The sequence below is a fragment of the Callithrix jacchus genome, chromosome 12, assembly GCF_049354715.1.
Source record: "Callithrix jacchus isolate 240 chromosome 12, calJac240_pri, whole genome shotgun sequence".
Taxonomy (NCBI): domain Eukaryota; kingdom Metazoa; phylum Chordata; class Mammalia; order Primates; family Cebidae; genus Callithrix; species Callithrix jacchus.
The window spans coordinates 116,815,872-116,887,601 of record NC_133513.1 but is presented as its reverse complement, the minus strand read 5'-3'; the positions used below and the strand labels follow the sequence as shown (position 1 = coordinate 116,887,601).

Genomic DNA, 71,730 nt, shown 5'->3' with positions numbered 1-71,730 from the left:
TCCAATGGTACTAGAAAGGGGAAACTACGCATAAAAAAATCCTCGTTCAGGCCAAGAGCGAACCCAAAACACCTTAGACTCCGGCACCCACAAAATCAATGCTAACAACGGGTTCCTTTCCATTTTTAAAAAGTCCTTTACTATGTACCCATCAAAATTAATTTTTAAAAAAATTCCTGGTCGGTTCTTTTGCCTTGGGTGGTACCAGAAACTGCGGAGTGTCTCCAGGAAAATTTTGTTTAATTGTTAATAGCAGTCAGTGGACTTCTCTTTACACTCCATGCAAATGAAGGTGGTGTCACTGGGCAGACTAGCCTGAAGCCTGGAATTCCCCTGAGCCCTGGATCAGTTAGATAGAAAGGGAAGAGTGCAAATTTCTAAATGTCAGTGGCAGAGAGAGAAATGAAGAAGGCTGTGTACTTAGAGAGAGCAAGGAACTGTCCAGAAGCCTTGGGTGACGGAATAAGTAAAATTCAGGGCTAGCCAAGCCTGGCTTCAAACTCTGCCCTAATTGTGAAGGTCACTGGACAACTCTTTCCTTGGACCATCTAGATGAGGCCAATAAGCCCTACCAGCCCCAGCCCTGAAAATAAAACCTGCAATTAAGCTCATGTGATTTCAAGGCCTTTCTAGGGATTCTCTACTTCTCTTCGGGAATAGCACTTGGCTATTTGATATCTACTGTTCAATCCTTTCAGGAAAGGAAAAAGATCACAAGTAAGAATAAAGGTAGGGAGGAAGCAGAAGGGGCTATCTTCAGGATCACTGGTAAGTGAGGAGGCCCTCAAGGCAGAATGAGGCCAGAGCCACTCAGAGCTGTCTTCAGCAGGCAGAGCAAAGCTTCCTAACAGTGAAGGCATCTCTGAATTTCAGTCTGGCCCAGGCCTCAGAGGAAGTAATGGAATACCCTACAGAGACAGATCTCATTCTAATGTATTGAGCTTCACCTGCTGTAGAGGACACTGTGGTATGCTATCTCGGTCCTCCTTCAGGACCAAGGCATTCATTTCCTTGGATGCTGGGAGTGTTGGTTGCTGTTGGCTCACAGCCAAGGCCCTCTCTGGTACTTGCCCTCTGCCAAGGGAACTGCCTTGCCCAGAGTTACATCCTCTCCACGGTCCCCGTCCAGAAACTGGCTGATAAGGTGGCACAAGACCCAGTCCCTTTGCCTCAATTCAGGACCACTCTGGAGGACTTCCCAGCTCCAGAGCTGCCTGCCATGGGCTGAGGCCTCTGTCGTGACTGTAGCACAGTTCAGTTCCTCCCTCTACCCAATTCAGCATCCTCCAGTACCCCACAGGCATTGTTCCCAAGGGCATTCCCAGCAAACCTCCAACTGACAGCATGCTTCCCGGCAACCCACCTAAGACTCTTGCTCACAATGCTTTTCAGACCACTTATTGATCCTAGTGCTCGCCGAGCGTATGGACCACTTTCGTCACTGACCCTTACAAGGTCCCACAAGCTGGTTTTAACATCTTCTTTTTACAATTGGGGAAAAAAGCACAAGAGAAGCTAAAGCTTCAATCATTTGTCCAAGGCCACAAAGGTAGAGTTGGGGTTAAAATCCAGATCAACTCATAACACTTGGCTTTTTGTAATTCACTGTGTTCTTCAAGGCCCTGCCAAAGGCCCCTCTGCCTCCACCTTCAGGATGCCAGTCATTATCTCCTTATGACATTCTCATTCTCATTCTTTCTCTCTCTGTATATTTTCTTGTTTAGCCTCTCTAGGCATTTGGATTCTACATTGCATATGAATGAACTATAGGTCCGGGGCATTTATAAGCTCCCTGGAAGCCAGCCTCATGCTCACTGGGATCAGCTGTACTGCCCATCACATCCATTGCCTGGCTCATTACAGACACACAGGAGACATTTAGTATGTTGAGTTGATGGTCCTTTTACACAAGTGGAATATCTATTTTCTTAGGGTTTCTGGGTACTGGGTCTGCATGATATATTTAATCCTCAGCAGCACACACATCAACATGATTATCTAATGACTATATAATACCTGATTCAACTTTGGCATTTTAATAGCGATTTCTAGAAAAAAATTAGAATTTTCACTGAGGCTTTGAGTGTGACATGATTTCTGAAGACATATGTAAACAATGCTGGGACATTAAATTCTGAAACAGAGCTTGATCCTAAAGGCCCAACGTGATCACTACATTGAAGGATAAAAAAATCTCTCCATCTCCAACTCTGGCGTCAGAGAAACCAATCACAGATTATTACCTGGTGAGGCCACCAATCTCCAGCTTGTTTCCTGTAACTCATTTTTCTCCTTGTGGAAAATCATCATCCCCACCATCTTTATCACCAACCAAGTCCTTGCCATGTGCCACATACGGAGCTAAGCATTGTTGAGACGTATCATTTTGTCCTCCTAGTAACCTTCTAAAGTGAGTACCATCGTGACTCCCATTTTAAGGATAAAGAGGCCAGGTGCGGTGGCTCATGCCTGTAATCCCTGCACTTTGGGAGGCTGAGGCGCGTGGATCACTTGAGATCAGGAGTTTAAGATTAGCCTGGCCAACACAGTAAAACCCTGTTTCTATTAAAAATACAAAAACTAGCTGGGCGTGGTGCCATGTGCCTGTAATCCCAGTTACTTGGGAGGCTGAGGCAGGAGAATCACTTGAACCCAGGAGGCAGACGTTGTAGTGAGCTGTGGTCACACCATTGGACTCCAGCCTGGATGACAGAGTGAGACTCCCTCTCACAAAAAAGAATTTTTTTTTTTAAATAAAGGATAAGGAAATTGGCAAAGCAAATTGCCTAGTTACAGCATTGGAAAAGTGGAAGATCTAAGATTCAAAGCCAAGACTACTAGAACTGAGAACTGAACAGACTCCTTGAGATGGCAGAAACACAGCAGTTCCTAAGTGAGCCGGGATTCTTACGTATCCCAGAGTTCCCAAGCAACCAATACACAACAAAAGAATAATGATTCTGTCACATACGTTTTTGCTAATTCTTTAAAACTAGTTTTTTGGTTTTTTTTTTGAGTCAGGGTCTCACTCTGTTACCCAGGCTGGAATGCAGTGGTGAGATCTTGGCTTACCACAATCTTCACCTCCCAGGCTCAAGCGTTTCTCTCATTTCAGCCTCCTGAGTAGCTGGGACTACAGACGCAAGCCCCCCACCAAGCCTGGCTAATTTTTGTATTTTTTTGTAGAGACGGGGTTTCGCCATGTTGCCCAGGTTGGTCTTGAACTCCTGGATTAAAGTGATCCTCTGGTTTCAGTCTCCCAAAGTGCTGGGATTTCAGGCATGAGCCACCACACCCAACCTTTGCTAATTCTGTAAGTCTCTGTTGGGAGATAATTATCCTTGGGTCGCTTCTGTTTCTGCATGTCTTAAGACTAGAGACACAGATTGCCTTTGTTCTAGACTATCTTTTCAAGGATATTTGTACTGCAAATCGTTTTGGAAGATGTAGTATCTCTGTCCAGAGCAAAAGGTAGGTTTGTTAAATGACTAGTATAATAAAATATTGTCTGGCTAGAAGGCAAAGTTCAGGTAGGCTTATCGTCCATTACAAAAGCTCCCGGTCCCCAAAGCTTCACGTTCTTCCCTTGTGATGCAACGCGTTACCTGTGCAGGACATCACCTGGCCCACATTACACTGTCCTGTGGGAGTTGCAGCTTAGAGAACTGGTGTCGATGCTGATACTCTGGCCCCCACTATTGTCTGAGTAATAACTTCTCTTTTGTCCCTGACCCAGGAGTCTTGCGCCTTCTGCCAGCATACAAAACACTGTGGCAGACCGAGTTATACACTTAAAAATAGGATAAAATCTCAGACTCCACAGTTCTTGAACATTTCCTCCATCCTGGAGCAGCAGAAACTCCCCTGGACTGAAAGTTCCAATAAGACCTTTTGGGAGGTGTTACCCACGGCAATGACAGCTGTGAAGTCATTGCCTCTGACACATCCTTCTCTACTAGTCATCCTAAGGGGAAAACAATAAGGGGGGGAGAAGAAACTCTTATAGGTGGAAGAATAAACAATAAAAACAATGCTATTGATGGTGATGAGGAGGAGGGTCATGAGGATGATTATGATGTCAATGAGCAGGGTGACAGCAAGGTTGATGATGGTGACAATAGGGATGATGATGATGTTGATGAGGATGACAGTAACGACAATCATTTCCAAAGCAGCCACCATTTGCTGAGCCCTTCCTGCCTGGTGAGCACACACATTACTTGACTGAATATTCATAATACAACTGCAAGGTAACAAATTCCATATTCTCTCACTTACTTTAAAAATATTTATTCTACTCTGTCTTTTTAAACAGCCACTCTGTGCAAATTACAATATGTAATCTTGAACCCAACACACATTCCTGGACCCCGTACCTAGGTTTACTTTTTTCCCCATTACATTGATGACCTTCTAACATGCTATGTGGTTTACCGTGTTTATTGTTTCCGGTCTCTCTCTCCCAGCTGGAATGGAAGCTCCATGAGAACTTGGATTTTTGTGTTTCATTCACTGTTGTATGACATATGTGCAGAAGGGTACCTGGTCATAACAGAACTTCCACAGATATTACATAAATGAATGAATGAACTTGGCTTTGCATGTTTTAGGGAAATATCACAAGCTCCCTGGACTTAATGAGAGCTTGATGACTTCTATGGCTTGACTTCTTCCTGAAATTCTGGGGTTCCACATATGTCTGTGCATTAATCTTCCCATATGATTACCTGACAGAGTCATCATTTTACTTCTGTCAACTGTTTCAGGTTGAATTTTATTCCTTAATCAGTCACTCATTCATTTAACCAATTAAGCATTTCGAGCTTCTCTGGAGCTGAGCACTGTCAGAGAGGGGTTCAGCAGACACCAGGAACACGTGGGGTGGAAGTGGTGCTCAGCTTAATGAGGTTGTGAACTTCTGACAGGTAAGAAGAGCTGCCACCTTCCCAGCTGGCTTCAGCTGTGCAGGAGGGGTGCAGCCAGGAGGCCCTCAAAATCTTTTTCTGCCTGGATTGGAGGTACACAGGATTCATGGGGCCTGGGTTCTGTGGGGTCTTTGGCTCTAGGTTCTCTTTCCTTCTCAATTCTTCACTTTTATTGTCCCCTACTGACGCACACTCATCTTTCTTTTAAACAGTTATCTGTTTCATTGACACACTGAATTTGAAGGAGGTTGTACACTGGAGCAGAAGGAGGTGAGGGTTTAGGGTTCTGGGTGTGCAGTAGGTTATTCAATTCAACAATAACATGGATAAAGAAACCCCTGCGTGCACGGCTCCGAAGTGTTGGGAATACAAAGATGGCTCAAAGTACAGTCCTGGCCATCACAGGCTCACAGGGGGAGGCAGGTTTACGAGGAAAGAATCACAAAACAATACTGTGAGTGCTTGAGCCTGCAGGGGTAACACCATTCAGAGAAGAGAGACAGCTGGGCACGGTGCTTCTGCCAGAACATCCACCATAGTACACAAGAAGGGATTTTTGAGATGGGTCTCAAAAAGTATTCGGAGATTGGCAAGTGGGAAAGTGTGGTGGGGAGGACAAAATGTGGTCTGACAAAGGGAGTCAGTGGCTGTGAAGGCCTGGAGAGGGGAAGGCTTGCCAGGCTCAGAGGATACGCATTTGGTGTGGAGCTGGAGCACAGGGGAAGTAAGAAGGAGGCTTCATCCCTGGGATTCAGCCCAGCACATGTCACATCATGGTCCCCAATGAATTCTGATTTAATAAATAGATGAAGAGTTTAAATGGGAAGAAATTATTTAGAAACAATAGTCAGCTGCCGCACAGAAGACCTGCAAATTTTAAGACCCTATCTTGTCTACCCATCAGGCTCCTCTGTTGAGAATTCGGGTCCCTTGAGACAAAGTCTGGGTCATGCTCTCTATAGAGCCTCAGTTTCCAGCACAGGCCTGGCAACCTGGGCCCTTGCACAGAAGACATGAGGAGGATGACATGTCTCCCTATGTGACTGTCCATGCAAAGCCACCCTCGGCAGGCCTGGGGGCTTTCAGGGGCCTGTGGAGCAGGGGATAGCACCATTCAGCGAAGAGAGGCAGACAGCAAAGTTCTTGGTTCAACCATGGTTCACTTGAAGGAGATCACACATTTTATGGTGTCTGGGGCCCTGCATGGTCAAGCTCTGAGCTAGTTAGGTCGATGGCTGCAGCAGCTGCACTATAAATTGGGATGTTATGTGATGGGTTTTCCAACCTCCAATTTTCTCTCCCCTCAAATGAGACAGAGACTCCACCTAGCCCAGAGTTAGTCACTATTTGGGTTGGAAGCCTAACCTAAGAGACCCCAGGCTAGGAAGTAGGTTACATTATATGTATCGCTCTCTGAGCTCCTCTTCCTATCCTGGTCAGTACAGAACGGAGATGGGAACCGATGGGAATCTTCACTCCCTTGTGGAGGCAGCTTCTTGGTTGGAATCCCTTTGGCTGAAAATAGGAAGGGATGGGATGCTGGGTGGTCACGGGAGAACTCCCTACCACCCAGCCAGCAGGAAGTGAGCTAGCAGCCGCCCCCACCCACCCATGTGCCCCTGGGAAGAGGAGACAAGTACCAGGAGGACAACAGCCGGAGGACTCGGACTGCCCAAACCTAATCCTAGAGCTGCCTCAAACTGGGACCCTGGACAGTCACTGCCTACGTTGGATCTCAGTTTCCCCAGTTTCCCCCTCTGTGCAATGAGTGGGTCAGATTAGACAACCTCCCAGGCTCATTCTGGCTTTGGAATTGAATGAGCCCTTGGGCAGTGACTGAGGTGCTCGAGAGTATTTGGTGCACAGACACAGCACACAGTCTTCTTCTCAGCAAGTGCCACCTCTCGCTTTCACCAGGAGTGACTGTGCCACTGAATGGGGCTGCGCTGGCCGGAACAAGCCACCATGGAGGTGGAGGGCGATGGTAAGATGATGTGGGGCCCAAACCTCCAACTGTGGCATCTATTGGAGCCCGGGGGAGGGGAGAGCAGCAACCAAGCAGGCGAGGAAGGCACTCTGGGAGCCCGGGGAGCCCTGGGTGTTGGCTCCAAGAACCCACATCAGCAGCACCTCTGACTTGGGACAACAAAGAGTGGGGGTGACTGCTTCTGGGAAAGCATCATTGGGAGGGGTCCCCATTAGTTACCTAAAAAGCAAGTTGGCTTTGGGGCCTGTGTCAAGGACTTTCCAAGCCTACCCTACCCACTTCTGGTGGCTTCCCAGGTGGGGAAGCTGTGTTCTACTCAACAGCATCTGTACTTCTTGAAACGTATGTCAATTAAACCTCATTAGAAAGCTTGGTGGAAGGGAGTAGCAAAGACTTAGCTGACTTTCCGTGGCATTAACCTTGAGTCCAGGTAGGAGCACAAGGCCCACTGGCTGAGCAGGTTCTGGGGACCTCCTGCGTCAGGAGCTCTCTATGTAGAATAAAGCCATGTGGGTGAAGGCTGAATTCCATGCTTGCCTCGAGTTGTCCTTCTCATTCCAATTCTGGGCCAGGGATGCAGGCAGAAGTGTGTTCCCTGGTGGAACGTGCTGGGGGCCCCCTAGGCTGCTGATGTCCACCCCCAGTGTGAGGGGCCTCGGTGGGTCTGCAGTCCCCTCTTTCAGTGGAAACTTTCTCCGTCTTCACCTCTGCTCTTTTCTGTCACTGTTTTGATCAAGCACATGTAATTTATGGGCTATGATATACTACACTTCAGAATTGATTTTTGTGCTCAACTGGTGTAAAACATTTTTGGTGACTAATGCCTCCGGGTGAGATATTTCTTCGTTATTGATGTGTGCATGGGGTTTCTGTCCCCATGTTGTGGGGACTTCTGGTCAGGGTCACTCCCTGGTTCCCTGCAGCAGGAACTCTCAGCCAAAGGCAAGGCAGCCTTTTGAACTAAAGAAAATATTAATTTAAGACATTGTTTCAACACGAAATTACAGGAGCCTTCAGAACTCCCCGTTAGTTTGATTCAGGGCTGAGTTGCACATAGCGTCTTTAGGGCTGAGATTGGCCAACTTACAAAAAGTTTGTTGCCAGTGAACTAACAGAAAGACCTCTGCAAGGGCCCCAGAGCTTCAGTTCCCTCACATAATCATTTCCAGTTGATTTGCCTGGAAAATCTCTTGTTGGAGGAAAAAAAAGCAAAAATAGCCCTGTTGTATCTTCACTATAAAACCCGGCTGGGCAGTTACCGGCTTGTAATTCCTAAAGCAAGAACTGGGCCTGGTGATCTGCCAACCGTGAATGTACTTATGAGGCCACAGGAACGAATGGATGCTAAGGCTTCCCGGAAAATATGAATTCTGTGGTCACCATACATGTAATATTCCAATGAGCGCTCCCACTAATCCAGTGCCACGTGCCTTGGGAAACCTGTGGTCACAGTGGCATTAGTCCCATTATACAGATTAAAAAACTGAGGCCAAGAGTCAGCAACTCACCCAGGTCATTCAGATAGGAAGGGGATGGGAGAGGTGAGAGTCCAGGGATTCCTGAGCCTAAAGTATGCAGTCTCCCATTGCACCACGCTGCCTGCCTGGACTGGGCTATCCTCTGCTGCCAGGATGGCCCAAGCTTCCCTCCCAGTCAAGTTCATATACACAAATCAGCAAACAGTTCCCATCCGCTTCTGCTCTTCTGGACAGTACTGGGAAAGCTTTAGTCATTGTGAATGCAAAGCTGAAGGGTGGGTTCGCAGCTTCTAAAGGGGTCAGACTTCATAGGGAGTTTGGTAAGCAGGGTCCATGTATTCATCAGGTACAGGGCCCAGGACATCCTTTAAGGGTCCATGAAAATATTTTCATTTTTATTTATCTTAAAATTCAAAGAAATAAATGAATATAAGATGAATGGATGCATAATAACACATCAAGCCTGAATTATATTCATCTTTAAACCAATGCAGTTGTAAAACAAAGTGTTAAGTTTTCTTTATGGAAGAAAGGTTTCTGAAGACAAAAGTGTCTAGGACCCCTGAAAGTCATAACACCACCCTCACCAGGAGGCAGGACAAGTGGAGGCAGAGCCCCGGTGTCACACTGAGCATGTGGGGTAGAGGCACAGAGAGGGCTGGTAGGTACCACAGATCTGGGCTCCTGAATGCTGGGCCGGCCTCTCCTTCCCCAAACCCTTCTTTCCCCCGTGCTGAAGAGCTTCCCTGGATAAAGGAGAGCACCCTAGAACCCCCCCAGAGCTGACAACCTCTGCACAGCGTCTTTGATGACCTATAAGACCCTGGTTCCTCACCCTCTGGCTTTCCTACTCACCAGTCCCACCAGGAAGTGAGGTTGACCTTGAGGGGGGCTGAGACAGATGTCTCCAAAAAAGCCAGCCCTGACCTCATACAAGCTGCTTATCCACACCATAAGGGACAGTCCTGACCCCATGCAAGCTGCCCACCCCTACCATAAGGGACAGTCCTCCCCCTGCAAAAGCTGCCCATCTCACCATAAGGGACAGTCCTCCCCCAACCCAATATAAGATGCCCATCCCCACCGTAAGAGTCAGTCCTGACCCCAGGCAAGCTGCCCGCCCCCACCATAAGGGACAGTCCTGACCCCACGCAAGCTGCCCACCCCCACCATAAGGGACCATATGGTACTTCATCTTCTTAGCCAAAGGCAAATAGCAGCAACTTAGAGATCACCTACTAAACCCCTTCCTTTCACAGATGGGGAAACTGAGGTCCCACAGGGAAGGGAACTCTGCCAAGAGGGGCTGTCTCTGTATATCTAGAGTACTCTCTCCTTTCATATCCATTCCTGCCTGCAGAAGATTAGCCTCCATTTCACATGGGTCTTTTAGTGATGGTTGCCTGTGCTCATCAGAAAGGCTCCCTGGCAAACAGAATAAAACAAAGTGAGTCACTGTCTTTTATCCCCTGCCCGCATTCACATTCTCCTGCCAGGCAGAGCGCTGAGCCCAGGGCCCTCCAGTGGGTGTGGGGACCAGGGGCTCCGATGACATAATCAGGGATGGGGCACTTTCTCCACAGGTGCCATTTATTTTGAAGCATCCGTTCGATCCCTGCCGAGGGATGAAAACCGCAGTGTCAACTGCCTTCAACTCCACTCCTTTGGAGGCCCGTTCTGTATTAACATCAAAGCATTCTGCATATTTATCATTCCTCCCTCAGCATTAAGCAAGACGTCTGACAGGCACACAAAAGCACCACAGTTTCTACTTGGACTCCAGAAAGGCATCAGCAGGTTCAAACCCAAGTTGAAAATTCCCTCAAATAGGTATATTTTCTTTACTGGAAACCTGGGAAGGATTATCGCTTCGCATCCTCTCCAAAATCAATTTACGTCCACTTACCAGTCGCTTCTCGTATAAAATAAAGGAGCTTACAGTTCATCATTCAGGATTTAATCAATGACACCGAGCTAGCTCTGATGAGAACATGTCTTTGGGGGAGGATGGGATAATAGACAATACCCTGTCTTTGGTCTTACTTTTTTTTTCCGAGAGCAATCATGCCTACTCTTTGAAATATAATGGGAACATGTTAAAATATAGACTCAAGTAGGATCTGACAAAGGAAAATATTCAACTCTGGTTGTACTCAAAGTACTTAAGTTTTCTTTGAAAAGTTAAGAAAAGGACAGCGCTCTGGAACTTTGGAAAAAGACAAGGGTGCATTTGTTCATGAAAGAAACATGAAACAATTTCTATCATGAGTGACACTTTTCTGAATTCATATTAAAACTTTGTCTTGATTATTGATATGTGTGTGTGTATGTATTGGCTTTGCCTCCAGTGACAGCAAACAAAGCTTGTATAACTTTTTTTTTGTTGTTTTTTTTTTTTAATGTGCTGGTGGACTTTAGTGGCTGGAACCTACCCCCTAACAAGGGGCTGCCTGGCTCCTGCATCTGAGCGCTGATCCTCCATGCTGTGGTGTTTATCCTCTGCTCCTGGTGGGACCCATCATTTCCAGGTGATTGACAAGAGTGGTGAGTGTTTGTTTCAGTAAGGTGCTCGGGTTTCATAAGGAAGCTGAGTTTAAATATGGCCCAGCTGTAGACTGTGGTCACAGTGGCCTTGCGGGTAATGCTGCCAGTGACTCAGTGCAGCACCTTCACTCTAAAGATGAGGGAACAAAAACCAGAGCAGAGATAGGACCACCCAGCTCACCCTGCTGGAGAGAAGTGGACTGTACCCACTCTCACAGCCCCGGCCATCATGGAATATCCACCCTGCATGAGTACATCCAAGCAGCTCCCTGGGCAAGACGTTTTGGTGCACCTTAGAGATGAGGAAGCAAGAGACCCTGAAGGAGTGATTTTCCCAAAGCCATAAGCTAAGTTGTCTGGAGAGCAGGGCTAAATTCCATATGTCTGTGCTGTTGTTGGGAGCTAGTTCATTACACCGCACTCCACATACTCAACCACAAATGTGGAATATCCTAACAAGGGAACAAGGGAGTCAGGCAGGGCTCAGAGAGCAAAGCCACCAAGGACCACAATGCCACTTGTTCATTCATTCATTCATTCATTTGTGCAATAAATATTAACTGAGGACTTGATATACACCCAGCACTGGGTAAAGCTCTAAGGCTATGAAGAGGGAGAGGACGTGGGCTCTGCTTTTGCGGACTTCCCAAATTACTAGGGGAAACAGGGACATAACAGAGAGTACCCGTGAATGTTATGCATGAACCAGAGGCAGGAATGTTCCTCTGCAGTAATCCTGCGAAGAGCACCATTAACTCGGCCATGGTCTGCCAGAGAAGCCACACAGCACAGAAGGGAGCTGGGAATGAAGGGGGGAAGAGTTTGCCAACAGCGAGGGGGGAAAGACATTCAGGAAATGTCCTGTGCAAAGGCCCAGAGGCAGGGATGGACAAAAGTTCTGTTGAGACCAAGTCAAGGAAGCTCAGGCAGGGAACAGTTACAGAGAAATCCTCGAATCTCAGTGGCTCCTCACAGCAACATCTTCCTTTTCAGTCTGGTCGGGCAGCCCTCATCCATCTGAAACGTCATGGCCTTCGAGGCTTCTGTGGCAGGGGCTGGGACACATAGCTCTCAACTGCCTTGGCCTGGAAGTGTCATGGGTCACTCTCTCCCATCGCCCATTGGCCAGAGCAAGTCATATGACCCAACCTAACTGCAGGAGATGCTGGGAAATCCAGATGGTGGGTGCATGGATATTTGGTAAGTGCCGCAGTTTTCCAGCAGAATGTGTTAGGAGGAAGGCATAAGGTGGGCTGGAATGGGACATGGAAAGTGCCGCAGTTTTCCAGCAGAATGTGTTAGGAGGAAGGCATAAGGTGGGCTGGAATGGGACATGGAAAGTGCCGCAGTTTTCCAGCAGAATGTGTTAGGAGGAAGGCATAAGGTGGGCTGGAATGGGACATGGAAAGTGCCGCAGTTTTCCAGCAGAATGTGTTAGGAGGAAGGCATAAGGTGGGCTGGAATGGGACATGGAAAGTGGTGAGAATTGAGCCAGTCACATTATAAAAAGTCTTGAGGGGAAACTGAGCCCAGAAAAGGAGCTTGACTTGCCTACAGTTACCTAGAATGTGGCCTCCTAACCTCTAGGCCACTGCCCTTTCCATATCTACAAGAGTCCAAAGCCAGATTAGCAAGCCCTCTGTGTGGCCAGCAGAGTGTCACCTGTCACTGCAGTCAGAGCAAAGGACATGACAGCGTCTCCTCTCCAGAGCAGCCTCGGGAGCCTTGGGTGGATTTTGGCTGTCTTCCCCCACCAGGTGAATGACCATGGACTTGTTTCCTGGTCCATTCTAGCATGCTGCAGTTTCGCCTTGTCCTATAGGGGCAGCCTAGACCCTGGAGCCAGGCTGTTTGGGTTCAAATCCCAGGTTGGCCACAAACTAGCCGGGTAAGTTTGGGCAAGTTGCTTAACTTCTCTGTGCCTCAGCCCCTCTTCAATAAAACAAAGATAATTGCATCGCCTACCTTCAAAGAGATTTTATTATTTGCAAAGCAGTAGCTGATAACTACCTGGCTTCCATAACATCTGAGTTGCCCTGGAAGGCACCTTCCAGCATTATTTCATGTAATCTTCACGTAGAATCTGAGTCAGGTAGTTTAATTAATAGCCCATTTTACAGACAAAGAGACACAGCCGTATCAGGCCAGTGGCAGCTAAATTTGCAACTTGGGGTTACCTGATGCAAAGCTGCTGTACTTTCCACAAAGCCCCATGACCCAGCGGCACTGGCTGGGAGGTCAAGCTTGTCTGGGGTCTTACACCTTAGTTGTGTGGCCTGGGGCAGCGCTGGGCCTCTCTGAGTCTCAAATCACAGATTTTCTTTTTCTTCATATATATATTTAGAGATGGGGTTTCACCATGTTGGCCAGGATGGTCTTGATCTCCTGACCTCATGATCCACCTGCCTCGGCCTCCCAAAGTGCTAGGATTACAGGCATGAGCCACCACGCCCCACCAAATCACAGACTTTCTAACGCTCTAACTTGCTGTCTTTCTTCTTCCAGCTGAGGCACCAGGCATTGCCCCTTAAGAAGGTTTCAGAAGTTGACTTCTTTGCAAAGCACACAAATGACCCTGTTCCTCTTCCTAACCTCAGGCCCTTGGGTCTCGCTGAGCGAAATCCTCTGGCATCCTTCCTGATTTTTGTCCCATCATCCCCTATACTTTGCTGGGCTTTGACTTGCCTCTTTAAAATTTGCAATTACCAATAATTCCCTTTGTTGCACCCAAATGCGAACCACCATATTAAATTATTAAATATAAGTGTTTCTGAAATATTTTATCTTGACATGTATCTCCGGAGTCAAATGACCCCAGGCAGTGTTCATAATTAATTTCATCAAAAGGAAAAAAAAGAGTGCCGGCAAGGGACTCCCTGAATGACTCCCTGTCCTGGAGAAATACAGCTGACACTTGGCTCGCTTCCCCTTCCCTCCCCTTCCCCAGGACTCCAGGGCCAGGGAGCCTGCAGAGCTCCTCTGTCCACAGGATCCCAGAATTTCAGGCCTGGGGGGAACCCGCGTGATTATTTTGGCAGCCCTTTCTTTTCCTGGTCAAAAAAACAGGCCCAGAGAGGAGTGGTGACCTTCCCAAGGTGGCAGAGACCAAGAGCAGGAGGAACAGACCTGGGGCTGCCCCCAGCTGGGTCCCCGACCCCTCACTGTAGCTTGGCCCCCCACGAGACTCTGAATTCGGCTTCTTCCTCCTTTGTGCCCTTCAGGACTAGATAGGTTCATTTAAAGGAATAGGGGAGCAAAACTGCTTCTTAACATAAAAAATGTCCTGAAACAAAGGGCTTTTTTGTGCCCCTCCCCCACCAAGCTCAGAGAGAAAGAGAGATTAAGTTTGAGGAGTCACTTCCAATCAGAAAGCTACCATTTAATTACAATGCGCAGGAAATTACAGAGTGAATGGGCAGACGGGTGATAAGGGACTGCCCCGCAGGATGACAGGCTTGAAATCCAACCACTTCATCACAGAGCTACTTATCACAAGAGGCTGTCTGGAAGGCTGACAATCTGATTGTACTGTCAACTCAATTCATAATTAATATATTTATCAAATTAATTACTGAAAATATCTCCCTGGCGCTCGCCATAAAACAGTGGCTAGCTTCATGGCGGGCTGGCTTCGTTTTCTGCTAATAACCGTGCTGTCAGTTTAATGAGGGCAGGGAGCGGCCCCTGTTTTGCCTGCCTGACAGACAAATTGCCCTCTTACAGGGAATGATCCCTAGAATTTAAGAGAAGAAAAGAAATATGGCATTGTTTGGTGACAGCCGCAATCGCAGGCTTGTCTCGGAAACTTTGCATCAATTCTAACATACAAGAAAGGGAGGGTGGGGGTGCTTTTGGCAGCTAAATAAATACTTTATGAATTCCTGACTGATCCCTTCATCAGAGCCTCTGGTGGAGCGGTTTCTCTGAGTCCTGAGTTAACCCCCAGCCTGGCCGGAATCTGCCAGTTGAGGTTTCGATGTGAGGACATAAAACGTAGAAGACGCTCAGTGAAGGATTTTTTGTGAAGCACTGAAGTTCCCAAGCCAGGGGTTCCCAGTAGGCAATGAAATCCCTTGGACGACCCCCTTGACCATTTGATCTCTGGATGGAACGATCGTTTTCTTCCCTTCCTAGGGCGGGGATCCAGGCCTTGAGAGGGTTTCTGAGTTGATCTTTCCCAGGAAGAGTCTGTTCCCCTTGGGGCTCCCAAAGAGCCCCTGGTGAGCCCCAAATACGTTGCACTTTGCTCTGAAGTTCCCAGCATCTGGGCCAGCACCAGTCACTGGGCAAAGCTGACTCTGCCAGTCACTGGCTTGCCTACCCTTGTGGACACCCACCAGCCCAGGAGAGCCAAGATACGTGGGCCTGGGAAACATGAGGGCAGCACAACCTGGAAAGTCCATCACTCAGCTGGATGGGCCAGTGACCCAGGGAAGCGTCTTTCATCTCTCACAACTCATGCCTGGGTCAGAGTCATCATGGAGACCCACAGTAAGCAATGTCCTGGTGTAACCAGCAGGCTTCCTAGAAGAGGCAGCCTTTCAGGAACTAGTTAGTGGACTAGAAGGAACAGGCAATCTCGTTGTCAGTTGGCCAGGCACTGGGTGGGCACTGGGAAGAAGAGAAGGGTTCAGACAGAGGACAGGTCCTCCAGGTAGGGAGGCCAGCCACACACTGGAGGGTGCTTTTGGAGGCCTTGGGGAGGAGAATACTCACTCTCAGGCCCTGCAGGCCCATTTCTATTCCAGCCCCACTGGCACATACCTCACAAGGGTCAAGGCCTCATGGTTCCAACGCTTCTTTGGCGCACTGTGATCACAGCCTTGCACTTGTCCTGGTCTCTGCTCTAATTGCCTCACAAACCCCAGTCTTCTCAGCTCTCTTCGTCCCTCTGCACCTTGCTTCCCTCCTGACCCCAGTCTGGCCCCTCCCCTGCACGGTTCTCTCCCTTCCCCCCAGCCTCCACCTGGCTCCAGGCCCATTGCTCTCTCACTGGAAGAAATAGCAATTTTCAAACAATCACTTGCTTTTGCCAGATGCCAGGGTGAGGGGTCTCAAGGGCTCTGGAGAGCACCTGCCTCTGTGGCCAGGCCTCGGCCCTCTCAGCCCAGCCCTCCCCTCTGTTTCCAGGGACAGTTCTGGTACTGGCCACAGCCGGCACACACCTCTGAGCTTTTGTCTTAGACAGGGCTGCCATGTTCCCATGCTTGGGTCTGGCCTGTTGGCATCCACTCCCCGGTTCTCCCCCTTAGACAGAGCAGAGAGCCCCACTTAGGGACAGCCATGGGGGAAGGTGGTGTCTTTGGAGCTCATGTCACTGACATGAGCAACCCGCTTTGAGGACAGAAGGTGCATGGGCCAAAGAAACCAACCTGAAGGAAAGAAAAGAAAGAAAAAGAAAGAGCTAAGCCTGGTGGGCAGGGGCTAGAGTTCTAACCTGCATCCTGCCCCAACCAGCGGCAGGCAGTGGACAACCCCAGCTGGCATCCGGGCACTTTCTCACTCTCTGAGAACCCAAGCCAGGCGTGGAGAAAAGCTTCTAAACCATCAGTGAATGAACTAAACTATCATGTTAATACTTTAAGTCTAATAATTGTTTAGAGTAGCTCAATGTGTGTGTGTGTTTTGTTTGAAGAGCTCCAAAGAAGGATGCCATCCTAATTTGAAACTGTAAAATTGTTGAGGGAATTGGTTATCTCTTATCAATACACACATGCATGAATGCTTAATTTTCAGTGTGGTTTATTAGACAAATCACAAGAATTGACAGGGAAGTTTTTTCAAAATAGCTTACTGTGTTGGTTGGAAATGTTGGCTGAGACAGGGAAGGGCCTCACCCTGCCCTTCTTACCAGGCAAAGTCAGTGGGCCTGGGAGAAGCAGGCCTGTGGGGTCAGCAGGGGACATACAGCAATATCTTCTTAGGAGGCCTTTAGAAGCAAGAGATGTGGATAATTTACAAGATGTTCAACTAGCTTTTAAACAGCCAGGTTTTCCTACACAGTGACTGGGTTTCCATAAAACAGAGACAAGGCCTGCCCACTTGGCTCAGGCGTGGAGGGGACTGCGCTGTAAAGTTAATGCAGTGAGAAATCTATGGTGCTCTGACATTAAACCCAACATAGGACATAAAGAACCGGGCCTGCTCTAAGCATGGCAGCAGGGAAGGAGATTAAGCAATCTTTGCAGACAGAAGCCATGTCTGCTGAAGAGGAATGAGCCTCCTCTTGCCACAAAGCTGGGAGCCAGAAGGGAGAGAGAGGTGGTCTGCTTGGCTGAAAGGTTTGTGCCACAACTGTCCCCACAGGGGGTCTTTGAAAAGCCAACCCGAGCAGCCCAAGTAATCGATCATTCCTGGACCCCAAAAGTCAGAGAGAAATTGAGAAAGAGAAGAGCAAAAAAGAGAAGAAGTTCGAAGCAGTTACAAAGGCTGCTGAGTGGGGGTCTTGGGGAGCATGTAAAACACCTCAGGGGCAGAACAGTGCCCAAGACTGGAGGAAGAGAAGGAGGGAAAGAAAGAGCTAAACCAATGCAACTGAAGGCTTTTTTCTGAGGTTGAATGGTTGGCCACAGACTATTTTTATTCTCAGAGGAAAATGACGGGGTTGCCTGAGTCAGGAGACAGGGAAAACACTCTCTGGATGAAAAACTGGGTGGAAATGAAGACAGCCAAGGCTCCCTGAGGGTCCCTAACACTGCATCATTCCCACTTACGTAGACTTTTAATGGGGACAAAAACAATGACAGAGGTCTCAGTAGAGGTGATGAAGATGCACAGAGCAGACCTGAGGGACAGGGGACAAAGCTCTCCCCAAGCCCATGGTCTCGGGCTCCAGGTGCTTAAGAATCACCTGAGAAGCTTCGCGTGCAGGTTTCTGGGCTCCATCCTCACAAAGTCTGATGTGGTAGGTCATAGACTTAGGAACCTGCATTTTAAAACATACCCCAGACAATTCAGATGCAGAAGAAGAAAATACATGAGGATCAGGCTTTGAGAAACACTGGCCTGGTGGGAAATGAGAAAGGTCAATAACCCAAGGGAAGGATGCCAGGAATTTCCCAGAGAGGCTGAAGTCCTGGAATGAGAGGTTATTATACGTAAGGGGTGGAACACAGGGCCTGTGTTTTCATCATCATCGTCATCTTCATCATCAAATCAGACAAACTGGGGAAAAGACTGTGCTATCAAGAACCAGTGCCCGGTGAATCACATTTTATGTTTTATGCTGGAACGCCTGAAGTCTAGGACCCCTCTCAGGGCTGGTGAGGAGGTGCAGGTTGGCTGCCACACTTAGCAGGTGGGGAAGAGTGTGGTGGCCAGAGCACAGCGGCTGCCCAGGAGGAAAGGAGAAGGGAATGAGGCAGCCTAGGAGGAGGCCTTCTTCAACCAGACAGTCAAACATCAGGGCTCGCAGCTCGTGGGTCCAGGTACTGAGGTGGGGCTGTGGCTGAGTCAGGACGGACCTAAACTGTGGTCGCCATGCTCTTGGTTCAAACCACTTCTTCAGCCACACACCAGATGTATCACCCAGTGATACCACAAAAGACAGAGCAATCTCACAGAGCGATAAAGGGGAGTCATAGGCCAGTGTGATGAATTGCTACCATAGTCCTTGGTAGTCCAGAAACTGCTGGAATAGTCTGGAATATGTTCAGAGCTGCAGCTAACTTGCAGCTGTGCCAAAAAAACAAACAAAAAAAACCTGAGAAGTTGAGAGCATGAGTCCCTAGACAGAAGCCAAATGATAGTGAGAAAGGCACAGTAGGCAAAACCCTTGTCTAAGTGGCAATCCTCCAGCAGTGCTATGTGACCTTGGGAGAGTCACTGCCCTTCTCTGAACTTCAGTTTTCTCAGTGGTAAAATGGAGGAGCTCAACATGATATCTTTAAGAGCCCTGGTATCTCCAAAGTCCTACAAAACCATTCTTATTTAAAAAAATAATAATCCCCCTGAATCTTACTAGTTTTAAAGCCTTCTGGTCAGAAAAGCCATTATAATTTAAGAAGTAAAGAAGACTGAACCTCTTAGGAGAGGTTTAAAATACTAAAAAAAATTACTGAAAATAAGATTAAAATGAAAACCTGGCCTCTATCAGAAAGCTAACATATAAACTGAGATGAACTCTGGTGACTTACAAATCCGCTGGCCCACCCCTTAGTGAGGAATCCTACTCCAGCCTGAGTCTCCTTATGACAATAGGATTTGGGGTGGTGATTTCATCAGTTTGCTTTGGAGAAAAGAGCAGAGCAAATGCTGAAGTTGCTCCTCCATTGATGCTTGTTCTGCTGGCTTCTCAGATTTCCTTGTGGACAATGACTTCCTGAGAATCAAACTCTGCACCAGGAATCACAAGGGAGTTAGAGACTGTGTGCAACACCAGCGTAATTACCAGCTCATCGCTGTCACGTGAATTAACAAACGTGTCACATCCAGCATCACTGTTGCTGCCTCCCACCTTGAGCAACAGCTGAGCCCAGCTGGAGAAGGAAGCCCAGACCCCAAGTTTCATGTCCTGTAGACTCTACCAGAATGTATCTGTGTTTCTATCATCAAAGAACAGGGAATGCCTAAAGACCTGAGGACAATGGAGGCACCTAAACTATTGGTTTCTATGCAGCAGAGAAGGACTCAGGGTCAGGTGGGGAGGACTTTGAAAGCCAGACAGACCTGGGCTCAGTAACTTTTGAAGAGTTATGTAAATAAGCTGCTTATTCTCTCTAAACCTGAATTTCTTCATTTGTCCCAGGTACATGGCAGTGGTCCAGGAAGGGGAATGTGACAGATAGGATATCCCAGAAAATGGACCCACATGCTCTTCCAGATGATCACCCCTTCCCATTGTGATATGGAGTCCATTGTGATTCCCTTGAACCTGGGCAGGACTCTGCAACTACCTCAATGAATAGAATATGCTATAAGAATCTCACGTGACTTCTGAGACTAGATTGTTGTCTTTAGTCCATTTTCTGTTTCTATAACAAAATGCCAGAGAATTAGTAAATCCATAAAGAAAATACATTGATGTCTCATGGATTAAGAGGCAGGTATCCTGGGAGGACCTTTCCGCTGTGTCATGGTGGAAGGCATCACACCCTGAGAGAGCATGCGTATGCACATCAGCTCAGGTCTGTCTTCTTTCCATAAAGCCATGAGTCCCATGTTAAATCAAACTGAAATTGGCACAAAGAGCCCTCTGTGTGAGTTTCTAATTGCAACCTAATTTGGTATGTAAATAAACTAAAAACCTGACTTAAGAACAAATAGCTGAGTCTCAGCCAACCATATGCAGCCAACAGTTTAAACCACGTTTAAATAAGACAGAGGGGGGCCGTAACCAGTCGGCTATCTCTGTACCTTACTTCTGTTTTCTGCACATCGCTTCCTCTACTCTGGCTATAAATACAACCTGAACATGTGGTGGGGCAAAGCGTGATGAACTATTTTTGATCAGAACTACTGCCCAATTCTAGAATCACAAATAAAAGCCAATTGAGAGCTAAAAAACTAGGTTTGCTGTAATTTTTTTTTTTTTTTTTTTTTTTTGAGATGGAGTTTTGCTCTTGTTACCCAGGCTGGAGTGCAAAGGCACGATCTCAGCTCACCGCAACCTCTGCCTCCTGGGTTCAGGTAATTCTCCTGCCTCAGCCTCCTGAGTAGCTGGGATTACAGGCATGTGCCACCATGCCCAGCTAATTTTTTTGTGTCTTTAGTAGAGACGGGGTTTCACAATGTTGACCAGGATGGTCTCGATCTCTTGACCTCGTGATCCACCCGCCTCAGCCTCCCAAAGTGCTGGGATTACAGGCGTGGTTTGCTGTAATTTAAGCTTTTAACATCCATCATGGGGGCCCCACCTTGATGACCACACCTAATCCTAATTAATTCTCAGAGTCCACACCTTCAATCAGTATTTGAATGTGGGAATTAAATTTCTAACACATGAAATTTGGGGACACATTCAAGCCATAGCAGCCATAAAAGGTAACAAGGCTTCCTGGCTTTTCTGGGACGTGCGCCTTGGGATCCCCAAATTGACATTAGGAAATAGGTAGTCCAGAAGCCACCATCCTGAAGAGATGGTATGCAGAAAGTTAGCAGAGATAGATACCCAGGGGAGGGCTGGGCACGGTGGATCATCCATGTAATCCCAGCAATTTGGGAGGATGAGGTGGGTGGATCACTTTAAGTCAGCAGTTCAAGATCATCCTGGCCAACATGGCGAAACCCTGTCTCTACTAAAAATACAAAAATTAGCTGGATGTTGTGGCACATGTTGGTAATCCCAGCTACTCAAGAGGCTGAGGCAGAAGAATCACTTGAACCCAGGAGGTGGAGGTGGTAGTGAGCCCAGAGATTGCACCACTGCAACAAAGTGAGACTCCATTTTAAAAAAGAGAGAGAGTGACATCCAGGGGACCCTAGCTGCTCCCCTGCCTGCCTTTGGAGCCTTCCTGGCCTGGGTACCAGATAGTGAGTGAGTCTTCAGAGGATTTCAGCCCCCAGTCTTTGAGCCCTGCCAGTTTTTGCCAAGTAGAGCAGATTGCAGATTCAAGAGAAAAGTTAGTGCTGTTGTTACTTGATGTTTGGCAATGTGTCATCATGCAGCCTTTGCTAGCAGGAAGAAGACTCTGTCCGGGTTGTCACTGCGCTGCATGGGAAGGTGCAGGAAGGAAATCAAGACTGAGTTGGAGGAGGAGAGAAAGCCTGCCTGGTGGGTGTATGGAGACCAGAGAGATCCAGAGAAGACACCCGGCTTATCTCTCCTAGCTCCAGTGGGGATGGGTCATTCTGAGAATCACCTGGGGGCAGTTTTCTGGGCAACAGAACCCAAAAAGTACTGAGAAAGCCAGCCCAAGGATTCGAAGAAGATTCTGAGACCCTTCTTGTGACTGCTCAAAGAAAAAGGAGAGAAGAAGCCAAGTGTAAGATCCTCATCTGCCCTGCTCCGGATCCCCCAAGAAGGCCATAGAGACAAAGGCCACCTGACATGGGAAATCTACCTGTAGTCAGAGCAGATGGCTCCATGTCAAACCCTCAGCCACAGATTGGCAGACCATCCCTGCTGGGCTAAATCCAGCATTCTGCCTTTGTTTGTAAAAAGTTCTATTGGAATAACCATGCTCACAAGCATATGTACTGGCTATGACTGCGTTTACACTACATGGCGGAGTTAAGCGGTGACGACAGAGACTGGCCCACAAAAGGTAAAATATCTACTTTCTGACTCTTACAGAAAGAGTTTGCCAACCTCTGCTTTAAGCTATCGGAAGTTAAATCGTGAGGCACAAGGAGCCCTGCCCCGGTACGGTGTCTGCTGAGAAAGGCCCACTGGGGCGCGTTCATGCTGCTGCATGCATTTGCTCAGTCATTAAACGCGCAGGAACACCTAAGACATGGCAGGCTCCCAGCGCCGCCTTGGAAGCAGAAAGATGAATCCGCACAGTGCTTATCCTGTAAGACACAGTGCCATGCAAGAGACCTCGGCACCATCACCGAATTTGAGTCCAGGACAGGAAGAACCAAAAGGGAGGCACTGCCCACAGGAGTCTGGTAGTAGCTTTAAAGAAAGGCAACCAATTCCATGTAGGAGTGGGAGGCCAGGGAAGGCTCCTAGAGGAATGATGGTGGCCCTGGGTCCTGCAGGAGGATAGGATATGGTGAGCATACAGGGGCAAGGTGAGGCTACTGGGGCAGAGGGAGCAATAGATGCAAAGGCAGAACTGAGCTGGGGGGCATCGAAAACAGGCACTTCAGCTCACTGTGCTGAGAGAACCTGGTACCAGGCAGACAGGGGCAGGAGCAAGGGCCAGAGAGGTAGGATGGGTCAGGTCACGGAGGGCAGGAGGATCTGTGGACAAGGCAGAGACACAGATGCCAAGTACAGCTTTGTTGCCACGAAGGACCTGAAATTCTCTTAGATGGGGAGAGAGCAAGCCCAGATCCCATGGGCTATGCCTACCTGCACCACAACAGAGATTTCTGTGCTGACTGTTTTCCTGTGTTTATTGTAGTCCACCCACCCGGGGACTCTGGTCCTTTGAGGGGTCAGAGTGTAGGAGTAGCCATGAGTAACTGTCCATAAGCTGTGAGGGCCATAGGCCCCTCACCATGTTGGGGGACACCTCCGAACTGTGTTCAGTATCTTTCCTACCTTAGCAAGTTTCATCTCAGGTCAACTTTTAGGTGGGGAAAAAAGAGTTGCCAGGGAGAGTACATGAATGGGGAGGGGTTGGGGAGGGGCGCACAGCAACATGCCATGTGTCATCTTCAGGTGAGCTGCAGGTGACTGGTTCTCTGGAAACCTCTCTCTGAGAATGCATCAAGACACAAATCCCTAGGAACAAGTGGGCCTTTGCTGATGAGCCTGGCATTTCGGAGCAAGTGGGGAGCAGGCATTTCTACTCCGGCAGGATAGTGGATTTAAACTTCAGGGCAGCTGGGAGCTCCCAAACCCCTTTGCTTCTGTAGGACACACAGTTTTAAAGTTGTGTGGTCCTCCCACTTTGTCTTAATTAGAAGCAGACAACTTTATTGCTATTTCCATAATATTGTTGCTAAATGCAAAAGTGTTTCATGAATACAATACTAATTATAAACTCTGTTCCCCCCACAATTATTACTGTTATTTTCATTATCATCATTATTTTTCCCTAAAGAACTAAGGAGAGTCACTTACTGCTATAAAGAAGGAAAATTCTGGCCAGGCACAGTGGCTCATGCCTGTAATTTCAGCACTTTGGGAGGCCGAGGTGGATCACCTGAGTCAGGAGTTCGAGACGAGCCTGGCCAACATGGCAAAACCGCATCTCTACTAAAAATACAAAAACTAGCCAGGTGTGGTGGCAGGCTCCTGTAATCCCAGCTACTTGGGAGGCTGAGGCAGGGAGAAATGTCTGAACCCGGAAGGCAGAAGTTGCAGTGAGCTGAGACTGCGCTATTGCACTCCATTCTGGGCAACGGAGCAAGACTCCCTTTCCAAAAAAAAAAAAAAAGAAGGAAAATTCCAAAATGGAAGACCTTCTCATAGCGTTGGTGAGGAAACTCAGCTTCTATGGCATCAACCTTGGGCTGGACTCCATTTGTGGGTGCTGGCACCCCTCTGCCAAGAGAGCCTTGTTTCACTGAATCAGGAAGGCAGAGATGCCTGGGAAATAAACATTCAGCTTGGGTATAAGTCCTAGCTCTGCCCCGACGTCCTGGATGACACCAGGCAGCAAGTCCTCCGACATCTGTAGGTCTTAGTTTCTCCATCTGCACAAAGGGAAGCTTGACAACTCTTATGTCTTTCTTACAATAAGCACTTTGAGCTTCTTTGCGAAATAAAGCAAATTAAGATATAAAAGCCTATCAAAAACCTAAAGCCCTAATCCTCAGAGTTAAAAGGTATAAAACTCTTTTAAAGGCCTACAATGCCCCTGTTGTTTCAGTCTCTGAAACCAGTGTGTAATTGGGTCAAGGATCTATAGATGGCAGCCTCTTGCTAACTAAGATCTGAGGGGAAAAAATGCTTCCACTGATCTACACGTTATCAGCAAATGGAATAGGGCAAGAAAGGCAACTGAAACTAGGCAATTTATTACTTATCTTTGGAAGTCAAATAAATCTCCCTAGACCACTGTGGCCACTGGGAATGTTTAATCTTGAAAATAAAAAGTTTGAATGTGTTTCTAATTATTTACAAATCATATTTTCACTAGAGGAAAAATATTCCATAAGCAAACATGTAACTTGTGAAATATTATCCCCTGAACATTTAATCTCGTGGTATAAGTTCTACGAAAGCAGATGAGTCCTCTCTGAGATTCTCCTCAAACGATTCCTCTGCCCCGCTTCAGTGGAGTTTCTGATGCTGCTCATGTGGGGAACTCTGATCCGAGGGGATGGGAGATGTGATATTGAACATGGATCTTAAAAGAATTCGGTTGGATCTTTAACACCCATATGTGAGTCTCGTGCAACCAGCTGACATGTACATTCAAAAGTCCACACCATTTAAGAGACTTTGGCTTCATGGACAATCAAAGACGTTCTCACTGAAACAAAGAAATACTATGTTTATGTTCTCATTTGACTGAGATTTATGAATGACAGGTATTACGTTAAGCCAGACGAAACAGTCATTTTTATAGGTGGTTGCTCAAAACGGTTGGTCAAAAATCAGCAAGTTGGCTGGGTGTGGTAGGTCATGCCTGTAATCCCAGCACTTTAGGAGGCCGGGGCAGGCGGATCACCTGAGGTTGGGAGTTCGAGACCAGCCTGACCAATGTGGAGAAACCCTGTCTCTACTAAAAATACAAAAAAAAATTAGCTGGGTGTGGTGGTGCATGCCTGTAATTCCAGCTACTCAGGAGGCTGAGGCAGGAAAACCGCTTGAACCTGGAAGGCAGAGGTCACAGTCAATCAAGATCATGCCATTGCTCTTCAGCCTGGGCAACAAGAAGGAAAATCCAGCTCAAAAAAAAAGAAAAAAAGCATGTGTATATGATTCAACCCATATGACAGGGTTGTTGGCATCACTGAGAACCAGACCAATAGGCCCTGCCTTTGTAGGGTGTGGTCCAGTGATAATGGCCAGGCCAACAGGCAATTTTGATAATGGAGGGCAGGTGCTATATTAAGGGCAAAACAGGCTGCTCCAGGACAGGAGCTGGGGAGCTGACCTAGGGAGGTGGGACATGATTCTCAGACAAGAAAGGGATGTTTCCTTTGCAGGTAAAGCAGGGGGACTTCATGCTAGGTCAGGGAGGTAACAGATGCAAGGTCTAGAGGTGTGAGTACACAGCAGTGTGAGGTCCTGGAAGAAACCCAGGGTGCCAGGTAAGGAAGGGGAGATGAAGCACAGTGAGAGGGGAGAATAGGAATGCTGGAGACGGACAGCATGAGGGTCCTCCGAGCCGTGATGGAGAGGAGCTCTCCATCTGAAGTGCGATGGGAGCCACTGGGTTGACAAATGGCAAGACTGAATTGGACGTTTAGAAAACAGGAACATCCCTCTGCCTCTAGCGTAGAGAATTAAGTAAGCCAAGCAAGAGTGGGGTGGGGAACTTTGACCAGCTGAAGTTAGAGATGCTGACAGCCTACTCCAGGGGAGCAGCAATGGACACAGAGGTGAACAGAAGGCATGAGATGTTTTTTGAGATGGAATCTCAGGATTTAGTAGCTGACTGGATGGTAGAGAAGGTGGGGGTTTGTGTCATAGGTGATGCCCACAGAGATGGTGTATATGGGGCAGACAAGACTTGGGGAAGAGGATGAGTTTGCCTTTAGGCATGGGTGGGTTTGGGGGCTATCCAAGGGGGCTTTGCAGCAGCTGCTGTACCCACAGATCTGACACTTACTGGGGAGACCTCTGCAGGAGTCAGCACTGACCTTGGGGGTTGTATGGGGCTGTCCAGGCATAATAAGCAGAGCTTGTCCCCTGACTTTTCCGTGCATAGGACCCACCACGGCTCCATCTTGGCCCTACTGATCAGAATCTCAGTTGCTGAGACCCTGCATGTTTAACCACCTCCCTAGAAGACAGAAGGAGAACATCTTGGGGGCCAATTTTGCAGAAGCTACAGAAGAGAAAGATAATAATAGCAACATGTGGAAGAACCTGGAATTCAGTTTCTAAATTAAAAAAAAAAAAAAGGATAGCCACCACTGTTGAGGGTAGTAAAAATATTTTCATATACCAATATGAAAACACACATTGAACTTGGGAGTAAAAAGACCTGAAATATTAATGAAAATCCCAGGGAAGAAAACCCTAGGAATGGCGTTGAAAGTAGCAAGAATTAACTTCTTCCCACAAAAATACTCCAGATGACCAGAGCACAGATTTCTCAGTCCAACCTGTGTTCTTATGTTTAGTGAAGCTTTTGTCATAAGGAGGATTTAATGATGGGAACCCAAGTTAGGCAGGATAAACATTAAAAATATGCCCAGGAAAATGGAATTTACCATCATAAGGGAGAAACAAGTTTAATACATTAGTCTTATTATTCAGAGGAAACCATAAAGCAGCTTAATAAAACATCAGCGTTCCTTACTTGGTCGAATGTGTGAATGTGCATTCATTGTCTAAGACACAACTAAAAGGCAGGAACCAAGATTATCAATCTCTCCCCTACCCCGAAAATTCCCATTATGCTCTATTTATGCCTCTCTGAGAGCATTCAGCTCAGCTGGCCTGGGACTGAATGATTTATGCCGTGTCAGCTCTCCCACCCCACAGTGCCCTGTCCTTTCGGGCAGAGATCTCGTCTTCCTCACCTCCACGGTCATTACTGGTTGACTTGAACTTTCATTATTACACAGAGCTTCCTCATCTTGATTTGCAATTCCACAGTTTCTCTATGTCGGAGCTTGATTTCGGATTCTCCCCATGGTTGGGTTCTTAACATGAGAAGGATCTTAAAATGTCAACCATAAAACAATTTTAGAAAAAGAAAAAAAGGCACGAGAGAAGCAGAAGAAGGAGGATGGAGACCCTAACGGTCAGAGCAATGTTGCGTGACAAAGAGCGGGTTGAAGAGGAGAAAGATCCCTGAGCAGCCCACTCATTTGCGATGCACCAGCTCACCCGCACTCACGAAGTGCTCTCCTGATAAGCTGCAAAATCTAAAACTCCTTATTAAATGTCAGATAAATCGGCTAGCCTGGGGCAAAGCCAGTGAATGGGCAGCGTGAGCTCCAGTCCAGTTCTCGGTAATTGATGGGCTCTGAATAAGCAGAACCAATCCAGGCTGATTGCAGATGAAATGACTGCAGCCAGCAAAGTTCAAAGAAGAAATATGTGAACTTTAAAGTACTTGAACACAAATCAAGACAGTGAGTTTTTATAAAAATCTTTACTAGCTCAAACCGCTGAAGCTCAGAATGACCTTTATCCTTGGGGTGTGTAGCTGGTGGGGTAGGGAATGTGCACACCATATATCAGGCTCAGAGCCATGGGAGAAGCATAGTGGGGAGGGAGAATTTGCTGGAGTCTCCACTCCTAGGCCTCTGAGTCTGCACCTGTGTGGACAAGGGAGGCAGTGACTTTGAGATGTTCCCTCTTCTCTGTCCTCATCTTGCAGGACCTGAGCTGGGGCTTCATGTTTTCCTTACCCTTTGGGATAATGACATCCTTGCCTAATGGAATCAGGACTCTCAGCTGCAGACCCACCTTCTAGTCTGTGCTCAGACATGAACTGACCCCCAGGCCCAGTATCACAGAGGCCTCGCCAATGCTGGACAGTTAAACATTTGTAGAGCACCTGGATTCGTCTGTTTTCACACTGCCAATAAAGACATACCCAAGACTGGTAAGAAAAAGAGGTTTAACAGACTTACAGTTCCACGTAGCTGGGGAGGCCTCCCAACCATGGCAGAAGGCAAGGAGGAGCAAGTCACATCTTACATGGATGGCGGCAGGCAAAGAGAGCTTGTGCAGGGAAACTCTCAGTATTAAAACCATCAGATCTCATGTGGCTCATTCACTATCATGAGAACAGTGCAGGAAACATCCATCCCCATAATTCAGTCACCTCCCACCAGGCTCCTCTCACAACACATGGGAATAGTGGGAGCTACAATTCATGATGAGATTTGGGTGGGGACACAGCCAAACCATATCAGCACCTTTATGCTCAGCCCTTTGTCGGTGCTCATCTCTCTCCCATACCCGAGCCCTCCCCCATCTATTCCTAAAAGGAAGCTTCCCAAACCCCTTTTCACATAAGAGGAAAAGGAAGGTTCTGGAGGTGCTCTGCTGTAAAGGATAGAACGGGTTTTCACCTGCATCTGTTGGACTCAATCTGCTATTTTCTCTCCCCCACCAAGCCGTGTCCCTTCATGACTGACCCTGTAGGCACCATCTGCATGGGGGGATTCTACATGGGGGCCTCCCTCTTTCCTTGCACAAATCTCCCAGCTAGTTGGTGAGAGAATCAGATAAAATCACCTCCTAGGTATGATAATGATGCTGTACCCTAACTTGCCTGGGAATTTTTTCCTACATAGCAAATGCGTGTCTTAATTGATTTATTACTACACTCATTCAACATAGATGCCTTGGGCCTCCTCTGTGCACCAGACAATGAGTAAACACCCAAGTGATCCTTCCCACAAATATATGATCTATAGGACAGGGAAGAAATAGCCACGGTTCATTTGTATCCAAAGCACTAAGGGGAGAGATTTTTTTTTTTAACCTGTGGAATAGGGAAGAGGATAATCACTGAGGGCTTCATGGAGGAGGTGGTCTTTGTAGAATGGTTGGGATTAGGATTTGCAGATGGAATCTCATAAGAACCATTATGATTCTAAATAATAATGACATCCATGCATGATCTCATCTGTTCCTCAAAACTGTCTTATTAGGTTTTATTGTTTACTCCCTTTCATAGATGAGAAAACAGAGGCACAGAGAATTGAAAGAAATTCTCCAAAGGTACACAGTGGTAGAAGCAGGAATCAAGCCCAAACCATTTGGCTCCGGTGCTCATGATTCTGCCCACTGTGCAACACTGCCCCTATCTGAGGAAAGTGGGCTCCTAGAGCAGGAACTATCTTGAACAAAGGCAAAGTGCCCTGGTAAGGATGGGGCATGTGTCAGAAAGACCTGGTAGCTCTGCTAAATGGGACTATGTATTATGCAAAGGTCAAGCAAAGGTTGAAATGTGCCATCCATTCATTCATTCAGCCAGTACTCACAGAGCATCTACCTGGTCCCAGGCACTGAAGACACTGTCATGACACAGTGTTTCCAAAGACATGGGTTTGGGCTTGAGTCCAGGTTAGGGAAGGTAAATTTCCAGAATTATCCAGACATTTCACACTTATCTCTTGCCTGTGGCTACCAAAGCCACTGGATAGCAAAACCAAAAATACATATCTCAAAGTATGGATTCAGCAAGTACTTGAGGTAGAAGCAACATGAATGAGGAAAGTGAAATATAGAATCACCAGTTAAATTTGTATTTTGGATAAATAACATCTTAGTAAAAGTGCGTCTCTGATATTGCAAGGAGCATAATTTAGACGAGAAAAATTATTCATTGTTCATTTGAAATTCAGGTTGGGCTTGGCAGGTCTGGCACCCCTAAACCTGAGTGATCTATTAACCAAGCTGCCCTGTTTCACAAATGGGCCAAGGGAAGGGACCAGGTCAAGGTCACCCACAAAGTCAGTCATACAGAGGGGAGAGGGCAGGACCAATCCAGGGCTCTTTCTGCTCCACAAGGCTGCCTTCCATGTCTCCAGTGAGAGGCTCCAGGAAGCAGGGACAAGCTCACAAATGACTGAATCAAACCACTCAGTCTTCCAATCCCAACGGGTCCATTAAAGCTTTGTGTCCGCAGCAGTACATGCTACAGAGCGTGGTGGGAAAAGTCAAGAATTTTGCAAGTAAAATTCCCCAGCAGCAAGGGTTGCTCTGACCCTGGAATCAAAGGCTCCAGCCACAATAGGAAGCAGTTAAGCCCCAGGGGTCCTCCCTGCCCCACCCCCCAGGCTGTAATTGTAGACAGGTGTGCAGTGGCCAGGCGTTGGGTAAAATGCTTCAGGGAAAATCAAAAAGTGATATCGGCTGCAGCTCAGGGAAAATCAAATTTTCCCTTTAGAGCAACATCTCAGGAGACTGTGGCCAACTTCAAGGTGCCTTTATCTAAATACATTCCATTAGGAAAGGAGCAGGAAGAAGCCCAGGCCTCTCCAGGTAACTCAATCAGACTCCCTGGCATTCACAGGGGTATCAGTTACCATAAGCCTCGTGGGGCAGCAAGGAGATTAGGAGGAGGATTACCTGCCACTTACTATGTGTCATCAAGGCAAGAACGGCTTCAGCTACAAGCTCTGTTTTTTAACGGGGTCCTGGTGGGCTTTTCTCAAAAGGATGGCTGACAGCCTTTCTAAGCATGTTTTAAACTGTCTGTCACATCAGGGATAGGGACTCTCGAGCAGAGAGTGACAGCAGTGTCAACAGTGGACACTGAAGGAATTTCTGACAAATAGCCTTTTGTGCGATGATGAGAAGTTGGATCAGGAGGTGCTGGCCTTGTTATGGAAGCTCCAGGCCACTTCAATGCGCCCTTAAAGTCAACATCTCTGGGCATGTTTCAGCTTTCTATTTCACTCCTCAGTCGGCGCTTGGACCAAGACAGTAGGTTTGTCAAGGTGGTGTAATCAGCTTTGACACCCTTCGGGGGATAGGAGTAGCCAGCATTAGCCCCCTCTCTGAATCTCGGCAGCAAGACCAGTGACAGACCAGTGTGGGAGCCAAGATGTAAGGTGGCTTGAAAAGAGGGTTAGGACCCAAGCTGTTTTACAGTCTACACTCACAGTCGGCAGGCTATGAGAGGCCGGCCAAATCCGGATCACCACCTATTTTTATAAATAAAGTTTTGCTAAAAGACAGCCACGCTCATTCATTCATGCATATTTACGGCTTTCCCACTGCAGTGGCAGAGTTCAGTAGTAAAGGCGGAAACTCTATGGCCCACAGGGCTTTGAATATTTACTCTCTGCCCTTTATAGAAGAAAATGGCTCACCTTGATCAGCATCGTTCCTTAAAAAAGGTCCACGGTCCTGTTAGCCTTAGATCTGCACAGGGTGGTTGAGGGGCGGGGGAGGGATGGGAATGAGTGTCACATCTTGACACCTTCTAAATTCCAAGATGTGGAAAGAATAATTGTTGAAGAGGAAACCGTGCTGAGGCCCAAGAGCTAAGAATTCCAGGTGGAGTCATCTCAGCTAAGTCCTCTCCACAAGGAATTCAAGTTAACCAGAAGAGACAAAGTACGGACTTTTAATTAATTTTCCTAAAGTAAAAGGCCCAACAGCCTCAGAGATCTCAGCTGGCTTCCCATGAGCAGAGAACTTAGGAGAGGCCGCCTTCTGACTCCTTCTGACCCTGGCACTGATGCTGCCCACAATTGGCACCCAGACCCCGTTTTATCCCACAGTGTTCATTCTTTGTCTGCTTCCCGCATGTCACTGCACAAGAAGTGCAAGATCAGGATGCTCATTCCAACATCTCTACACCTTGGCTGTGGCTCCAAATGGAACAACCAGCCACTCCGGGAACGCAACTTGTTCTCAGGCTATAGCCACAGAGGTGGCCTGCCTTCCACTGCACCTGCGGACCCCACCTGTCCTCGAGGGTCTTCTCAGGTGTATCCATGAAATTCTTCCAGACGCTTCCAGTCTGATGGCTACCCTCCCTCCCAAGCAATTCTGTCAAACATTCTTGTGGGAATGACCAAATTCTGCAACTTACTGGGGTTATCTGCTACCACAGAAATTAATGGTTTCCATTTTTTCTCGAGTGCTACCAAGGTGCCGAGATGGAGGACAAAGACAGCACATTCTAGAAACTCGACCTGCATTCCTTTCATATCAGTTGCCCACAGAGGAAGCTGGTGAGTCCTCAAATGGTAACTCAGTCCCTGTGCCTAGAAAAAAAGGCAGGGGACCTCCAGTAGCCAGAGTCAAGAAGAAAAGCCCGATGAAGATGATGGCAGCTTTGCAGAGCCTCCAGGACAAGCAAACCCACCTGTACGTCGTGAGTAACCAGCCAGGATTAGGCCAGGAGAGAAGGCTGCCTCCTCACTGACTGTGCAGGCCAGGAGGAGAGGACCACTTCAACCAGCACCACCTTCCTCACCCCTCATCCTGGCAAGGAAAAGGCAGTGTCAGCCAGCAGACAGCCTCAATTCTGTGCCAGGCACCAAGGGAATGGGAAGCAATATAGGCCAGCAATATATTCACAGCCCATGCATTCTGGCCCCTGACCCAACCCAGGAAGATGTGTGAGCCCAGAGATTCTAGAAGTAGCAGGAGTCACAGAGCCCTCACCTTCTGCTCTTAAAGGCTCCAGGATATGCTTCCAAGCAGCAGCCAAGGACCATCCACGGGCAGGAGAGAGACAAGGATAACTTAGGGCCTTGTCTGAATGACCCCTCCTGCACCCACCTTGCAGCCATCATCTTCCAGGGATGGAGGAGTTTCCAGAGGGTGCCCTTTTCCATCTGATAGTGGAGTGGTCACTGGGAAATGAATCCTCACAGTGCTCTTGTGATACCAAAGAGATGAGGCATGTCCAGGAGCCTTGGGCCTCCCACCCTGCCTGGGACTTAGGTGGCAGGCTGGAGGGCTGGTCCCAGGTGTCAGAATAGCCCAATCACCCTCCAGACTGCCTCAGGGCTTGGGGATGGCTGCAGGGGCAGACCCACTGCCACAGGGTCAGACTGACTCAGGTGTCAGGGCTGGTGCCCAGAGATGGCTCTGAGTCATGGCCCTTGAGCAGAAACTGGCCTCAGATGATGAGAAGAGTTTTGCACAGATTGCTAGTGATGGAGCTGGGCCTCCCAGACCCAGGCTGTCTGCACAAGTGGCTGCTCTCAGGCTCCAGGTTGGGTGGCCAGTGGATCCATCTCGGTGCTGAGTGACTCAGGCAGCAGGTCATTCAGCCCCACCCAACCCAGGCTCCTCTGCTGGCCTCTGGTTGGGAGGGTAGTTCCTGGAAGTTCAGCAAGTTTGCCAAAAGCGCTCCAAGGCTATCAACACCGCTGATTGTTCATGAGCCCTTCTAGAGCAGGTCTGATTGGCCTCAGCCTCCCCAAGTCCAGCAGAGCCTGGCACACAGTGAGTACTTTAGTTGAATGAACCTGTGACTCGTCTCCTCTTGACCTAGACTGTACCCTTTTCCCTATCCTCCTCTTTGGGCTCACTCAAATAGCAAGACAAGCTGCACCGGGCCGCATTACAGGAGGTTTCCTCTGTGCTTCTGGGAAATCCTTTAAAAACGCAACCCTTTGTCTCTCTGATGATCACGAAGTTAAGCCAAGCCTGGGTCCTGACTTCGTAGGTTACTGCCTGGTTGGAGATACCGTGCAGGCAAGACCTGTGGCCCCATGCTCTCCTCTGTGCCATCAAATCTCCAGTGATGGTGGGATTTCAGGCACAACGAGTACACGGACAGGAGCTGCTCCTGCTGTCAACATTGCAAAGATACTGGTGGTGAAACCAGAGGCATGAGCGGAAGAGACAATAGGGGATCAGGCCTTCCCAGTGGCTTCCCAAAGTGGACCTCTAAATGTGTTCCAGTCCCTTCTCTCCTAATCCCATGACTCCTACAAACCCTAATCATCCCACCCCACCCCTGAAAGTTGATGTAGCCTTGCACATTTTTTTTTTTTTGAGACAGTCTCCAGGCTGGAGTTCAGTGGTGCAATCATAGCTCACTATAACCTCAAACTCCTGGGCTCAAGTGACCCTCCTGCCTCAGCCTCCTGAATATCAGGGACCACAGGTGTGCACCACCACACTCAGCTAATTAAAAATTTTTTTTTGTAGAGATGTGGTCTTACTATGTTGCCCAGGCTGTTCTCCAATTCTTAAGCCTAAGCTATCCTTCCACCTGGGCCTCCCAAAGTGCTGGGATTCCAAGTGTGAGCCACCATGCCCAGTCCAGCCTGGGGCCTTGAATCTCTTAAACCCTGACCTTTGCCATGATTCAAAGTAGGCTTTATCTCTGTCACTATTGCCCTCCCCATAGATGAGGCTTGTCTGATCAGAATCAAACTGGGCACAGGCCAGTTCATAACAATGCTTTGAATCCTCAGTGCCCTTTCCAAATGCCAACCCCAGCAGACATCCCTGTTCAGACACCTGAAGGGGACATCTTCTAAGGATCACTTGTGGAATGGCTGTCAAGGGTGGGGGAAGGGAGTCCTCGGCTCCCTGCCTTATCCCATACAAAGAGCCTATGAAGGATGCAGGGCCTCAGCAGACTCACTGTTCCTGCTAGGTGCACCAAATCACTGCAGCTAGCCCACTGGGGACCAGCTGATGGCCCGCAGATACCCTGAATCCATAGGGCTCATCAGGCCTGTGCCCACCAAGTCAATGCCCCCTTGACTACCCACACATGTAGGGTCTCTCACCAGCCTGCTCTTCAAACCAGTGGAACAGGCACGCAGCCCTCCGCGTTGCCAGAGAATGGAGAGAAAACTGTTTCTATCAAACACTGTTTCCATCACCCGTTCCTCTCCCACTGGTTCCTGCACCAATCTCCGCCTTTCACTGGACCTGCCATGGCTTCCTCCAAACCACGGCGGAATCTACCCCTTCTCCCTTAGCTGCTCCCCCTCCTCCTCCTCTTGTCTCTCTCTCAATTTCTCCCTTTTTTGTACCTTGCCCAGGTAATTGTGAGACGGTGAGGGAAAGCCCTTGAGTATTCAGTTCCAAACGCTCCCCAGCAGTTCTCAGCAGGGCACAAAGGATCGCGGTGAATGTCACATTGAGTTTGCTCCAGCTGCACCTGCCGGCAGGCCTGGCCCCTCCGGTTCACCGGGGGGTCACCAAGCGCTCGCAGATTCTCCGATGGCAAGGAGAGCTACTATGTTTTCAGTTCACAGTGAGATTAAATCTACAACGTTTGACCTGTCTAATTTATTTTGTAGCTGACAGAGCAAGGAAAGCCCGTAGTAAGATCTGAATACATTTCTTCCCCTTAAACAAAACCCTGGAATTTGCAGGAAGCTGGCAGCAGCCAGCGGTTTCATTCTGGACCCAGATGGGAGACAGCGGTCATGAGCACTGGACCCAAGAACTTGGGCAAAGTCGGGTAGGCCCATCACTGCCTGTCCACTGAGCTGTAGACACGTGCCGAGCAGCAGGGGTAAAGGGAGGCCCCTGGAGAAGCGAGAGCGCCAGCTGGGGCTGCCGATCCGGGCAGAGGTCAGGACCTCAGCTGAAGTTCGCTCGATTTGGCTTTTTACTACTCCCTTTACGCCTTACTTCTCCTGTCCACCTTTCAACCAACCTGCCCCTTTATCAGCCAAAGCTGTGCCACACCCCTCCCCTTCCTCCCTGCTACCCGGCTAAGGGTTCTTTCTCATAGCCAGAGGAAGCTCGCTCTTCACTGGTTTCCAGGTTGAAGAAACTCAGCTGCACTTCTATTCCTGGTCCTGAGCATGGTGAGGGACAGGACAAGTCGGGGACACTTGTCAGCCCCCTGCGAGGGAACAGAATCGGTGTTGTTTTTATGGGAAAACAGAGGGGTAGGAGCAGACTTGAAGAATGCAGGCTGGTGAGCTGAGGGCGGGCAGTAGAGCCTGGGCCAGGGTGATGAAGAGCAGGAGGATGGCAGGGACAGCTGCTAATTTTTGTTTAGAACTGACCAAGGGACTCTGCCAAGCACTTTCTCTTGTTCTGTTTGATCCACAAAGCAACTGGGTATGACTGTGTTGTTTCTTTTCTATTTTACAGGTGAAGACACTAGGCTCAGAGAGGTGAAGGGATTTGCCCTTGATCACACAGCTAAAAGCCGGGAGGCAGGATCTGCATCTACCTCTGTTTGATGCCTAGGCCTGGGTTCTTAACAACACTGGCCGTAGAAACTTAGACACAGACCCAGAGCTGGGAAGTCAGGATTGGGGTCCTCTTGCTGGGGTACCTCAAGTCTTCAGAAGCAAGGTGTTTGCAAAGGTCAGTTAGAAATCTGAGTGAGACCTCTCAGGCATACCCCCCTCATGTGGCTAAATCAAATCCCCTCTCAGCCTCAGGGTTCCAGGCCTGTGCGAGGAGGTTCTTCATTAACACAAAGGGTGTCTTGAACTACGGGCCCAGGAACTGTAGCTCTACTGAGATGCATGTGCCCTCTGGGACCAGTATATGAACTTCAGCTCAAGCTGGGGCAGTGCTAGTTATTAATTATAACACATTAATTATGACGTTTGGGGAATGCTTGAAACAGAGGACTGTGGCCCACTCCCAAGGCCATAGCTTAGTCTCATATTTCTCACTTGAGGCCGTGACTAAGCTACAGAATTAAAGGCAGATGAGCCCTCATGCTGGTTGGCATTCAGGGTGGAGAGAAGAGGGAGGGACTCGTGTCATTACTAGTCTTTAAAACGCTGACCTTTGTACACAAGAAGCTGAAAAGACATCACACATATAGAGAAGTCTAGGGAAATTAAGAGGTTATGACCCCAAAATGAACAAAAACTTCGCAATAATTTCAGCTACTAAACAGTGAAGCAGATTGGGCTTGGGTTTTTTATGGAAAGAACAAGCTCATATTTTCAATAATTATCCCAAAGTGCAGAAAGTGAGGAAACTGGGAAGTGGCACTGGCCGCTCTTCTGTTTGACCAGCGTGCATTTCACGTTTGGACCACGATAAGGGGCCAGTGGAGACCATGCTGCTGTTTTTAAAGAAGGATTTCTACCTCGGACCTTGGCTCCCCAGAAGCAGATAAGAATAAATTCATCAGGAGAGTCGCGGTGAGCTCCTTCTGGCGTGTGGGTATAGCATTAATAACAACAGCTAACATTTAATGGACACCTATTATGTGCCACGCGGGGTTTTAAGGAATAGTAATAAATTAACTTATTTAATCCTTACTGTGATCCTGTGGAGACAATGTATTTCTCATCGCTATCTGACAGATAAAGAATCGAGGCACAGCGGGTGGGGGTGGGGAGCAGTAACCAGTAGTAAACAGTAGTCCAGAGTCCCCCAGCCAGTAAGTGCAAAAGCCAGGAATTGTTCCCAAGGGTCAAACTCCAATGATTTACCTCTGAATCATTCTGCCAGACCACTCAAAGTTTAGAAGGACAAGAACCACCTGATGTATACATCAAAAGAATCGAAGACATCTGTCCTCTGAGAAACTTCTATACAAATGGGCCTAGCAGCGTAATTTATAGTAGCCAAAATGTGTAAACCACCCAAATGTCCATTAACTGATGAATGGACATGTGTGGTGTGTATGTATGTATATGTGTGTGTGTGTGTGTGTGTGTATATATATATATATGCTGTATGTATGTGTATATATATGCATGTATTATGTGTATATACACACCTATATATCCACACAATGGAATACTATGCACCTCCCAAAAGTAATGAAGTCCTGACATGCCACAAGGTGGATGAATCTTATTAACATGATGCTAAGCAAAAGAAGGCAGACACAGAAAACCACATACTGTCTGATTCCATTTGTATGAAATGTCTAGAATAGGCAAGTCCACAGAGGCAGAAAGCAGATGACTGGTTGCCAGACGCTGGAAAAGGGAAAAATTAAGAGTAATTAATAATAGGTACGGGTTTCTTTTCAGGGTGATATAAATGTTCTGGAATTAGTAGCGACAGTTGCCCAATGTTGCCAGTGAATATACTAAAGTCACTGAATTGTACACTTTAAAATAGCAAATTTTATGTGACAAATGATCTCTATTAAAATGATTTCTCAAGACAACAAAGACACACCTGGCACATCAGTGATAACGCTCTCGGCCTTGCTCTTGGCTGGTCCCTGGGTTGCAGTGTGGCTGCTCCAGTTCCAGCCACCACACACAGACACAATGCACTTAGTGGAAGAGAGGATTTCGCCTCTAAGTGATTGTCTTGGTCTGTTTGTGATGCTTTAAGAAAATACCTGAGACTGGGCAATTTATAAACAACAGAAATGTGTTTCTCCCAGTTCTGGAGGTCAGGAAGTACGAGATCAACACAGTCACAGGTTGGGTGTCTGGTGAGAGCTGCACTCTACTTCCAAGTTGGTGCCTTGGTGCCGTATGCTCTGGAGGGGAAGAATATTGTGTCCTCACAGGGCAGAAGTGACGAAAGGTCAAAAAGGGGTGAATGAAGTATGAAGCCTCCTTTATAACAGCATCAGTTTACTTACAAGGATGGCCTGATCCTCTTAATCATGGCCTAATCACCTCTTCATACCATTGCATTGGAATTTACATTTCAACATGAATTTTGGAGGGAACACATACATTTAAACCACAGCAGTGATTTTCAAAGGACAAAGAAATCTGCCCCCCACCCCCTGGCACTGGCAAGGGGTCTAGGGATTCTTGATCTGTTTAGACCAATCAGGATTTACCATTGAGTTTCTTTTTTGTCAGGAGGAGTGGCCAAAACTAGGATTCTGTCTGAAGAAAGAAAGGCAAAGGCCATTTGTAAGCATCCATCATCTGGGATTCCCGTCACTTTAAAATACAGATTCCCAAGGCATGCCCCCAAGGCTTGGTTTCAGAACCTTGCATTTAACAGAGGTAACCTCTGTTACCTCTGACGGGAGTGTCCTGAAACCACACTCCAAGAAACATTTTTCAGTTGTTCAAGCTTTCCTGTTTCCCCAGATCTTCAAATAACTTACTGTTCTCCCCCGTGCCTCCTCCTCTGCAAACGTACTCCAAAAAGGGAGGGAGGGAGTGGGGGAAGAGAGGTAGGGAAGAGTGGGAGGGAAGAGAGGGAGATGAGAGAGAGAATAACATTAGGGAGGTAGGTAGGGAAAAGAAGATGAGAAAGAGGATAACATTTCCTGAGCATCTATCCTGGGCTTTCATACACAGCCCCACACTGTCACTTCAAGGAAACTATTATTCTACCCATTTCAGAGATGTGGAAACTGAGGCTAAGACTATCAGCAACTCACTCAAGGTCATGTAAAAGTGGAGGACTAGGAATTTAGACCTGGGTCCTGAGTCTGGAGCTGCTTCCCCAGATCCTTCCTTCTCACCAGATACACTGATCAGCAAAACAATACACAGAACTTCTAAGTTATCAGAGGGTCCAACTTGCTTAGGAAATTATGGTCTTTTAGCAAAGAGATTTCAAAACTTTACCTGGAATAGAAAGTCTTTTATTTTTTTCATATCGGAAAAAAACGAAGAAAGAGAAAATTACTCATTCTTCCAGTATTAAATTTGTGCACCAACGCCCGTTGGCCTTTTTTGCTTTGATAGTGTATTTTTTCTACCCTTGGCTTTAAAGTCACTAAGATGAACTGAATGCGGCCAATCATCACGCATTTATGCTAAAAAGACAAACATTCAGAATGCACCCGCTTCCATTTGTCCCCACAGATTGTGTTTTCAAGGCCTGTGATGGGCAGAATTGTGAGGGGGTATCTCCTGACAGTCACAAAAATGGATCAGAGAATACTTTACCAAACAGACCCCTGACACAGGGCTGCTACCCGAGAAGTGCTTCCGCCTAGAACCAGCTCGTTCCTGTCTTCCATCAAAAACACTTTTTCCCCGCTTTGCTTCCCAAGTTATTTTCTATGGATTAAAAACCTCTTGGGACTATGGTTTTAGAAGAACTAGAAATCTGAATTGCAATGGAAATGTCAACTGTGCAACTCAATTTCCCTTGAGATTTTCCCAGGACTGTTCCTGAGGGAAGAATCTAGAAGGCCCTTGCCATAAGCGGTAGTGTTGGAAGTTCTCAGAAAGAACTTCTGTCTGGCTACCGAGAAGACACGTGTGAAGGCTTTGGGGCAGGGGAGTTCAGACATGACAGCGGTCTCTAAAGAAAGGTATTAGCTGGGCTGGGATGTTGAAATACAGAACAGCGACTGAGAAGGTGAAGTTCTGAGCATCCAGAGAAACGTTGGTTTTCCTGTTTTGTTTTTTGAGACAGGTCTCTCTGTCACCCAGGCTGGGGGACAGTGGTACAAACACAGCTCACTGCAGCCTTGACCTCCTGAGCCCCAGCAGTCCTCTTGCCTCAGCCTCTCAAGTAGCTGGGACTACAGGCATATGCCACTATGCCCAGCTAATAATAGTAGTAATAATAATTATTATTATTTTGGTAGAGGCAGGATCTTGCTATGTTGCCAGGACTGGTCTTGAATTCCTGCGCTCAAGCAATCCTCCTGCTTTGGCCTCTCAAAGTGATGGAATTACAGGTATGAGCCACCACACCCAGCCTCAGGGCAAGGTCTTATTTGTGCAAATCTGAGTTGCTGGTGAATATACTTGTGAAATCACCCATGTGGATTGGAAGTGGCTCATGAATCTGCAGGTTGGATACGGTAAAAACAGCTCCATGGGAGGCTGGAATGCATGGGGAGCCTGGCAAGTAAAAAGAGATTTCCATGGAAGGAAGAAGGCAGTGACTTAAGAGTACAAGAGTAAGTCCTCGTGGACAGAGAGTTTCTAGCAAGGGAGGGCTGGAGCCCAGGCAGAGCCAGGCTCAAAAACTGAGAACATTTGCATAAAAACCCTGTGAGCTAAGTGTCATTCGTGAAAATCAAACACCGCATGTTCTCACTCGTAGGCGGGTGTTGAACAATGAGAACACATGGACACAGGGAGGGGAACATCACACACTGAGGTCTGTGGGGGAGAACTAGGGGAGGGACAGTGAGGGGTGGGGTGTTGGGGAGGGATAACATGGGGAGAAATGCCAGATATAGGTGATGGGGAGGAAGGCAGCAAACCATATTGCCATGTATGTACCTATGCAACAATCTTGTATGTTCTTCACATGTACCCCCAAACCTAAAACGCAACAACAACAACAAAATATATATATATATAAAGTAAAGTGTTTCTGGGAATATCCCTTGAGCATCAGGGAAGCTCAGATACAAAGTCCTCTCACGTGCAGTAGATGACAGGTTCTCAGGAGATGAAGGATTTGGCAACATGAAGGAGAAGGATCTTCCAGCCCCCAAGGCAGGATCATTTTAAGCTAATAGAGCATTAGCTCTATAGAGTTAGTACAGGTCAGCAGCACATCAAACATGTGAGGACTCCTGTGAGATGGGTGGGCTTCCAGGAAACACTGACCTAAGGAATTAGTCTAAGAAGGCGTCAGCACAGGTCACACCAGATGGGCACCAATGACACTGCGGCCAGCCTTCTGCCTGCGTGCCAGGTGCTGCTCCAAGCGCTTAGCCTGCATCATCTCATTTAGCTCACTTCCAGCTCACTACGGCCTCCAAAGGAGCTTCTGTTAATATCTTTCCCATTCTACTGATGGGGAAACCAAAGATCAGAGGGAAGTAACAGGGCCTGGGTCACACAATTCATAAGTGGTGGAAACAAGTTCCAGTGTCAGCCCCACTCCAGGGCTGGCTTTTTCTTCACAAGGAGTTGAATCGATACGTATCGGCTTGAATGTGAGTCCACGATCCCTGCCCGTATTGATCCCAACACTCTTCATTAGGGTTGTGACCTCCATGCTGACCCTTCTCTGAGGACCTTAGATGAAGCAGGCACTAATTCAAGAGGAAACGTCCAGGCCATTCCATCTGCCATCATGTCTCCCATTTTATGTGTTTGCATCTCGAGTTGGGAAATGTTCTATTGAAACACCAACTCAGAGAAGTCTGGGGCTGTCTTCACTTAGACATATGCAAAGCATGCCAAATTACACTACTCACTTTTCATCCTGCCGTTAAACTGGCATGATGAAAATAAACAAAGTCTCAGTGCACTGTTTGGCAATTAGCAATTATATCTCAACCTCTCTGGTAGCCTTCACGCTGCTCTGCAATTGTGAGACTCAAAAGCTGTAATTCACATGGTTGGCTGTAAGTGTGTGGATATCTTGCTATGACAAAGCAATTACCCAAGAGTCATTATCCTCATAAAGTCATCTGCAATTGTAGGTAAATAATGATTATGTAGCTAACAAATTCTGTATTATTGACCCTTAAAATAAATATTAAGATTTATCTTTTCATGCAGCCATATATGTTGCACATTCTAGGCCTCCGAGGTAGAGTTGCTTTAAGCTAACAGAATAGGAGAAAGATTTGCATCGTACTTCAGAGTCTACAAAATACTGTAAGGTACTTCTTCTTAACGATCCACACAATCATGACATAAAGAAGTCATGGTAACTTAAGTCAGGTAACTTAATTCTCCATGTTTACAGAGAAGTTTGAGGCTCAGAGAAGCAAAGTGACCCAGCTAAGCAGACATAAAATTCCTTTTCTCAGGGACCCCTAAGTGCATGAACAACTCTCTCCCTGGACTGCCTGCCCTTCCCCTTCCAAGGTTCATGGGCTAAGCCCGGGAGTTTTCCTTCTCTGTAGAATGCTATGACTCTAGTCTATTTCAATGAAATAGAATAATTCACCCTATAATGACATTCCCTCCCCAACAAAATCAAAAGGCACTATATACTTCAACTATACTTTATTGCCTTACTCAGTAAAGTTAGCCAAAGGTCATAATTCTTTCATTGTGCCTATATATAGCCACATGGCCATTTGAAAAATGTGGAACTACAAATGCTCAAATGAAATGATTCCATGCCTACCACTTGAATTTTATTACTTGCCTCAGTTTGACCAATATTATAAATGCAACCTGATTGCTTTGTAAAAATAGAGTCAAGAGCCACAGCAAGGAAGTCCTCACAGCATCTGGTCCACAGGACAGGACTTCAGATCTGAGCTGCTCAAAAACTTGCTTTCAGAGATCCTCATGTGGAAACAAGATGGGCTTCATCTTCTTTTAAGCGGTCCTAGAATTGCAGCCATTGGGAAACTGACATTTCTTTGATTCCTTCCTTTTATCACTAAACAAATACACACTGAAGGCCTACTCCATGCCAATCAATGGCCCTGGGGCTCCCACATGAGCAGCACAGGTGTGCCTTCTACCTCGAAGAACCTGGCATCCGTGCCAGGTGGGGAAAGGAAAGGCAGGAAGAGGAGAGGTGATGATCCCATTTCGAAGGCAAGTTTGGATGCTGCTCAAATTCTAAAGTTTTATGAAGTTCTCTCCATTTTATCTATTTCTATATCAGTATCATTATAATATCCCAAGTTTTAAACATTGGGATATTATAAATATTTTTCCTTCATTAAAAACAAAACAACAATTTAACGGAAAAATCGCCAAATCAGTCTGTAGGTAGGTACGTGTCACCCTAGTGAAGCTGGGTCCCAAGTGGTTCAGTCTCTGAATGGCATCATGGTCAAATGAGTGTGGTCTGGCGACCAAAATTTTATTACAGCATTTCAACTTCTCTGCGTACATTTCTTCCGACAGTCATTCCTACATACATGCATACATACATTCATGAAGGGAATATGGGGCCCAAAACAACACTTCTTAAATTCCTTTTCCTTCCTGTCGTCGTTTCTCACACACTGCAGCTGCTCAACTACGCCTCTCTTCCAAACATCTAGAAGACTCCAGTGGCTTCCTTTGAGGGTCCTCCCAGCAATATTACCCTCGAGCCCCCAGCCTATACACCTTTCCCCCTCTACCTCTCCTCTTCCTCCTTAGCCTGCCACAAACGTCCAAGAAACCTCTCCAGTAATGGAGGGTGCTTCCGAGAATGGGGAGGAGCAACAGTGGAGTGGGCAAACCCAGAATGTTCTATATTAATGAATAGCGCCCCTCCATCATATTTACAATCAACTTCTCTCTATGGAGTCTTTTAAATAGATCACCAATTTTAAATAGGTCACCAAAGAGGGCTACTGATGAAGACTGCAGAATTCCCATCTCCACAGATAATGAAAAACAAAAACAGGAGATTCACACTGGGGCTGATTGGAGCCATCAAAATATTTGTTTAACATCTGCTTTCGTAAGGATTGTGAGAGCCAGCCACAATTGGCGCCATTGTTCCTGGAACTAATCTCATAGATTTACCCCTTTCTTGAGTTTTAATTGAATTGCCCTACAGGTAAATACACGGAGCCCTTTCCAGTGCAGACACCCTGTGCGTGGGTATCATCCTTGCCCCGGATTCTTTGTGTGTCAAACGAAAGCCACTCCAGACCCCAGAGTCCAAAGTAGTTAATTAACGGAAATCAAAGGAGCCTTTGTTGCTGCCCCAAATCTTCCTCTCTTCTCCAGATGGGGACAGATTCACTCACAATTTAGTTCCATTTCTGAGAATGGTTTCTCAGGTTTCCCTTGTCGGTGACTAGAAAGGGCCAGGTGCCATCAAGGACTCCTGCTGCTGGGGCTCTGCCAAAGACTGAATCAAAGGAAGCAGAAAGGCCTCAAATCAGTGGTCCAGGACCATCAGGGACCACGAGCCTATTGGATAGGGTCCAGGTTGGGGGTGGTGTAACCTGCAGAAAGAAGCGAGGGGGCTGGGGTGGGGGCTGGGGTAGAGGGTGATTGATGATGTCACAGAGCAATGCCTAGAGCAGAAGCCCCAGAAGAGGGGGCTCTGAGGCCTAGGGGCCTCTGCTTACCACCCGCCCACTGGAGACCCCATGTAAGCAAGGTCTAAAGGCACCATGTTGGGGTGGAGTCACTACTCACTTCAATGAAAGGTGAGCATCAGAATTAGCTTTAAGAAATAAAAATTAAGGGGGTTGCTTTAAGCACCAGCTTTAAATAATCAGAACAGTCCAGAATAAGCAAAGGGCATTCCTTCTGTCTCCAGACAGTCCAGGTTATAAAGTGGGAAGAGTCATGATGCGGTCCAGCAGAGAGGATGTGGTATCCAAGAGTCATAAAGAATATGCACAAGTGAACCAGGACTTTAAAACCCAGGACCCCAGGAGAAGAAAAACACCACATGCAATGTCTAATTCAGTAAGCACAAATCTGCATGGTGGATATTTACCTAGGAAAGAATTGACACTCAAAGGAAAGATAGTCAATACTTAGCACCACGCAGCTGGGATTAAACCCAGACGCCTCAGACTCCAGAACCTGCGCTTTTCCCAAGAAATCACGTGGCTTCCTGCAAACACTAGAAAGTACTTTTTGGAGCTTGAAGGAGACAGTTTCAAAAATGAAAGACGGTTCTGCTTCATACAGTGTGTAATGAGGTGCCAGGTTCTTAATGCTAAGAACCAAGCATAAGCTGAAAATAGATGTAGATTCAAGAATATTTTCATATGGTGCTCATGCAGACCCAGGGGCCAGGGTAGACGGAAGAAGGAAAGGGAAGGGAAAAGTGAGGAAGGGTCAGGGGAGCAGTAATAAGGCCCCGTCTCTTCTCTTGACAGCCCAGCAAGTATTTTACATCTATACCTACTGTCTATTTACCTACCCATCATATAGATATGCCTTTGTTTTTAAATCATCTTAAAATTCCACTGGTGAAATAATTTCAAAATTAACCATTTTTGGCCAATCATTTTTGCCAGGTGGGTCTGGAGATATTGGTGCACTCACATGAACCTGCAAAAAGAATGAGCTCCCCACCCCCGCTCTGACTGCACCTCTGTGCGCCCAGCCTTCAGCATGGCATGAGCATGTGGGCATTTTTAAGGCCCACAGGACATACAAGGGCCATGTTTGCTTCTCTGCAGGAGCCCAGGTTTCACCAGTTCCATCAAAAGGGGGAGTCTGAGTGATGGGTGCTGGAGCTACACAGTGACTCTCCCTACCCACCGTGTTGGCGTCGTGGTTGGCAGAGGGAGCACTGTCCCTGGGCTCAAGTGTTTCATCCCTGGGCTCAAGTGTTGTCCCACTTTCTCGCTTTGGGTGGTTGTGGGATCTCTCAGAGCCCTATCTGAAGTCAGCAAGACGGGAAAACAGCGCTCCCCTTCCAGGTTTCGGTGAGAGTGAGTGAGGTGCTGCATTCAAACTGGAGCATGTGAGATGCTTATTGATACTGGGAGAGAGAGATCAGCATTTGTACATTTCCACTCCACCCCACGGTGCATCCTGAAGCTGCTGCTCACACACTAGGGTCTTCCCTCCCGGGAGTGCCTGGCAGCACTGGGAGACCAGGAGATCAGGACCCCTGCAGTTTTATCAGCATGTATGACATGGGGCATTCCCTCATTTGTCCTAAACAAAACAACCTGTGATGGTGAAAAGTCAAGGAGTTCAGAAAACAGTGTTTTGTGAAATACAATTCTCAGTGACCTGGGAGCAATAGCAACCAAAAATAAATAAATAAATAAGAAATGTCATAAAAATGAATAGAATCTACTGAAACCAAAGGGAACAGAAAAGCTTGAACCTCAACACTGTTTCAAATTGAGTCATAAAGTGAATTCCCAAAATGAACCAAGGGCAGGTGCTCCCAGCCTGGAGCCCCACCCTACACCCTTGAGCCACTCCTCCCTCCCACTGTCTAAGCTTACCAAGATGGCAGCATCTAGGCTGTCCAGAGCTCAGTGCCAGGCCCAGACCGCAGCTGGCCAGTTCCCGCCCTTCTCCCCATCCTCTCCCAATCACGCTGGTTCCTCCAAGTCTGTGCCGCACTCTCCCACTTCTCTCCCCACTGCATGGAACACTTTTCCTTCTTCTGACATCACCTTTCATCCTTTTACCTGGGAAAGTCCCAGCAACCTTCCGTTCTTCCAGCATCTGCTTGAAGTCCCCTCTCCTGGAGGGTCTCTGTGAATGCCTTCCAGCAGCACCTGTCCTGTGGTCACCCCGTCCTGAAGCCCCTTCCAGGCTGCCAACCACCTTAGCTGGGACTGGCCCATTTGTCCCTGATGCATCCCTCATGCCCAGACCAGTGCCTGGTGCTTCATAGATCCTCAGGAAAGCCGTGTTTGGAGAGTGTGTTTGCCAGTCCAGGGCCCTCACTTCTGACAGGAGGAGCCATGAAGTCACTGGTGGTTCCTTTCAGCTTCTTCTCACTCGGAGTCGGCAGAACACAAGCCCCTGTGTTGCTTTCCAGCAATCTTAGTGGAATTCCCCGGATCTCTTTCTGAACCCACAGAATGAAGACAACTTATTATGAACTTTCTGGAGAGCCCGGCCCCTGCCTTACATTGTTGTCTGAGCCTCGGCTCTACACCAGTCCCCAAGGCACACGGCAGGGCAGCCCAATAACCAGCCACCCCTTCTCCTTCCTGGCCTCCCCGTCACCTCTAGGGCATAACCAAACTGTGGTCGTGTGCCTGGGAGACATTTATCATGGAATTACAGCTCCGGGACGCAGTCTCCGTGGCTGTGACGTGATGACTGTGTATTTCACGCCTCTCAGTTTCCCAGCTGGGATTCAGAGATTTAAAGACATGGGAGATGTATTTTTAAATTTATGAGAGGGCCATTGATTTAATTAATTGTGCCCGAAGAGTGCAGTCAGTCACAGTAAGAATTCTTAAAGGCAAAGAGGACCAGAGCAGGGCGGTCTCAGTGGTTTGGGGCTGATAAAGCGTGTGTTTCTTCAATAAAGCCATCTTGCTAAGGATCTGGGGGTAGAGAACATTCTTTAAAGGGCATGACCATAGGCAGACGATGCACTCACAAACATTTGGGGAAACACCCACCAAAACAGCTCTTCTTTGAGAAACTCTGCGTAACATGATCCTTCAAAAAGGACAAAAACCGATTCATCTGCGGGAAAGAGCTGCTCCTTTCACTGGTTTATTCTGTCGTCTGACTGGTGCTGGCTGGGCCAGAGCCCATTCCCCTGGATTCTGGGAATTAAGTTTTCCCCAGCAGCGGCAGGAAAGACAACATTCTCCCGTCCACTGACCAAGTCCCAGATTCGTGCACCAAAGACACCTGCAGCCTGCCTGTTCCAACCCGCGAATTTTACAAATGGGAAAACTCAGTTCTGGAGGCCTTTCCTGGTGAGAGACAAAGCTAGGGTCAGAATTCAAGTTTCCCGATCCCATTCAGAGCTCTTTCTGCTGATGGTACTGCCTCTCTTGGCTGGGAGGGCCTTAGCTAGTAGTTTTTTCAAAATATACAATTACTGTCTTTACTTTTAGACTTTAACCCTTGCCCAGGATGTTTTGAATGAACTTACGGTATTTTCTGCCAGAATTGCAACCTCTTTTTCTTTTTATGCACTTACAACATCATCAGCATTTCACTTTGAAATCTTAAACCCAGAGGCTGGGCCTGAGCGGAGACACAGCCCCACAGACACCAAGGTTGAGGCTGGGGTGAAATCAGTTATACTGCCGGCTGAACTCCATGTTTCTGTTCTGGAAGATCTAATGGAGAACGCAGGAGAGAGGACAGCAGGGAGGAGAAGGCAGCCCTAATTCAGATGCAGATGTCACTTAGAACTTTTTACTTGCACCTGGAAAAGGGGTCTGGCAATATCAGAGACATATTGGCTGTCATCTGGATATAATCCCCCAGATATCTCCAACCAAGAACTCCCAGAGAGGAAGGACATGCAGGAAAGTCTGAGACTTCAGAGTCAGAACTGGCAAGTAGTATTGTAGTATTGCTTACCCCTGAAAACCTTTCTTTACCCTATGCCACCCATCCTGGGTCATTCCTCTCTCCCAACACGAGGCCTCTCTCTCCTCTTGAGCACCACACTGTGACAGTACAGGCTGGGTGTCTGCTGGCCCATCTGACTCCCCACTGGGCTGGGAGCTCTTTGAAAGCAAGGTCTTTATCTGTGCTGTTGTATTTTACTGTCCTAGCAGAGTGCCTGACACATCATATGTGCTCAAGAAATGTCAATAGCTTGAATGAATGAAAAACCTCAGAGATCAGGCTCATTCACTCATTTCATAGAAGAGGAAACTGAGGTCCAAAGGCGTCACGTGGGAAATTAGACATGGAACCAGAGCAAGGATCGGGGCCCCCACCCTGACTTCTCTGGACTTCATATCTTTGCAAATGTACAGGGAAGCAATAAGGGTTAACCTGAACCGCTTTGTTCTGCTGTCCCCAATCACACATACTTCCTCTTCTCCACCTCCCACTCTCCAGCCCATTGCCAACGCCTTGAAAATCCTGCAAGATTTTATGCAAATGATTTTCAGAAACTAAAAGAACCCAATGTTTATTTTTCATTCAAAAGTCCAGATGGGTTATATCTGCTGGGCCTGGCTGTGCCCCTGCTATCAGATGGGCATGCAAATGACCCCACTAGAAAAGAGCTGGAAGAGAATAGCTCTGTTTCCAAACACACAGACATTTGCCTGGACATTTCCCTAACTCATTTCCCTTTTCCATTCCAAAGAAGCTACAGATCTCACAATTCCCCAGCCTAGTAAAATTCTAACAGTAGGTAGATAGAGGCCTATTGACCAGGAAGAACTTAACTGCCTTCCAGCTAAGCAGTGAGAAGGGGCCTCACCTCCTCACCTCAGCACCCAGAAATTTTAATGTAGCAAGAGTCCCGCTTTATCTAAGAAAAAAGAAGAAGGGCCATTTTCCACCATCAGGGACCCAGGGGCACCTGGGAGGAAGCCCTTTGATGAAAGCTCTTGAAAAGAGCCATTGCAAACCAAGGACCATTGCTCTAGGTCATCAGCTTGGAATATCAAAATGAGAGGTTTTTAAATGCTAGCTTTATCCTCAGTTCCCAACTGCCTGTGTCATTAGGAGGGCCTAATGACCAACCTCTGAACACCACGGGATTCCTCCAGGCAAGGACAGGTAGACCTCAAACCAAAGCACAGGCCTTCCAGTGATGACACTTTGACATGATCTCAAGCACTTACGTTTGCTACATGATTGATATATGTTTTACTGTGTATTCCACACTCCTTTTGAGAGTAGACGTCTCATCGGACCCTCTTCTGTGTGAGAACTTGGAATCAACTCACCTGCTTCCATTCCTCTGATGAGGAATGTGATGTCAAACCTCACCAGAATTCCCATTTGTGAGTTACAGACCTCAACTACTGGACCTCAGAATATATATAAAGCCAAGAGTTTAATGAGCATTTGGTGAGCTTAGGCCATGGCAGGCTGCACTCTGTCAGCCGCTTCTAAAGACCCCCAGTGTGTCTACCATCACAGCTGCTCCTCCAACACCAAGAGCTCAGGTGCAAGCAGACAACACCCTGTTAGCCTCGGGACTAATCACTGGCTCCCCTTAGTGTTGAGGGGCCTTATACCAGACCTCCATATCTCTGCCCTGGTGGTTGGGCCAGCTTCTCCGAGACCGGACCACAGGAAGCTATACCCAAATCTTTACTTACACCTCACTTTCCCCAGAGAGGCCTGCTTCCATCCTGACCTAACTGAGCAACCAGAGTGTAATAATTTTGGAACCCACTCACTAAGTAGTTCATGTACTTCATCTATCGAGCAGACTCCCTATGAGCTTTTTTCTTGTTATTTATTTATTTATTTTTTTGAGACGGAGTTTCGCTCTTGTTACCCAGGCTAGAGTGCAGTGGCGCGATCTCGGCTCACCACAACCTCCGCCTCCTGGGTTCAGGCAATTCTCCTGCCTCAGCCTCCTGAGTAGCTGGGATTACAGGCAAGCACCACCATGCCCAGCTAATTTTTTGCATTTTTAGTAGAGACGGGGTTTCACCATGTTGACCAGGATGGTCTTGATCTCTTGACCTCGTGATCCACCCGCCTCAGCCTCCCAAAGTGCTGGGATTACAGGTGTAAGCCACCGCACCCGGCCCTCTTCTTGTTATTTTTTGAGCATCGTGAACCTAAGAAGAGATTTTTTGGTATGGCAGTACACTATGAAATTCCTGAATCATACTTTGACCATCTCCTTTTTTCCACTGAATATAACAGTCTCCCTTCCCAGGAAGGACAGACCCAGGGGCCTTGTTTTAGGGTCCCTGGGACCCATTTGGATCCTGAAGAGGAAACTAGTGTGCGAAGAAGCCACCTCTCTGAGCAGGAATATGATGACACACTTATCATAGGACTCAGCAATTCCACTTGAGTCCAGACAAAAGCTATACACCAATGTTTAGAGAACCTTTATTCATCATAGCCAAAAATGGGAAGTAAACCAAATGTCCATCGACTGGGGAAAAGATAAACAAATTGTGGCGTATCCAAATAAGCGAATACCATTCAGCAATAAAGGAATAAACTACTGCTGGCCATACCACGAGTGAATTGTAGAGCATTGTGCCAAATAGAAGCTCAGGCTTGGAGCGGAGGCTGTAAAGGAGTGTGCTAGTCCATTTTTCATTGCTATAAAGGAGTATCTGAAACTGGGTAAGTTATAAAGAACATAAGTTGACTTGGCTCATGGATCTGCAGACTTTACAAGAAGCGTAACTCTGGCATCTGCTTCTGGTGAGGGCCCCGGGAAGCTTCCATTTATGGTGGAAGGTGAAGAGGGAGCAAGTGTGTCCCACAGTGAGAGACAGGGGGAGCAAGAGAGATGCCAGGCTCTTTTTAAATAGCCAGCTCTCATGTGAATTCATAGAGCAAAAACTCACTCATTCCCACAAGGGCAGCACCAAGCCATTTATGAGGGATCCACCCCGGTGACCCGGACACCTCCCACCAGGCCAGCCTCCAACACTGGGAATCACATTTCAACATGAGATTTGGAAGGTACAAACCCAAACTATATTACTTTGTAGAGTGATGGGAATATTTTCCATCTAATTATGGAGATGGTTGTGTGACTGCATCCACGTGTCAAAATTCATCAAACTGTACACTTAAGGTTGGTGAATGTTACCGCATACAACTTACACCTCGATAGGAATGATTTTTTGAAAGAAGTAGTGGTGTCATGGTGAGGTCATTTCTGTTGAATTCGAGATTAACCTTCTCGGAGGATTCTCATTTTCTTCCAGAACAATGGTGTCCAAAGCACAAACCAAAAAAACCCTTTCCTCAAAGAGTCGCAGGACAGGAGTTCCAGAGAACAAGAACGCCTCCCGCTCTTAACCCAGGACAAGCTGTTCACCTCTGTGGGGAGGAGAGAGTGCAGACTTCAAAGACCAAGTTGATACTCAGTTGTGCCCCTGACCAGCTGGGTGACCTTGAGAGAAAGTCCAACTCTGAATTTTCTTATCTGCGAAATAACAATAAAACAGCCCCTCCCAGGGTGGAAACAGCCCAGGTGTCCTTCAGCAGATGAACAGATAAACAGGTTGTGGTGTGTGCACACAGTGGAATAGGATTCAGCCATAAACAGGAGTGGAGTTCTGACACGTGCAGCAGCACAGCTGAACCTCGAAAACATGCTAAGAAGCCAGATGTGGAAGGACGCGCATGGTATCGTTCCATTCCTATGAAATGTCCAGAACATAGAAGCAGAAGGCAGATTGGTCATTGCCAGGCCAGGAGGAGAAATGGGAAAAAACTCTTCAATGAGTCCAGGGTTTTATTTGGGGTGATGAAAATGTTCTAGAACTAGATGCAGGTGGTGGGTGTAGAACACGGTCATGTACTAAATGCCACCCAATCACTCCCTTTAAAATGGTTAATTGTATATTATATACATTTCATCTCACTTTTTAAAAGTAGCACTTCCTTCCTTGGTGCAGGAGGGATGGAGAAGATGTGTAAGACACGAAGCACCTCCACCACATGCCACTGAGCTTGCACCTGGGCCTTTTGTCTGGTGACTCTGAACTGTGACTGGTGTGCGCCACCTCCCCTGCAGCAGGTGACAGCAGCTCCTGGAGGACCAAGATGGTAGCCTCCCTCACCAGTCCAGACCCCAGCCTCCAAACCCTTGAATGCTTCCTGAAGCATTCCTTGAATGCCCCTTGAATGCTTCTTCTGCGTGGAATTAGGCTGGGACTGGAAGACGAGCCATTTAGGAAAACAACATCGTTTGTGTGTCACGGGCCCTGCCCTGGCCCCAAGTGCTGACATTTGATCTTTGTCCAGTGACCCTGGCTCTGACCCATGTCTAATCCCATGGCCATGCCAACAGCAGCCCTGGCCTGTCAGGAAAGCAGCTTTCCCAAGGAGGACCAGAGAAGCCTTGACTCGTGGCAGCTTTTGCCTTTGGAGGGAGCTGTTAGACCAAGTGTACAGAGCACAGTGCAGGATGGCCCAGGAGATTTTTTAACAGGCTCGTAACGCGGGGACCAATTAGTATCTCATCAGAATCTTATGAGTGCGGGAACGTATTGAGGAATAGTAATCCTCATTCATTAAGACTGTTTTCTAATGGAAATCAATGAGCGGCTCTCATCCTTGGTGGATTTCTGAGAGCAGCACTCTGCCCAAGTGTAAAGGGGGGATTCAGACCCCGTGCAGGCTCCAGAAACAGAGAAGGAGGGTTTGGCCTGGGTTTTCCTGAAGTTCATGCCAATGAAATAAACCTCTCAACTTCCCCAGCCTGTGGATGATTTTGAGACAGGGTCTACGTGCTGAAAAGGAAAGGCCCCTTTGGAGAAGACACCATGTGCATGACACAGCCACTTAACCCTTCCATGCCCTAGGACTCCCATTATCAGAGTGAAAGGCTTGACCCAATAAACCTGTTCCCAAGGCTTCTTCTAGCTCTTTCTGTGAATCTCATTCATTATCCTAAGAAAGCTCTGAACTTTCATAAAATCACTGGGCACAAGGCAGGAAGGTCCAGGCTAGAGAGAGAGACTTGGGCATCATTCCCTTATGACAGGTTAGGAAGGCTGTCAGGATCACCAGGACAGGCCAGTGGACCACACAGGGTGCTGGACCCACTCCCAGAGTTCCTGCTCCAGAGCTGGGGGAGGGTCTAAGAAGCTGAAGATCTAACAAGCCCCCAGGTGATGCTGGCCGCTGGTCTAGAGGCTGTACTTTGAGAACCACTGGTGTGGAGAGAGGAAAGGGGAAGGGGAGAGGAGGTCCCTGTGAGGCCAGGAGCATCCCTGAAGGGTCAGGGCAAGGGAGCAGCCTTTGAAGGAACAGATAGGAAAGTTCCAGCAAAAAGAGGACCATAAGGGGTGGAAATGTTCTCCCAGAGGAAATGGAGCTTCAAAAAGGAGGCTATGCCCAGTGTCACAGAGATGCCGAGCTAGACGAGGACCAGAAACAAGGGGAGAGGCAGCTGGAAAGTCTCCCCACAGACAGCAGGCAGGTGCAGGGCCAGGAGGGGATGACAGCAGGGAAGAGAGTCACGTGCCCACTCCTTAAAAGCAAGAGATCTGCTTCCTAGACTCAGCCGCATTTCTGACACACTTGGTCACGGCATGACAATGAGCTCTCTGGCCCTGACTTACAGAAGATCCATGCAGCACTGTAGTTTACAAGGTGGCTTTCTCCCAGAATTCCAGGAGGATTGACTTGCTCAGGAACACACACGGAGACAGGGCCTGGATTTGAACCGAGGTCTGGCACAAGTGATTCTAATCCCACACCCCTCAGTCAGGCCAGGGGGGAGGCAGGCATCATGAAGTCCCCACCTCCAGGGGTGTGTCCTTAGGAAACAAGCAGGCTCCCCTGCCTCCTCTGTTAAATGGGGCTAGTAGTGCTAGCTAAGGGCCACGTCAGCTTGTGCCGTGGAACCAGGCTGCACATGGAGAAGCATCACAAGGCACTTTTGGCATTTATAAACAGACCCTAGCAAATGTCTCTCAGCTCCACCAGTGATGACCAAGGCTGACCACTGAAGCCAAAACAGTAACATTTGGGATTTTGTAGGTCAGTCCTTACAGGGTTGCTCAGGCCAAGGTGCATAGATTGGTGATGCTGAATGGCATTTTCTTTCAAAGCTGAGTCCTGCAGAGCCCTGGGGCAGGACCTTGCAAGACCATTGTGTGAACGAGACAGAGTCCCTTGGGGAGGTGCCAGGAAGCTGGGCTAACCCCGAATCCCTGCAGATCAGCAAAGTATGCCTGTCAGCTGAGGAGCGGAGGAAACTTTCCCTGCAGACTGCCAGGCACCAGGGAGCCTAAGAGGTCACTGGCCTGGGACCCCAAGAGTCAGATGTTATCACAGACTCGGCCCATGAAACTGGAGCCTGGACACCCAGCGGCCCCTCCCCTCACAGCACAAATGACATCCTGGGGCAGGCGCCAGGGAGAGATCAAGGCAGGGAGCTGTTCCTGGCCTGGGGTGCTAGGGATGCAGACCAGGGCTGGCAGTCACTTCCCTCTTTCCCTTCCCTTCCTTGCTTCTCCCTTGGCCTGGTGCATGCACCATCGCAGGCACCCTCTCCCCACTACCCCTGAGCCAGAGGGAAATTGCCAGGTGGCTTCCTGGTGATGCTTGGGGAATTCCCTCGGGTGTTGGGCTAGAATTCAGGACAGAGACACAAAGACAGAGCAGCAGAGCTGCTCCCACCTGATCCAGCACCTCAGTTGGATTCAGATTCCCCTGAGGTCCCGCATGGGCACCCTCCCCTCCAGTCCCCTACATGCCATCTCTGGCTCATTCCAGGTCAGCTGGAGACGTCTGTTTAAGCACGTCTCAGGGAAGCCTTGATCTCCTTGATTAGATCAATTCTACCTGCTACAGCACACACTCATATGCATTTATCTCTGCAGTTATGTGCTTATTAATACCCTTCTCTCCCCCTTACCAGAATCTCTGACATGTGGGGCCAAGGCTACTTGGGAATGGCTTTACTGATAAAACAATGGTAAGCCAGACACCCCGGAGGTGTGGACATGACCTGTCTACAACCACCCTCAGCCTGGACACTAAGAACCAAAACCACACCTGTCTACATGAACGGGTCTGTGAGTCCCACTGTCTTCATTAGCATGACTTGCCTTTTCTGGAAGCCTCTCGCCCAGGCAGATGACTTGACTGTTCATTAGAAAAACTTCCCCAAATTGCATCGACTCTTCAACGGGAATTATCAACAGACAGTGTTCACCCTAAGGCGCTTCAAATCCTTCACTCCCAAAACACCTCACTGTTTCCATCAATCCTGGATGGTTTCATGATTCTTAGCTAATCCTAATCCAGTCTTCCCACACTGAAAGATGCCCCTAAACCAAACTGTCAATTCTCAGTAAATCCTGACCTTGCCTTCTATTCCAGAGACTACCAAAGTTCGATAGCGGTGTTGTTCTTCCTTCCCACAGTGAGTAATAAACAGCTTTGTGTTACCAACAGTTTGTGTTGGTGTTATACGGGAAACCAGCATTCAACAGATAAAGTCAATAAGTATTGTGGAACAGTGAGTGGATGGGCAGATGGAAGGGTAAAGAGGTACGGATGGATGAATGGATGGATACGTGCATGTGTAGGTGGGAGGGTGGGTAGGTGGGTGGGCGAGGGATGGAGGGATGGACGGATATGTGGATGGGTGGGTGGGTGGGTGGGTGGATGGACAGATATGTGGGTATATGGATTAGTTGCTGGGTTCCTACCAATGCTGATGAACTAGGCTTCAGGTCTGGGCTGAGACAAGGCTGGAGTAGGCCCCATCCTGGTCTTGTGAACACAGGAAGTCTGTGATGAAAGCAGCAGCATTCCCTCTGCAAGAAAGCCCCTTGAAATTATAAAAGTTAATTCTCAAATAGCAAATCAAGATTATTTCGGGTGAAATTTGCAACTGAAAAGCCCCATTTGAAAACAGCTCTGGAGATGGCCGCCCATCCTTACTTGATATGATGTGTAGATCAGTATCAAATTAGATTTCCCTATTGTGCCTTCTCTGTGGTGGGCACAATGCGGGGGTGTTTCTACCCCCCATCCTCCTCTTGGTGATATCCTTTTCAGCTTAAATTATACAGAAGCAAATAATTATCAGGGCCTTCTGTTTACCCTCCTTAGAAGATTTAATTTATCCCAATAAACATGGGGAGGCAGACCTTTTGGATTTGAAATAACATATAATTTACTTCTAACAAATGCCCGGGGTCTGGGAGAAAGCCCATTCATCAAGCCAATCTGAATCCCAGGCAGCTTACCAAAAGGACCTTTTGTCTAATTGTTTTCCATCACAAACAACATGTGGGGAGGAGATTTAGGCAATATTTCCAAACACTGTAAGCTACATAATTATTGTCCTTAGCAAACCTGATGATAGTTTTAGAATCACAATGGCAATTTATCTGCCTAATCCCCCATTCACTATGGCCCATCACAAGTATCATGTGGTTGAGGAGGCATTTAATAACATTCCATTCAAAACCTTAGATTTAAATAACATTAAGGTGGTGACTGGGGCCCGACAAAACCCAGGAAATCCAAAGGGGGCTAGGGGACCATTCTCCATGCCTGGCATTTAGCCGAGGGTACAGGATGGCAGAGAGTGGGCTCTGGGCCATCATGCTCTTTCTCTGGACCTGGCACAAAAGACATCAGCACCAACCAAGAATGGGGAGTGGCTGGACTCAGTGCTACAACCTGCCTGTCTGATGCCATCCACGAGGCTGCCAGCCTAGTTTGTAGCCCCCTTTTCTTTCCCAAGCAGCAATGGCATGGCTTCAACTGCTCTCCATGGACCTATCTCTATCCTGAGCTCCAGACCTTTGGTACCTAGATGCCCACTGGACATCTCTTCTGATTATTCACTGATGCCTCAGAGAAGGCTGTCCAAAATCCCCCTCCTCACTGTACACCTTCTCCTTGCTCAATTTGCTCCTCAATGAATGGCCCTGCCATTCGCCCAACCACCCAAACCCAAAACCTGGGAGTCAGACCTAACCTCTCCTTCCCTCTCTTACTGCATTTTCACTTGGTCAGCAAGCCCTCTTGTGTCTGACCCCTCCAGATTTCCCACGTCCAACTCCTCTTATGCCCAACCCCATGGCCACTTCCCTTGTCCCAGCTGTCATCTTTCATGATATTACTGTAAACCCTCCTAGTTGGTTTTCCTACCTCTAGTCCTTCCCTCTTCTAGCTCATTCTTTTCAAGACAGCAGATAAAAAATGTAATTCTCTAACAGCAAATCTGGACTATTTCAAAAGAAAGATGCAATTCGAAGGCAGGGTTTGGCAAGTGGGAGGCATTCTCTTGTTTGATAGCTGCAGAGACTTTGTTACCATCAGAGTCAAGTCCAAGTTGACCATCGTTTTCCTCTCCATCTCTCCCACAGTCTCCAATGATATTAGGAGTTCTCCACATGTGCCACATCCATAGTTATCAAAATCAAGAAGATTCAAACTCAGGGTGCTATGAGTTTCCATGAACTTCCCCTCAGAGCAATCGGGAGCAGTGTGTGCCAGGAGAAGGGCTCTGGGGTGTGGATTTCACCCTAGTCTTCCAATCTCAATCAGCTCCTGGAATTTCCACATGGAAGAAGAGATGACCCTTCCACTAACAAGATGAAGACTGATTCTGCCTCTATGCCAAATTCCACAATGCTTTGAGAGAGAAGCATATGAAGGACTAAAGAATAGAGAAAACACAGGCTTTGAATTCATGAACTGGGTTCTAATTGTTGGCTTCCTTACTTCCCAGCTTCGTAATGCTGGCTTGGTATTGCCATCTAGTAAGTTATGGGGTCTTTCCATACGTCTGTTTTAAAGTGGGGGGTGGTAATAGACCCTGTTGCCTAAGATTGTTATAAGGGTTAAATTGAAACCCCTCACCCCTGTCAAGCTGGAATGTAGCCCCTGTAAACTTGGGATCCCCCCTTCTTTGGTTACCTAACTCCTGCTCTCCCAACAGAATCCTATCTTTCACGTCCCACCTCCCAGGATACATCCCTGCCTCCCAGGCCTGGGAAGGATTCAAAGGGCCCTGTCCAGTGAGTTCCCTCTTGGCCTTTCTCATTCAAGTCTGGTTGCCTATTTGTTCATTTGCCTTTCCCATGGGAGCCTGAGCTCTATATGTGCAGGGACTAGGGATTGCTTGGGACTATCTCCGGCACCTGTGATATGTCATACCAGGGGGAGCTGAGGCCAACCAGCTGAAGAGAGGATGCCCCTGGCAAAGCACCTCAAGTGGGCCACAGATCTCAATGGACAACCTCCCCTCACTGTCCTCCTCTTTGCCTTAGCCACTTGTCAAAAACCTGGGCCAATTTTTATTTTGCGCCTTGAGGTCTTCAGTACTTTTTTTCAAGTTGAAGGAAATGTCCCATTTTTAACAGTTACAATAGCCTCAGTCACAGATACATGCGTGGGCTCTGGGGATCACAGCTGCTGTGACTTAAGGATGACAGGGTCGGCTTCACCAGGCTCTTCTTGGAGACACCTTCCTGGGCCCTCTGTCCAGTGAATTCCTCTTGGCCTGACAGCGGGTCTGGCTGCTCCTTGGCAGTGCAGGTTCTAACTGTTGTGCAGATAGGGGGCAAGCCGTCAACTGCCACGCCGTAAAAAGATGGGGGCCTGCTGGACCATCACAGTTCTAAGCGGCCGTGTGTCTTTCTTCTTTTGCAAGTCACTGTCTGGGTGGTCAGGATGGTGGCTCAAGGGGGCAGCATCCACATGGGGATGATGCAGAGTGGAGTGTCCACTGCCTGTGTCCACCCGGTGAGGCTGGGGTGAGCCCCTGCCGGTGGAGGGCTGGTGACGCTTGGCAGCAGCCGCAGACAAGTCGGTCACTCAGAAACTTAGGGTCTCACTGGAAAAGCATGAGATTTCCTTCAGTCCATTGACACCAAGTGAACACCACTCTGTGCCCATATCAGGCACTGATGACAAAGACAACAGATGCCAAGAAAGGACTGGTGGGGGTTACACCATGCCAGCAAAGGCCCTGGGACTGGGAATGAGCTGGCCTCCACCTGCTGGCTGTACGACTTGGGAAAACAACTTAATCTCTCCAGCTCCAGCATGCCAAGCATCGTTAGACACTTTCCATGCAGCTTATCTATGACACTTAATTTAATATATTGGAAATGCTTTGAAAAATACAAAACGTCTTAGTCCATTTGGGCAGCTATAACAAAATACCTCAGACTGGGTCATTTATAAACAACTGAAAGTTGTTGCCCACAGTTCTGGATGCTGGGAAGTCAAAGAGGAAGGTACCAGCAGACTCGGTGTCGGGGGAGGGCCTGCTGCTCAAAGATGGAGCCTTCCACCTGTCTTCACATGGTTAGAAAGGATGGACAAGCCTCCTTGGGCCTCTTTATAAGGGCACTGATCCCACTGACGATGAGCCCTCACAATCTGATCACCTCGTACAGGATCCACCTCTCAATACCACTGCTTTGGAGACAGGTTTCAACATGGCAATTCTGGGGGGACACAGACTCTCAGATGATAGCAGATACCACATGCAAAGTGAAAATGCTGCTTTGACAGTATTTCTATGTTTTTGTCACCATATCTTAGTTTGTGTGCCCCGAAGGCAGTCCCCGAGACAACAGCTGGGCTACACAGATCGATTATTTGGGAGAGGATCTCAGTAAGCAGGCACTAGATCGTTCAGCAAGTGATGACAGAAAGGGAAGGGAAACAGGCAGGGGTATTAATGAGGAGGTTACTGCCATGGGCAGCTGGGGCTCAGTCCAGCTGGAACACTCAGAGGAGCTGTTTATAGGGCACCCTGGGATTATCCTACCAAGAGGCAGGCAGTCAGGCTGGGGTGTTTACTTATCAGATTCCAGCCTTTTTTGGTTGAAGGTCATGCCTAAGGCAGTTAAATCCCTGGCACTTCTAGACTGCCTGAATGTGAGCTGAGCAAACTCCCAAATACGAGCTGAGAGAGTTCCCGTGCCGGAGAAAGTTCTCAGGCCTAGAAACGGAGACAGTGTCCTTTGCTGCTGCAAAGAACGGTGAGAGTTTATGCCCCAGGGGACATGGTGTCTGCTATCCTGCTCTCTCCCGCTCTTATGACAATGCTATCGCCAACATATTTTCATTATTCTAGTGGCGCCTTGCTTCTCCAGAGAATATTTACTCACCTTTAATGCTCAGAAAAATTTAGAAAACAGCCACGGGAGGAAATAAGGTGTCCAAAAATCCACGTGCTGAAGTACACTTGACAGAAGCTTCTGCTTGCATACCATGTGGGAGGGGGTAAGCCCTGGAAGTACCCTGGTGAGTAAGGCAAAGACGCCTTGCCCTTGAGGAGCTCACCTTTTAGGGGGAGAGAGCGGCCCCTACATTTGATATGTACTAAGGATAAATCAAACAATGGGCAGAAATAGAGAAAGGAGAGAGTGGAAGAGCCTGCTTCAGTCAGGCAGTCAGGAACAATTATTGAGGAAGTCACTTTTAGGCTTAGAAGTAAACAATGAATCCCAGCACTTTGGGAAGCTGAGGCGGGTGGATCACGAGGTCAAGAGATCAAGACCATCCTGGTCAACATGGTGAAACCCCGTCTCTACTAAAATTACAAAAAATTAGCTGGGCATGGTGGTGCATGCCTGTAATCCCAGCTAGTTGGGAGGCTGAGGCAGGAAAATTGCCTGAACCCAGGAGGCGGAGGTTGCGGTGAGCCGAGATCGCGCCATTGCACTCCAGCCTGGGTAACAAGAGCGAACTTCTGTCTCAAAAAAAAAAAAAAAGGAAACAATGAGGAAGCACTAGCTGTAAGAGTTGGGAAGCCCAGGCACGGTGGCTCACACCTGTAATCCCAGCACTTTGGGAGGTTGAGGCAGGTGGATCATCTGAGGTCAGGAGTTTGAGACTAGTCTGGCCAACATGGTGAAAACTTGACTCTACTAAAAATTAGCTGGGCATGGTGGCAGGCACCTGTAATTCCAGTTACTCAGGAGGCTGAGGCAGGAGAATTGCTTGAACCCAGGAGGTGGAGGTTGCAGTGAGCCGAGACCATGCCGCTGCACTCCATCCTGGGCAACAGAGTGAGATTCCATCTCAAAAGAAAAAAAAAAAAGTGGGACAAAGGGTTGTTCTGGACCTAGGAGGGAGCCTATGCGAACGCCCTTGGCAGAAAGACCAAGAGCGAGGAAATGAAGGCGGCTCAGTGTGGCCACAGTGGGTTAGAACAAGGAAGAGAGTAATCAGATATGAGGTTGAAGAGACAGTCCAGGCCAAATCACACAGGGCTGAAAAGGCTATGGGCAGGGTTTAGGCTTTAGCCTTGAAGGCAATAGGAAGCCGTTGAAGGTTTAAAAGGAGGAGAAAGAGCTGCTCGGATATGAAAACCCAAATGACCAGTGTCTTCTGAGTAGGGAAGATCTAAAGAAGGGCAAGAGAGGGAGGGGAGGCCAGGCTGAAGGCTGGATGGAACCCAGGCTGGAGCGGTCACTGCATTTTAGCCCTAAATGAACCCTTCCAACCTGCACCCAGAGGTGACTTACTGGTAATTTACACTTTGGTCTAACACCACAGTTATCTTGGCTCCTAATCCTGGAACTGGGACTTCCTTGACCTCCAACGGTTTCATAAGCCAGTGGGCTACTCTAGAAAAGTACTGTCACCACACACAGCAGCTTCTTTTTTCAGGAAATCCACTTCAGCGCTCCAGGGAGGTAAGTGGGTAGCGAGGGCTCACAGCAACGGTTCACGCTCCTGCCACGCTCTCCACGTGCTGAGCACATTCTACACACTCTGAAGGCAGTAACTTATCTAGGACTCACAAGAGCCTGGTGCTGTAGGAACTAGTGTTAGCTCACTTCACAGAGGAGGAAGCTGAGGCATGGTGTGATGAGGTGACTGGGACATAAACCCAGGCTGTCTGCCTCCAGAGGCCAGGCTCTTCAGTCCAACACTGCTGACTTCACATTCATTCTGAGCCGGCAAATGTAGGCGCCTCTGAGATCTGGCTCCCTTGCAGACCCTGTGCTGGAAGAGCTGGGCATCTGGTTGTCTGGGATGGAAATGAAGATATTAGGGAATGTGAGACAGGCAAAATGATCCCCCATGGTGTTCCTTTACAGGTCACATGCACTGGTTCACAAATTTGTTGGGCTTTTACAAGCGCCTCCTTTGTACAAGGTACCATGCTGCAGATTGGACACGGGACAACTGGAAGAGCGGGTTTCAGAATCACAGTCCTGCTCTGCTACCTGCTAGTGCCATGACTTTCTGCTGGTCGCTTGACTTCTCTAAGCCTCCGTTTTCTTAACTCCAAAACAGGAGTTGCAGGAGTTGGGATAAGGAAATAAAAGAAGGAAGAAAAGACGTAGGGAGAGAGGCTGGATGTGAAAGCAGCTTACGGGCTGTCGAAGCCTCACAACTGTGGGTTGAGTAAATTCTGCAAAGGCAAAGCACTCATGAGTGGGGAGCTTGCAGCCTGGGCTCAGGAAATTCTCTCCCAACCCATCTGGCTTCTCAGCTCTTTGGGAAAACAAAGCTGAGGAAAGTTTGCACTTTGTAAACGTGAATTATTTGGGCCTTAGGCTCTTAGATGCACATAAGTGGAGCCTTTCTTTCAGCAGATCAAATTTCTTTCCATGACTTGAATCCCAGTACATCCTATTTGCTCCCAGTGAAATCAGCTTGATTACTACCAGTGTCAGGGACCTCACTGCCGACAAGGCAATCCCTTCCATCTTAGCCATCCTCCTGTGCGCTCTCTTAGGCTGCATCTTAAATGGGTGGCTTTTTTTATGCCCCCAATAGCCTGTTAAACGAATGGGCTTCCTGGGTACCTTCTACTCAACAATTAAAGGTCAGAGGAAGGTCAGGCAGCCAAGGGAAGTCCCAGTTCAGGCCCTCACACCTCCCGGATTTAGAGCAGCATGTTTTAATAAGGATATGATTTATGAGGACCATGTGCCCCTCATTATTTGGAAATGGTGACAGTGGCCTTCTTCACATCCGCTAAGATGAATCCCATCCCCCCTTCTCTGTTTTTCTGCATATTGTGTTCCTTTTGGGGAAAGGCCACTTCCCAATAAATAAGTAACAACTAATCACAAATAAAATAACACCGAGTCCTTTCCATCATGGAGTCGCGCATGATTTACCAGGACTGAAATTCACGACCTGCAGCGTCTGAGTAAGTGGGGCAGAGGGGACAAGCTCACGGAGCCTCCACATTATCTGAATCCCAAATATGTGCCTTGAAGGGAAGGGTTTAGTTTCTATTCTCCCAGAGAAGAGAATCAACAGAGAAATAATGACAGTGTGCAGTGAAGGGAACGAAATGAATAAATAAGCCCTCCATGAGCTGGATTCAAACATTTATTTTACATGAAAAGGGGCTAATGACATTCAATAGGATAGAGGAAATCAAAAAGTCACAGCCAGCAGCCACTCTTTTAAACCAGATTTTGAGCACAAGCCCCCAAGGGCTGTTTCTACCAATTTTCCAATAAATCACGCACTGACTTTTAGAAGAGACAGATATTTAATTCGTGCATTAGAACCACAAGACCATAACCAAAGGCTGCGGCCCTGGTGTCGGGGGTTCTTCTTATACAGTCCCTTAAACCACCCGGCTATAAAATGACGCATTAATTGGGTAATTAAGCATCGGGCAGGCCGCAGGATAAGGAGCTGATGGCTGACCTCCGGGGTGGGATCAGAGTTCACGGGTTAAAGGACCTGCCCCATGTGGAGCCCGCAGCTTCCTCTTCTACTTCAGGTAGTTACATTATAATTGATTATTTAAACAGATGGATCTGTCCGGAGGTTGAGTACCTGAGAGTGGTTCATTATGCACCTCCTCCCGGCTTGTCCCAGCTGAAGTCAGCTCTCTAATTTGCATCTTGAGGGCAGGAGGCAGAGGAAACACAGTGCTATCAAGGCTGGTCCTCCAGGCAGCCCAGGTGGTACAGGAAGGAGACCTTCATCCTGATGGGGGCATTTCAACACCCAGCCCATACATGACCCATGCACGTACTCCTCCTCTATCTGCTCATTCAACAGCTTGTTCACAGCAGACCTGGGCACTAGAGTGGGGCTTACCATCAGTCCCGTGGGAGGGAAAGATGGCAAGGAAGTAGTGCAGCCCAGCGGTAGAGCCCAGGGAATGGAAAAGGCTAGCAGGCTCAACACAGTTCCCAGACCCCGACGTATGCATCTGGGGAGGTGTCCAGTGTCCCCTCTCCTAGAGGAAAACCCCAACAGAGAAATAAGGGCCAGGATGTTGGCTCACACCTGTAATCCAAGCACTTTTGGAGGCTGAAGTGGGTGGATTACGAGGTCAGGAGTTCAAGACCAGCCTGACCAACATGGTGAAACCCTGTCTCAACTAAAAATAAAAAAATCAGCCTGCTGTGGTGGTTTGCACCTGTATCTCAGCTACTCAGGAGGCTGAGGTAGGAGAATCGCTTGAACCGAGAGGCAGAGGTTGCAGTGAGCCAAGGTTGAGCCCCTGCACTCCAGCCTGGCCGACAGAGTGAGACTGTCTCAAAAGAAAAGAAAAGAAAAAGAAGTACAGTGTCTGAAAAAGGGAGTTACCCAGTCCTGATGATGGGGAGATTTCCCCTGGCAGTGGAGTGGGGGGCCTGAGGCAAGGAGGAAGCAAGGAGCTGAAATCTGAAGGAACCAGGACCCAGGGAAATGGAGGCACCTCCAGCAGAGAAGGAGAAGAGAGAGAAACCTGACCAGGGACTGAGGAGTCAGGGTGGGTGGGGAGGGGAGGGTTAGGATGGGTGAGCCAGGCCAGGAGGACCACACACCACCAGGCCCACTCCTGGGATTTACCCCATTGTGTGAGGGTTAGACAGGCCTGCAGTGTGTGAGGTAGGGTGGGTGAGGAACGAGTTAGGGTTGCAAGGTCTCAACAGGCTCAAAATCCAAGCCCAAAGTAGGGGCCTCAGCCTAGCTAGGAGGAAGGATGCTCAGGTCTAGCACCCCCACACCTCCTATAACTGAAACAGCACTCCTTTCCCCCATCATATTCCACAAGGCAGGTGGCTTAGCAGTGGGCGTGGGGAGAGCCCAGGCCTGGGAAGGTTTTTAGTTCCTCCCGAGGGCCCCTGGGTTGAGGGCATGGTGGCTCCTGGACTGAAGATGGTGGTGGAAGAGCAGGGTCTGCATGGAGGAGCCTGCCAGGAGGATGGGGGATTCTCCTGGTCATGCCTCTTCTCCCCTCATTGGGACTGAATGACACTGCTGGCACCAATGCCTTGAGGAGGAGAACACAGACTGGGCTTCTGGGTCCATCCAGAGCTGGGCACAGCACAGGGAAATGCAATCAATGGAGCTGGAAGTGGGGACTAGGGACCATAAACTGCACCCCACCCTGGCCGTCCTCCCCTTGGCTTGCTCACCTCCCACACTGGAGGGCTGCCCCTCGGGGGCTCCCCCTGCCCTTTACACCCTCCCTGCCTGCAGTGTACATGGCCACTAACATTCCCACATTCTCACATGCCCAGCTCTGCCAGACACTGGGCCCTTCACATCTCCCTCACCTTCCTACCCTCAGCCCTCAACACAAAACTGTGTGAGGGACATCATCCTAATGGCAGCCCAGTTTCTACCTGCCACCTTCACTGCCACAGGAATAGTCCTGCATCCAGAGACATGACTTCCTGGGCACATCAGAGCCAGGCCACAGTGAGTCAGCCCAGCCCTGCACTCACAGGGTCTGTGAGGCTACTGAACAGCACCCCCAGAGCCAAGCAGGGCAAAGACAGGCCACCTTCCACAGGGCACAACCATGGTGACAAAGCAGCATCTGTCCACAAATGGGAAGCTCGGCTGCTGCTCTCCAGGCAGCTGGAAATTCTACCCCAAGTTTGCACCATAATAGAAGAGACAATGGAGAGCTTTCATCATCCGCTCCAGGGCGGAGTGCTTGCCCTGAAACATAAATGAGGTGCAGGCACGAGGCTTAGAAAACCCACAAATTATAACACCTCCGAGATGCCCATTGTGTCCACACTGACTCCAGCAGGTTTGCATCCCCAAAACAATAGCTCGAGTAGTCATCAGATGGCCAGAAACCAAAGCCACTATCATTAAAATCCAAGAGGTGCTATTAATTAAAGTGCCCCTCACTCATTATGTAGAGAGAGCTGCTATTTCCATTTGAAGCCTGCTAGTTGGATAACTGCTTCCATTAAAACAAAAATCTCTCTCTCAGATGCAATTTAACATGCAAGTGCCTGGGCTTTCAGACAGGCTGCTCTCGCGGTTGAAACGCACACACCTGATTTTCTGGGTCCACAGTTCCCAGAGTCTGTCTGCCCACAGGACTGCCAGGAAACAAGCACAATCTCCTGACTCAAACCCTGCTTGCTGTCAAGTTGTCACCGAAGTCAGCAAAGGCACGCCAGGCTGGAAATCTGGCGAATGCCTGGAGAGTCAGCCTTTCAGAAACCATTCCCTCACTCATTCGTGTGTTCACCCTGCCCTCGGGGTCTGAGCACCTCTATGGGGCTGGCCACTGGAACAGGCACTGGAACGGTACTGTTAGCCAGCAGACACGGGCCTGTCCACACACGGTTTCCCGGGAAGCCAGGGGCAAAAATAGAAATGAAACTAAGAACAGAACAAACGGACATACGGTGGGCATAGCCCCGGTGCAGAGGCCCGTTAGCCGGTTCATGCCATCAAGGCACGAAGGGTACAGAAATCTCCATGCAGAACCCCTGGAAACCAGTTGGCACCAAGCAGAGACCCTAGAGCTGTCCATGTGCTGACAGCCTCTGGATGCGGCGAGGTGTTCCAAGAGATGCTGCGGTCTCAGGAATTCAACTAAATTGCTACAAACCCACACAAAGAGAAAGGTTAGCATGTGCTGGAAAATGGGGCATTTGAAGGGTCAGAAGGCCCATCTTGAGCCCCTCTCTTTGTGTATGAGATGCAGGCTCCTCCCTGACAGGCTGCTGTGATATGCTCTAATTCTGGAAGCAGTCAGTCTCCCAGAGCATGAGGAGGTAGAGACTAGTGTCTTCTAGCTTGTGTCACACTCAGCAACATCGACCCATGCCCGTGATGTGGGCTGGGGGGTCAGACACACATTGAACTGAAACTCCCAAGTGCCAAGTTTGTAGCATGAGAGATAACTGGAGGGAAGAAAAGAGGGAGAGAAGAAAGAAAGGAAGAAAGGAGAAAAGGGGGAGAGAAAAAGAAGGGCAAGAAGGAGGGTGAGGGAGAGAGGGAAAAAAGGAGGGGGGAGGGAGGGAAAAAGGTGGGGAGGAAGACAGAGAGAGGAGGGGGAAAAAGGAAGGATGGGAGAAGAGAGGAGGGAGGAAGGAAAAGAGGGAGAGAGGAAAGAAAAGAGAGAAAAGGAATGAGAAAAAGATCTGGGGCCATTTTGTTCAGAGACAAGTTCACTGCTTGACACACAGTAGGTCCTCAATAAATATTTTTTAGAGGAGAAATTGATGAAGTCAATGGCTATCTCATAAACCTGCGATAAAATTCCTTTTTGGGATGGTATAAACCAGTACGTCATTGATTAACTGGTATTATTCCATGAGCACAAACGATTGCTCACGAAAGCCATGCAGGTGATAAAGGAACTTGAGAAGCAAAAGCTGCCAGCCCTGGGTGTGGAAGCAGCTGTGCCCTTAATTACGCCGCTTGATTTATACTCTATTAAATCTGTATATCAGTAACCCATTTCTCTGAAAGCATTTAAACCTCTTATATTCCACCAAACACAGTGCTTTTATTTGAAATAAATGTATCCAGCTCTTTGGGGAACATATGGTATATTTCTCTCTTATTAATAATTCAGTTCAAATGAGCAAAAATTAGTTGGTGCAGTTACGGCTGATTTTGTCCTGAAAAGATCTGCATTAATTTTAGACGTTTTGTAAATTGGGCTATTAAATAAAAGCATTATATGTGAATTACCCTTTAAATTTTAAGCAACTTGGTAGTTTAATGATATTTTCTAGTCAGATTCATTTTCAATCTCTAAAAAATTACAGTCATTATGGTAAGACAAATTTTTAAAAGCTGTTCCTTCTATCCAATTACATATTGTACTAATAAGTAAACTAGAAAACTTTAATGTTCTCATTTCAGCGTTCAGTCCTACTTGGCCACATCTTTTGATGGCATCTGTCTTCTGAGACGTTCCCTGGAGGGAGGTTGGTCCTGACTGAGCAGCTACAATACAGAACCGGACTCCGAGGGAGCTGAGTCCATCTGGAAGGGGGTTTGTCATGGTTCATGGCAGCATGTCTTTTGGAGGATCCACCCCTCTGCTGATAGTCTCCTCACTGAAACTCTGGAGCTCTGGGACTGCAGAGGAAGCCGGCAAGGCCCCGACCAGGCAGCTCTGCTAGGAAGGCAAAGGGAATTCCTACATGGCCAGGAGGCAGCAGTTGCAGGGAGATGAGCACACAGCTTATCAGCTCCATGGTCCAGCCTGGTAGAGGCCCTCAAAGCCAGGCCCACTGATGGTCCCTCCCCAGCTTGCCCCAGAGAGGCAGGGCAGGTTACCAGAGATCATCTTCCCTGAGGTTTTTTTTGTTTGTTTGAGACAGAGTTTCGCTCTTGTTGCCCAGGCTGGAGTGCAGTGGTGCCATCTTGGCTCACTGCAACTTTCACCTGCTGGGTTCAAGTGATATTCCTGTCTCAGCCTCCCTAGTAGCTGGGATTACAGGTGCCCCCTGCCACACCTGGCTAATTTTTATACTTTTAGTAGAAATGGGGTTTATCATATCGGTCAGGCTGGTCTTGAACTCCTGACCTCAGGTCATCTGCCTGCCTCAGCCTCCCAAAGTGCTAGGATTACAGGCATAAGCCACCACACCCAGACCTTCACTGAGGTTTTCTGTGGTTCTGTCTCATTAGGAGAGCCTGGTAAAAGCAGCAGGGCACTGGGGTCCGATTGTAGGACTGGCTGGCTCTGAGGCTGGCTGGCTGGCTGTGTGACTTGGGGGCAAGTTCCCTAATGGCTCTGAGACTTAGTTTCCACTTATGCAAAATGGGAACTCTTATGGGCCATGGGGAGAGTGGTCAGGAAGCCCCTGGCACACACCTGGCATATGGCAGCCAGGGAGCTGCTGGTTACCTTCCTTTCTCCACCTCACAACCTGAGTTTAGCAGTATTCTGGCACTGGGTTTTCTCTTTCCAGTCTGGCCGATGGTGCAGGCACGATACCTTTTAGTGGACATGACATTGGGCCGCCTGACCATGTTCCCAAAGCAAATGGATCATGGGCAGCTTGCCCCGGCCCAGGAGAGCACACACAAACTCTCACCACCTGCACCTCAGGACAGCAACTCCAAGACTAAAATAGCCTTACTCCCCTTCTCCCAGCCCCCAAATTCCTTCCTGCCTCAGACTGTGTTTTTCCATGGGGCTGGCTGGACATTCTGAAACAGGCAGCAATGCTGCCACCTTTATGGTCAGAAAGAATAGGGAGCCCTCTGGGGGTCAAACCCAAGCATCCAGCCCAGCCTTTCTGTCTTACCCAGGCTACCTGGCACGGTACTTTCTGGAAGAGTTGGAAAGTGGAATAGGCAGAGGGATTGAGGTGGGGCAAAACTCAGTCCTTACAATAATGTGGGCAATTGTCGGCTCTCCATTCTTTGGGGTACATCTATTCTTGCTGAGCAATGCAAGTTGCTACCTGGGGCCAGGATAATAAAAGAGACAGTTTCAGAGCCAGAAGGAAATCCCAAAGGCCAGGGAGGCCCACACAGGGAGGATTCCCAGTAGATGGGAAAGTGAGGCTCTGGGAGGGACAGGAACCCCCCGCAAGGTAACACAGGGGAGTCTGGGAACCACTCCAGAGTGAGTATTGATGCAACAAGTCACGGAGCCCTCACAGGTTCTGGTTTTCTAAGAAGGGCCTGGTCACATGACGGCCCCTGGTAGCAGCAGAGAGTAACAGTTGGGAACACGTTCTTGTGTGAGACATCCTGGGGTCAGGTCTGGGCCCTGCTGCTTACCAGTGTGTGGCCTCGGCAGGCGACTCAATCTCTTTGCTCCCCATGTTTAAGATGAGAAGAATGCTACTGACTCCATAGATCAAATGAGTTAATACACAATGTGCTCAGGAACTCAAAACCTGAGCCAAGGTTTTTCAGAAAAAGAAAAAAGAAGTGCAAGCCACCAGGTGGTGTCCACATGCTCCACCCCTAAAGCACCACCTCTGAAGCCTCGCTTCTGTGGCTGGGCTCCCACCTGGACCTGCTCTGCACCAGTCAACTGGACTTTGGGTCGCTCTCCGGATGCCCATGATTCATTTGCTTCGGTCCCTGTCAGGGAGCTCAGTGTGATGTGCACTAAAGGAGAGCTGCCCGTGGTACCCAAGACAGCTGCATCACTGGGAGTTCCTGGCTGGCAACACATTCTGATGTGGGGTCAAGGAGGAAGTCCATGTCCAAGCAGAAAATAGCAAATCCAGATCATTTCCCGAGCTTCACATGTTCACACTTCCAAGTGCATTCCCATTTCTTCTCCCCATCAGCCTGGGTCTCATTCTATACACACACATGCACACGTACCCCCACTATTGGTTCTGTTTCTCTGGAATATTCTAATACAAGGGCTTAACAAAAATGACACCTACTTATACTGAAAACTTCAGCGGCCAGGCGCGGTGGCTCACGCCTGTAATCGCAGCACTTTGGGAGACCGAAGCGGGTGGATCACGAGGTCAAGAGATTGAGACCATCCTGGTCAACATGGTGAAACCCCGTCTCTACTAAAGATACAAAAAATTAGCTGGGCATGGTGGCACGTGCCTGTAATCCCAGCTACTCAGGAGGCTGAGGCAGGAGAATTGCTTGAACCCAGGAGGCAGAGGTTGCTGCAAGCCGAGATCGCGCCATTGCACTCCAGCCTGGGTAACAAGAGCGA

General features: G+C 48.1%; 2 long non-coding RNA genes across 3 annotated transcripts; one reads left to right on the top strand and one right to left on the bottom strand.

Moving 5' to 3' along the window:
• Window positions 1-23,930: 23,930 nt before the first annotated feature.
• LOC118146421 (uncharacterized) lies at window positions 23,931-44,768 on the bottom strand. Its single transcript, XR_004732224.3, has 5 exons — window positions 44,564-44,768; window positions 28,087-28,198; window positions 27,192-27,331; window positions 26,304-26,446; window positions 23,931-24,967 (listed from the first exon to the last, which is right to left on the bottom strand). It is a non-coding gene; the product is annotated as an uncharacterized LOC118146421 (long non-coding RNA).
• A 106-nt stretch (window positions 44,769-44,874) lies between these two features.
• On the top strand, window positions 44,875-58,570 carry LOC118146420 (uncharacterized). Of its 2 annotated transcripts, none has more exons than XR_008475719.2 (3): window positions 44,875-44,971; window positions 56,238-56,280; window positions 58,244-58,570. It is a non-coding gene; the product is annotated as an uncharacterized LOC118146420 (long non-coding RNA). The 2 variants fall into 2 exon arrangements; XR_004732223.3 differs by lacking the exons at window positions 56,238-56,280; window positions 58,244-58,570 and adding exons at window positions 45,085-45,236; window positions 45,797-48,417.
• Window positions 58,571-71,730: the final 13,160 nt, after the last annotated feature.